The sequence below is a fragment of the Acanthochromis polyacanthus genome, chromosome 16 (genome assembly GCF_021347895.1).
Source record: "Acanthochromis polyacanthus isolate Apoly-LR-REF ecotype Palm Island chromosome 16, KAUST_Apoly_ChrSc, whole genome shotgun sequence".
NCBI lineage: Eukaryota > Metazoa > Chordata > Actinopteri > Pomacentridae > Acanthochromis > Acanthochromis polyacanthus.
In genome coordinates this window covers 15,234,762-15,306,000 of record NC_067128.1, presented here as the reverse complement: position 1 = coordinate 15,306,000, position 71,239 = coordinate 15,234,762, and the positions used below count along the sequence as shown (strand labels likewise).

The following is a 71,239-nucleotide window of genomic DNA, read 5'->3' as shown; positions in this document are numbered from 1 at the left end:
CCAAGACTTGTCAATTCTCCCACCGTCTGCCGTCGACGTAGCACAGACTGATGAGCGGCAGGTTGAGTTGCCACATAGACTTATGACCTGACAGTGAAATATGACCACCTTCTGGGTCTCATTCAAGCTGCTAGAGAGAGTGAGAGTGGTAGAAAGTGGCTTCAGCGCGCTCCCACTCCTTGAATCCGTAGCTGCTGATCGGATGGGATGTGACATGCAATGGACAGCACCTTGATATGCACCATGTATTTTGTTCATTACAGTCAGGGCTAAGGTACAGATCCTAAAGGCCTAATGACAAAAACAGCTCTCTTTTTTTAACATGTACTGGTATTTTGAGTAGTCGAGGGTCTGGTTTAGTGTCTGATTTTTGTACCAAAGTGTGTTTTCAAGGTGATCCGGCACATAATGTAACTGTTCACCCACAAAGAAAGCAGATGCAGATTGACCGTGTGAGTGTGTACAGACGTTTGACTGTTTGAGCTGCAAGTCACTGACTTTAAAAAGGCGTTGTTTGTGCTTACAGTATGAAAAATAGTATATTTATTAAATGACTGCTGTATGATATGTTGTTGCCGTATCGACCCTGTCTGCTTGTCCTTTTTACAACGTGAATTACTAAACCTGCTGCTACCACTAACCACTCAGGACCTACGCAGGCTGTAGAAGTTCATCATGTTTTTGTTGTTTTTTTGTTTGTTTTTTTTTACTAATTTAAGACTACACGTCAGGTTGTTTGCTGTTAAACAGAAAGGAGTAGCAGTCACAAAAGGGAAAAGTACTTTGCAGACAGGGTTCAGGAATAATTCTGCACTTAAGGAAATATCCGAGTACAAATTGCAATATAATCATGTATGCCGATGATATGTTACTTTTCCTGTGGATCTGATATTCGCTGGTGAACAAAGCTGTCCAAAAAATTTAATACTGTATATTATTATATATTATGTACACTTTATTTATCACTGCGTTCCCTCTTAAAGTTAACTGATCTAGTGTTGTTTCTTTTTTTTTTTTTTTTTTACATCTTCTGTGACGATGAAGCTACATGAACATTAGTGTTATTTTTCAGGTGTGTCGTTTTCTACCTAAAAAAATCTTGTACATTGTATTGACTGCGCATTAACTCTGTGCTGCTGTATGTAAACACCGGATGCCTCCTTTGGTCTCAACAGAGCAAAGCAAAAAAGATTGTTATTTTTTAAAAAAAAATGTATTTATTAACAACACTTTGGTTTGGATGTTGTGTTCATTAGATGTCATTAGCCAGATATCAGAAGTGTTGCGTCAGCTCACTGCTCGCCCTCTAACACGCCAGACTCTGAGGTTATGCAATGAAATGACATATTAGTGAGTGTTAACCAGTATCCAGGCTTGACCATGCTGCCAAATATGAGTCCCTCCTCCCACTCCCTTTTCCATTCTCTGACCATTTAAGCATAGATTTAAATGATCCTTTAAAGGAAATGTGGTTTATTGAGCAAACAGAAGCAGAGACAGTACATTTATCAAGAGCTTATTGGGTATTTTCTTTGGAAATACTAAGAACATAATCAATCTAAAGTGCTCTATCAGTGAGCAATCTTTTTTTTTTAATCTTTTTCTAAGACAAAGTGGAAACTCTGGCTATCAGTGTTTGAATAATTGTCACACTTGACCAAGCTTTACATATGTAAGAAACACCTAAACAGAGAAAGAAGGGTAGTATTTTAGGATTTTTCAACAGCACATTATGTTTGTTCTTGGTGTGGACTGAAGTTTTTAGTTACAGAGAAGAGGGTTTATTGTGTTTTTTTATGTGAGGAAAAAAACTTTGAGAGTCACACTGTTAAAGGGACGCAGGCGTCTGTGTGTGGTCATAGTGTATGTGTTGTCCCAATGCTAGTCTAGACTAGATATCTATTGAGCACTGAGTTGGACTCCTATGTATTCTAATGTGCCTATCTCACCTACTGGAGGCTGTAATGTTTTCTTTAGCTGCTTCCCTACCGCAGCACCATAGCCTGAATGAATAAACTGTAGGATGTCAGGTACAACTGCACTGCTACTACCACTGTGTACTTCCATCCTTGTGATCTGTCGAGTTTTGTTTTTGATACTTTGTTAATTAAAAATGCGTAAATGATCCTCTCTGGTTTTTGGATATTATATCTGCAATACATGATTGATAAAAGGTGGTTACAGTGAATTTAACCCTCCTGTTGTCCTTATTTACAGGAACCAGAAAAATATTGCTTCCTTGTCTGAAAAAAATCCAAAAATTCTGCAAAAAAAAAATCCTCAAATTTCTGAAAATTTGCAAAACCTTCAGGAAGAAAATTCCAATAATTCCTTAAACGTTTCCCTTAAAAGTTTTATTTTTAAAAAAATTGGCAAGAAAAAAAAAAGAGTAAAAATCTTCAAAAAATCCTAAAAATATCTAAAGTGATCCCATATATATCAGTAAAACTTCTAATATTTTCTTGAAGAACATTCACAAAAAATCAACCAAAATCCAGTGAATTTTGCTGGATTTTTTTTTTTTTTTTTTTGCAAATGTTGTTAAGAAACATTTTTAACATTTCATTTTTTCCACCAAAAAATGTTCAAAGATTTCCCAAAAATGTTGAAAATGTGGACATCAGAAGTTTAACTGTGAAAATATGTTTTTTTCCCCCACATTTTCAAACTTTAACCCCTTAGTCTAAGGGTACTAAGAGTAGGTGCCTCACAAACAGGGCTCAAGGACTAAGAGGTTAAAGCGGGTCGATTTTGACCTGCAGAACGACACGAGGGTTAAAGCAGAGCATGTCAAGCTGATTTCATGCAGTAATTAGAAATGAATCCAGAAGTTAACTCTTTATACTTGTTTGTGTTGCTGCCCATGACTGTTTGCATAAGCCAGTAAAATTAAGCAGAGTTCAAGCTGACTTAATTTAAAATAGCTTGTTTCCATAGATGTTATACAGTGAATGCAGGCTATTTTGTATACTGGTAAAACCTAATGCAATTTTCATTAACATTCTTCATTTTAAAAACAATGTCAGAGAAGAAATTTGATTGAATATGCTGGTCATTTCCGAGGCTGTAATTTTGCCATGGATTGCATGTAAATGTTTTGATTTTTTTTTTAGCTAGTTCCCATTCACATAAATTACATATTCCTACTCTAATTACAATAAAAAATTAATGTTGAGAGAACAAGCTTAAATAACTTATCAGCACTCTCATTAGATGTACATATGCGAAGGTTTTGTTTCAACCCTGATAATACTCATCACAAATACATAAACAAAGATATCTATATAGCAATATGGATGCAAATGGAGAAAACCAACACCTCAGTTTTGACACTCATTGTTTTTTTTTTGTTTTTTTTTTTAAAAGATTGCCAGACACACTCTGCCCTTTTGTGTTATGAAATTGGAAACTTTCATAACACAAACAGGAGTTCACCTCTGGACTTTCTGCATGCCAGCTCAGAGCAGCTGTGGAGCGAAGGACAAGACCGGACATGTCGACTGTTCAGAGACAGAGAGAGGTAGAGGTGGTAGATGTCTGTTATCTGTGAAAATAAGCTGTGAAATACTGCTCAGTGTAATTACATCAACCACCGGCAACAACTACTTACACCACGGCACCCAGTAAACAAATATATTCAACCACTTATTGATTTGTGGAATTTCAAAAACAAAATAAGTTGAACCAAATTATGGTATGGGATTTTAAAAAGACCTGAGCTTGTGAGAAGAGGATTCATCAAGGTAATTATGAAGCAAATTTGTTGAAAATGTGTTGAAATGTATGCTAAAAATGTCTAATTCCACAATTCAGACGACAAAAATTACTACAGTTCAGCTCAATTAAGCTACAGATTTCTGCTTCAGCACGTCATACAAGATCCCAACAATCGCTAAAGTCAGTTGAATGAACAGCTAATAACGCAATTAAACAAGCAGCATATTGCCCTCGAGCATCAAACTGCACCCTCCTGGTGCAACACTTATTTAATAAACACCGATCGCTGGAGCCAGATCTGCATGTTTCTACTTGAGTGTTGACATTTGATGTGGTTGACACAACTAGCGACTGAAAAGGGATGGAAACAAACACTGAAATGCGTCAACACCGTGCCATACTATCATCGAGAGTTTCTGTAGTAATTCCGAGACATCTACACCGGATCTGGTAAAACACGTGAGCCTTGAGAGCACGTTGTGTTTTTGTTGTTCTCTATCATACAAAGTCACCTTGTTTAATACTGAAATGCTTAAATATTGCATCCTATAGCTGACTTTATTTAATTAATGCATGCGTAACAGAAAATAAAAAGATTCTGAGTTATGAAGTTGAACAGATTCAGGTTTTTTTCTTAAAAAGAAAGCAGAATCAATCTAAGCTGGATAGCAGAGTGAAAAGTGGCTGCTGCTCGGTTCTGTTGACAGCCAAGTTTCAACCTGCTTCCATGTTGTTTGATACAAAACTGGTATGTTAATTACACCTTGTAACAAATCCAAGAATCACATTCCTCCCCTCACGGTTCCCCTCCTGTTTCTTCCTCAGCATGCTCTCTTGTTTCATCTTTGTTCCTTCTTTTTTGACCACTTTTGTTGTGAAAAATCGAGTTTTTATGGCTCCTTGAGATTGCCTTTTAGATTTTTACAACACAGCCGCTTTCACTTGATATTTTCACTTGACAGAAAAAGAAATGGTGTCACTTTTACATTTATGCTAACTAAGATATATCTACTCACATTAACAATAGGACAGGTCAAACAAATAGAAAATAACAACTAAAACTATCAGTGATAGTAATAATTTAACCTATGACATAAATGAGTGCACAGGTATAGCTAATAATGTTAAGAATAGCATGTGTGTTACTAAGAACATTACTAACTGGATAGGTGTAACAAAAAGCATTAGCAATGGATTCACCGCCCCAGTAAGTGGACCAGCATGCACAACACCAGGTCTGATTTTTAGTGAAGTTTTATGTCAGAAATAGGTTTCTTCAGGCCAGAAATGGCATAAAAAAGTAAGAAAAGATGTTGAGGCATTGTGTTAGAGATGTTAATAAGTTTTAACAATCGTGATCAAAATTATTCACACTCCTTTGGAGAAATTTTGAAAATATGCAGTTTTTATAACAGTGAAAATAGAGCAATTCATTTCTACCACATTGTAGGTGCAAAGTACAATCCAAAGTACAAGGAATTTGAGTCTGAAAGTGTGGTAGGAAGCCAAACGTGCCGTAGCAGTAATGTTAAAGGCCAGTAAGAAGCCAGCAATCAACTTGAGGACCATCCTGATGAAACTCCAGCAGACACTCAACAAAGCTGGTCTCCATGGATACCGAACCAACAAGGACTCTACTTCTCCAAGACAGACACACAAAAGCTTCACAAGACACAGAAGTTTTGGTCATCAGTTCTGTGGTCAGATGAGATGAAAAAAGAGTTGTCTGAACACAAGAATGTACCTTTTGTTTGCCCAAAGAATGGAGAAGCATTCTACCTAACAACACCATCCCCACAGTCATGCATGTTGGTGAGAATGCAATGCTTCAAGGGTGTTTTTAGCCGATGGATTGGCCATGTCAAAGAAAGAGGTTAACATTCTGGAGGAAAACATCAGGCAGTCTGCTGAAAAACGTGGGGATTACCAGCACCGAATCTTCAACAAAACAGCTTGAAACCTCGAGTGATAGTTGTCAAGAAATAGTTTACAGAATCAATACCAACATTCTGAGTCCAGACCTGAATCCCATCAAGAATCTGTGGAGGAACTTAAGATCAGAATGATGGCAATGAATTCTTCAAACCGCAAAGACCTGGAGATCATTACAAAGAGAAGTAAAACAAAATCCCAGTGGAGCCATGCAGAAAGAATGATAGCAAATATAAGAACTGTATGAGTAAAGATTTTGACATTAACAATATCAACAACATAGAAGTAGTTAAAATGAATCATTGACATCTCCCTAACACAGTGTCTCACTGTCTTTTCTTATATGTTTATGTCATTTCCAGAAGCCTATTGGTCAGGTGAAGATTCACTATAAATCAAAGTTTGGCATAAGTATAAATAAATTTGAGATTAGCTGTACATTTACTGCCACATCTGTGTAGGTACTTTGCGTCTTTATTTTTTCCTGCTAAGAGATGACTTAAAATCTCTCAATCTACTCCTCAACTGAAAAAAGGAGAATGAGAAAAAGATGGCATGACATGTTTTCAGCTGTCTTCTCTGGAGACATTTTATTAATTGGTTCATTAGGAATCAGTGGAGTGAACAGCATCTAAGGTGCTTGTGAAATAAGCATGGCTTTCTAAACTCTGAACTTTTTACTTTTTCCATTATCTTAATTCGGGAAAAACCAAAATCAATGTATTACTTCACAGGCAATCTATATAGTAGTTTTCCAACCCATACTGTAATCTACAAAGTTTTAACCCTAGTACGCTGTGTTCATAAGCGTTTTTTTTTTCTTTTTGGAAAAGTACATCTTTTAGTTCATGCCTCAAGTGGAAGAAGAAGTGGGAAGTCTAAGTTTCAACACACCCTTAGTTGCTGTGGAAAGCAGTCGACTGCACACCACAGCTCGTTCTCGGTTCAGCATGGGGTCAAAACTGAGGTAGCGGAAAGGTAAATTGTTCCAGGAAGAGATTCTGGGTTTCACCTCTAACTTTGATCGCACTGATTATAAACCAGGATGTTTCTATCTGGTTTTAGGGACGTGCAGTGAAACCTGAAATCATAAGAGTACTGTGGCCTGTGGTCCAGACCAGTGGTTGCCTTTCTCGAGCATATTGTGTAATATCAGGCCAAAGTACACACTCACACACACACACTGAGGGGAGGAGGGCGAACTGGAGAGGGAAGATGGTTTGTCATTCTCTCGATTGAGGGGGAAACTGATGTAATTCAGTCACAAGCGGAGGCTAAGTGACTGATGCAACAGTGGTGTCCTAATCTTTGACCAACGGATCTCTGTGTACTTAGGTCAGAGGTCACAGCTGAACACGCAAGCATCAGGAAGTATCAAGTTCAAGTTTGAACAGTCACCTATATGTGCAGGTAGAACAAATTCACAGTATATTCGTTGCTGTGATCAGAAGAACTGCTGACTCAGACACTGACATGGAAATAAGAGGAACGTGAGCGCTGTGACCGGAGGGCAAAGACTGGCATCTGAGGCTCTCGATTTCTCAATCTGCTTTCAGAAAAGTTCCGCCGGAAGCTTCGGCAACATTTGTTCGATGACTTGGTAATAATGGAATTAGTGACATTATTGATGTGGGAGTTTTATGTCAAAACATCCAATGAATGTGTGTAAAGTTTATCTTGGCTTCCAAACCACATCCTGATGTGCAAATAGGTTTCAACAGTCTTAATTTATTTTCAGCTCGCCTTTTCTTTCGAATCCTGCTGGGGGAAAACATTTTTCCAAGAACGAAGACATTACAGGTGTCTGAGACGCGGTTCCAACATGCCTCTGTGCTGACATCACTGTTATCTGTCTTCTGTCTATTTCTGCTCAGCTGTGCATGTTAGAAGGCAGAAGAGGAGGAGCAGCAGACTCTTCATCTTTAGCACTGACTTTTGTTTGCTTATAGTAGTTTAAAGTTGTTGTTGTTTTAATTGTTAGTTGAGCTGTGAGTCATTTTTAAGCTTTAGTTTAGGGAAGAAGCAAAAATCTAATCATCACTTGTGTGGCCTGGTATAAGGCCGCCTTCTTTTGATTGTTTGGTCTGCAGATCCCAGCTCTCTTATCTTTTGGTGTTTAATCTGATTTGTGATCAATTAAATTTACTTTCACCTCCATCTTATTTGTTCTCTGGGCCATGATTAAAATTAGGGACATTCATTATGAAGCTGTGATAGTTTGAATACTGCATGTTGGCTGCAAACAGCGCTCCATTTTAACATCACAAGCTGGTTCCATAGCAACATTAAGACTATTAAGGAGCAATATTATGTGGCTAACTTACTTTCCTGCATTTTCTTTCACTTATGAATGTCCAACACACTCTGCAACCCTGATATATAAAACTTCCTTTCAAATAAATGTCATTTGTATGATCATGTATGCTACTTTTTTTCAGAGAGCTGGCAGTGCGCATTGCAAAAAAATTAGGCTATGTGGGTTAAAGATGAAGTTAAGAACAGAAAAAGTGGATCCAGTATCAGGATGTGAATCAAAGTCAACAGCAGACTGAACAAGCAACACTGTCAACCAGAAATAAAGGTGGCAGCATGACGTCTGCATCATCCCCTCTCCCAGTAATATTTGGCATACATGTGTGAGTATTTGTCACTTCCCTCCAACACTGCAGTGGGAGCCGCGGAAACGCCAAACATATGGAAAGGTTGCTGATGAAGAATAAAACAGGAAATGCCACACATGATGTAAAACCAATTAAAGGAAAGTAGGAAGGAAGATCATAGGTCAAGTCTAAATGTAGACTGTGGGTATAAACCTTCCACTGGCCTCGCATTTTTCCATTTTCAAATCCCTTTTGCTACAGGAACACAACCTGAGTTAGCAACCTACCACACTGAAAATTTTAAGTTTTGCAAAGGATTAGGATCATGCGATGAGTTCTCCATTGCAATGACAGTCCCAGCCCCCCTGCATGAAAATTTTTCATCATAACAGCTCCCTTTTACTTTTTCTAAACACAGAAGCTGCATCTTTAGTTTTGCCCTATTTGTGATTAGTTTAAAGTTTTCAGAGTGTTTTCTCCCATGAGGCAGAATGGACTGGCTAAGCAAGACTATCATGAGCATGTTGGGGTGTTTTAATCCTCACACTACCATATTGTATAGTCAGCTAGAAAATGGTTTAGGATGTCACAGTACATAGTTTGCCTAAAATACCAGGATGTCCTACAACATTTGGTCTCATTTTCGGACTGGTCAAGCCAGTCTGGCTTTCTACTATTGCTAGATGTTTTAACATTTAATAGCCAGACTGGAAAAGCATTAGAGATATCCAGAATCCAATTTTATTCTTGTTAAAATAAATATTTCAGATATCCACTATTATCATCTCAGAAACTCAAATTTGGCGGTCTGAAAATATTCCAAAACATGTGAAATTCTGCACATACATTGTAGGGGAATTGCATTGGTGTGTCAATAGTGTCACCTGGAAAATTTCAAACATTAACTACAGGAAGTACACGTCATCTACAGTTATGAAATTTGGTACACACATGTAGCACAGCAATACGCACTAAAAAGTCTATTGTAACCTTGCCCAAAACAAAACAGGAAGTCAGCCATTTTGAATCATGTGACATATTTTGGATGATTTTGGACCAATTTTTGAACATTTTCAAAAGCTATCAACTCAAACAGGGTAACCCCAACAGAGCTGAAATTTGGCAAGGATGTACTCACAGCATGGGTGATCAAAAGTTATCAAAATGCTCTGTTTGAGGATGTGGAAATGGCGGCCCCCAGAATTTCAACATTTCTCCATAAAACAGGAAATCCTGTGTAATTGACCCGTACCTGCTTCAATCTGCCTCAAACTTGACATGTATGATCAGAGTCCTGCCATGATGACATTCACAGGCTAAAATACGGTCACAGTGATAGCGCCACCTGGTGGATGGACAGGAAGTGGTGTCTAACTAGCCTGTACATGCTCCAATCTGCCTGAAAATTTACATGTTTGATCAGAGTCCGGCCTTCACCAGATGCATAGGCCGAAATACACTCTCAGTCACAGCACCACCCGATGGACATGTTTTACTGACCAGCAAGGATGCGAGGACCCGTTCAACGCTGCTTGCAGAATATCTACTGTAAACTATCCTGTGTAGATGTCCTAAATTAAATTACACTAAACTAGTCAGAGTTACTTTGTAGGTATCCGTAGTTATGCCAGAAGTTGGGGGGGGGGGGGGGGGGGGGGGGCAGCTCACTTTTCAAACATATCAGTAACCACAGATGACAAAACATTTTACTGCCAAGTCAGAGTTGCCTCGAGGTTCATTTCAACAGTAAGTGTTCAATTAACAAAGCCCCCTTTCTCTGTAAATCCTCTGCTGATATGCTCTTTTTCTTTCAGAGTATTTTCCACTGATCTTATCTACCACAGGTTGCTTGTGCTAAAGCTGTTCAAATGCTTTGCTGGACCAATATCCAGTGGGAAGTCTCATATGAGCAATGTAGTGATCACAGTTAGGACAAGTTACAGTGGCATCTGGGATAACAATTCTGACTAGTACGAACACGACTAGTGAAAGTGATGTTGATATTTGTCAATTTATTTCTGAATAGTTCAACTCCGCTATTAAATGCTAAAATGGCTCGATCTATTTCTGACCATTCTGTCTCATTGGAGTAACAAGCTGGAGCAGCCTAAAGCCCACAAACATCTTATCTCACATTGTAGACTTTGACAAGAAATGACCAAGACAGTCAAAGCTTCACAAGAAGTAGCGTGTGTCAACTGTAAACCCACTGCATGTAACAGTGCATACTTTGTAAGGGCAGCTGTGATACGTGTTAAAATAAAAAAGTAGGTGATTTGGAATGCAGAGTTGTTTCCTTCTTCTTTTCTCCACATGTGAGAAGTTCACACTACTCATCCCAGAACGTGGCGTTGTCATGAAAGCGCCGATTCTTATCAGAAAGGTTTGTCAATGCAGTGGTAAGGACAAAGTCTTGACTTCCTACTCATGAGTACTACAGCTTGTGTTTGTCAGAATGTGTGAAGAGGCCATTGTTTTTACTTCAGTACAGAGTTTCCTTATTTTCACATCAAGAATCTGTACAGTTAGAAATGTATCTCAAATTAAACATCAGATGGTTGAAGATTTTGTCTATGTTTTTGTTCGTTGTTTAGGAGGCTGGTCTAAACTATCCGACACGTCAACATTAAGGGATTTAATCTTTGTTTTTGCAGCTTTAATACAAAAACTAACTTTCAGGAAATCTTTTGGATACCCTTTTCTTTGGAAATCTTTCCTCAGTAAATGCAAGGAAACTCCCCATCAGAGCACAACAAATGAGCAGCAATAATAATTTAAAGTGTTTATCTAATCACTTAATTGGAAGTACAAGTGAACAGCCTCCCACATGCTGTAAAAACACAGAAAGCCACATACTTTGAAATAAACCAGTTGTAAATAATAAATTTCTGTCCAGTGATGCAATACAACTGGCTATTTGCCAGCACTTCCAGAGAACTTCCTGAGAATTCATTCCACATTTCATCAGAAATGTGTGTTTGCACGTGTTGCATGTGAAAGGTGAGTGTATGCTAGTGTGTGGGTGTGTGCTGTTTGTTTATTGGGGATAATTTCTTTGCAGGAGCAGCTTTTTGTTTCTGATTGCCTACTTTTTATAGATTTTTGAGAGCTCTTTAAAGACAACTATGTACGCATAAGGTCAACCCAAGAATTACTTGCAACAAGATGTCAACAGACAGACTTTAGGCAAACAAAATCGAATTATGAGTGCAACTTGTTACTGAACTGATGTTTGCAAAAGCTAGTAGTATGCTGTGCTTTTTGGAAATAAATGCTTTTGGACACAATATTTACAAAATGTGACTACTTTTAAGCCATGAAAAATAATCAACAGCATTTCTTCCCAGAAATGTGTGGTATAGATAAGAAGTGAGAAATATCTTCTAGATTTGAAATTATTCAAAGTTGTACCAATTCTAAGTGGCTGTATTATTTCTAAATTGGTACATAAAGTATTTCCACTATCAAAAAAATACCTTAGAAACCCCACAATAAAAATACAGGCCCCAAAGAACAAACTCAATGCAACAAAAGTTAACACACCTAGGATTATAGACACACAAGTTGGGAAACCTGAAATTAACGAAACAAAACTGAGCTATGATTTCCAATTAGTTTCACTGCATGAACATGTTAGCACCAGAAACTAGTCTGTGTTCTGTCTGCAGCATGGCTCCATGTGGAAAAGAATTGTCAGAAGAACCTGATTTTAAGACTTCACAAAGATGGAAAAGAATGCAGAAAGATCAGCGACAAAAAGTAGCAGCAGTAGTGAGGAGGTAAAGGACAAGCAATAGTACCACTAATCATAGCTGTAGTGGTGGCCCCCCTAAAATGACGTCACAGATAGTGCGCTGTTTGTACAATCTAGCTCTGAAAATCAGACGGACAGGTGCTTCAGACTTAAAACAAGATTTATCTAAAGAAAACTGAGTTTCTTTGAAAGCTGCAGGCATACACTGTTCATTTGTTCTGTTCAAATGGAGTCCAGCATGTTCGGCGTGAGCTTGCCCAGGACTACAGTGAATGCATTGTCCTGACAGTGAATCACAGAGGGGGGAATGTGAAATATTAGCCTGAATGAGTCAAAATGGGTTGGATGAGTTTTATGAATGACATCATGATTGTCAGTGGATATGCTAAAACACTGGCTAACAAGATGACTCTCAGTCTGTAGAAGCTCCAAAGCACATTACAAAATTACACAAGCATTTCTAAGGAAGAACAAACAGAACAATGGGCTGGACAAATATGCTTCCTGACTGGAATTGAACAAAACCCAGTCAATAGTAGCTAAAATAAAAAAAATGTCTCCAAAAAATGACAGAACATCGTACCGAAGTTTTGTGGTACCCTCCATGCTGAGGAAGATTTCGCCTTTCATCCTAAATAAAAGACACTGTACAAAGCATTGGAAACATATAAGATTTGGATCTCAGTAATGAATGCTGCATTGACTCTTGTTGAGTTGAGGTCCTACTGTGGGACCTGTATTTTGAGTATAGTATATGTATAGGTGTTTTATTTAGGCTAATTTTACATGAGAACAAAGGCCTTAATATTCTAAGAAGTGCTGCTGTCACTGTACGATGATACAGTTTTGAATCATTTGACATTTACACAATATTACACACTTTTATTTCAGATTGCATTATAATGTGTAAGAATTTGATAGAAAAAAAGGCCCTTTGTGTTGGGAAATAAAAATGTACAGACATTAAGAGCTGAACAGTTCCTTACAAAAAATGAAGTACAAAGACTTGGGGGGTGAGTTGATGGTGAGGCTGGCTTTGTGAGTTTTATGACCTCAGCATTTCTCAAGTCTTGGCAACAGCCCTGTTCACTCTGCCTAACCGCAATTATCAACATGAGAATCTGCCAAGAACTGAATCAGAATTTCAACAGAAATCTGTATGTGTTTATCCACGTATATCTTTACATTTCATCATCACTAGTTTTAGACTGCAGAGGTATGGGGCTCTTTGTTTTTCCGTGTCGATGCCGTCATTGTCTCTTTTTTGCGTGTGTGTACAGTGAAAGTGTGCCCAAGTCTGTGCAGGCCTCCTGCTCTTTTCTTCAGAACAGCTGAGTGACATGTTGCTTCCTTCCCCAGATTACTTCCTGGGTTGCCGGGCAATGGTTGTTGTCATTATGGCGGTGATTTAGACAACAGCTCATTTTGAAACTGGTCTGGGCTCAGTTTCACTCTGACTGTGCTGTCTTGACCTGTGGAAGTCTGATGCTGCTGGACGTGCAAAAGCAAACGCTCAGCGTTTGTTTAATGCAGCTTGGAGGACCAGATGGGTGGAGCTGCACGGACCGAGACAGCTGATGATGTACAAGATGAGTGTAGAAACATCTGAGGCCACTTTTCTGTGCTTTCTAGTTAAAGACAGGCTGAAGTTGAGCAACACTATCCAGGAGAATCAAACATATGAGCTACATCTGTGTTCTCGAACTTCAAAAACTTGTGTCTCTTCATTGCACAAATGTTTTATCTGTAATTCAACAAAATCACTTTTTTCAGAATGTGAAAGACAAGAATGTCTGCTTCAGCCGAAAGTGGATGGACAGCTGGACAATATAATAAAAATTAATACTTGTAAAAGCTTGCTTTAAAAAAAAAAAATCAATCAATCAAAGTGAATCTGTTAATATAAATGAATGGAAATTACCTTTGACACAGCCAAGTGTAACTACTGATAACACTTTTAGAGCACTGATAGGTTGTAAAATCACTTTCAGTCTTACATAGATTCCCAGCTATCTCACCTTTTTACTGGACAGCTTGCATTACAAGTAAACACTGGGAATATGTGGAGAATAACAGAGGCACAGTGTCCCTGGTACAGCTCCAAAACAACAAAACAGATATTCTTTTTTCAGATGTGTGCCATAATACAAGAAGGGGTAAAAATGGAGGCAGGTATATTAATCTATATCAAGTAAAGATTATTATCCATGGTTTCACATTGTCTTTTAGATATTTGGACCTGCCTGCACGAACATCCATGCGATCCAACACTGACATGGGGCCATTAGGCCGAGCTCACAGTGGCAGACCAGTTACTGGGAAGACCATTTCTTTGTGGGCCTGGTTTTGTGCAGGGATGCAATGTCATGATAATATCTCCAAGCAAGAAACAAACTATGGTCAAAAATATAATCCTGTGTTGCAGAATTGAATTGAACACGGTAGTCTGGTAAAAAAAAACAAAAAAAAACATGATATGCAGTCACAGGCTAAAAGTTCACAAAGGAATGTGCATCGGACCGGATTGTACATGAAGACTTAACTCTCCTAACAACATGGCAACTCCACATTGATGTCATGGAAATATTTATCGTATTTAATCTTAGCAGTGAGATGCACAGGGGCTGGTGGTTAGCATGTTCGCCTTGCAGCTAGAGGATCCCCGGTTCACGTCCCTACCTTCCCAAGATCTTTCTCCGGCTTCCTCCCACAGTCCAAAAACATGCTGAGGTTAATTGGTGATTCTAAATTATCCATAGGTGTGAATGTGAGTGTGACTGTTTGTCTTTATATGTAGCCCTGTGATAAACCGGTGACTTGTCTTGGGTGTCGCCTGCCTTCATCCCAAGTCAGCTGAGATAGACTCCAGCCCCTCCCAACCTTAATGAGGATTAAGCGGTGTACAGATAATGGATGGATGGAATCTTAGCAGTTTTATTCTTTGCATCAACCCAGCAAAAAGTAGCATTTAGATGGTCTTTTAACTAATACTCTAGCATCACAATGTTTTAAGCAGCTTCCACAAAAGTTTAATTCCAATTTATTCCTATAATTAGCTACACGAGAACAAAGTTTTATTTTTTTTACCACAAACAAAGCTTAGTTTTCTATTCACATTTTACAGTGATTTCTCACGCAGCAGCCTGTTGTGTCCTCTGTTCAGTGTTCTCTGACAACACCTCTCCTCCACACATCTTTTTTTCCCCAGAACTTTCTTTCTAAGAATTGTACAAAAAGGGTTTGAAACCATTCATCAGTCCAGTTTCTCCGAAGTCTGCAGCTGTGAAATGCTTAAACGCCACAGGTTTGCGTCATGATCTTCTACCTCGAAATGAACCCTTCATTCAGCCCAGCGTAGAAGAGGAAGGAAAAGTAAGAGAGACACACGGAGCTAAAAGTCTGATGTGATTGTGGTCAAATTGGGGAACTATAACTTATAATTAGCATCTGCCAACGTAACCAAACCATAGATATTCTGATGCAGTGTGACAACAAAATGACCTCAAGACCTCATTCAGCAAAATGAAGCAATGTCCCAGAAGACCTCTAGTTGCATAACATGGTTAATGGTGGCGGTGATGCTGCTCATCACAGGGAACTTGTGACACACTTGAGGGTTTTTGCAGTTTTCATACATCACAATGATACCACAATGATTACCACAATAGATTGCTAAGGTTTGTCCTAAAACATCTTGACTTCTTTTGGATTTGATACAAATGATGTCTTGAAAGGAAGATCTAAATCCTCTTGATACAACGTGCTATTTTAGTTCTTTATAATGTGTTTTATACATTGAAGATATTAATTAAGGTCAAGGACCATTACAACTCCATTAAAGATGATGTCCGTTATTGCAATAATTAATGATATTTATGAAAATAAGTTATTATATGCATTCTAAACTTTTTTACTAAGTTATTAACTTTGTCGAATCTGCACAATTTAAGAGTTAATTCTGAATAATTTCCACACAAACGCCATATGCGGAAAATAAATGAATGAATGGATTAAATGATTGCAAAAACCAGTTGTTTATGCGTTTTGTTTAATTTTTAGTCACATGTACAGTGCAGCAAACTTACTGTATTTACATTATGGACATGAGCTGCTGCATAAACCAGCAGAGGACGCTGTTGACTGTGATGATCAGTTCTGCCACCAGAGGTCAGATCTGCTGCAGCTGCACTTCATTTCTAATCACAGTCAACAGCGGCCTCCAGAGGTTTACTGGGACAGTTGTCAGCTTAGACATTCAGGAGTTCACTGTGCTCAGAAAGTCAAACTGAACAGGCTGCCATGTCATCAGGCTGCAGGCTGGAGGAGGTGCAGGAGCAGTGCATGATGGGACAGAGGGGCTCGTGGGCTCTGAGAGCTTCAGTCAGCAGGTGCTGCTCCTCTGACAGAGAATCCACCTGGAGATAAATTCAGTCCTTTAATGCACCGTCAACGCAGTGAGATTCTATGCTATTTTTATTCAATTTGACTGCACTGCAGGTGATTTAGGATTCTTTTTCACTGTGCTTATTAATGCTTTAAGGCATTGCAGTGTCTTGATGCAGTGTAAATAAACTTGCATTACATCTATGAATGCTCACAAGAATGTTCACTTGTAAGAATAATTTAACATTTTCTGTGTATAAAAATCTAATGGAGCTGTCGATAACCATGTTGTGGTTTCCAGGTGACAAACAGCATCTAAAGGGAGGGACTGGATGTTACCTGAGCAGCATCACATGAAGGAAAGTGTCTTTATTTTAAGTACCTCTCTCCTTAGCTTTCTGTTCCTCTGCTCCAGCAGCTCACAGGTCTGAAAGATAGGAGTAGAGAAACAGCAAAATAAAGAAGGAAAACTGAGAGTTAAGTGCAGAATTTACAAGAAGAACAAGCAAATGTACTGATTTGAAAGCTAAGGTTGGAGAGGAGATTTTATCGGTCTTTTTGATTCTTTAGATCTCACATGAACATAAATACATTTGAATTGTTACATTTTAGAGGACACTTGCTCTCTGAAAAGCATTTTTGATCCAAATCTGTTGTTTCAATAGTGGCTTGACTTGACTAACCAGGATTTAAGCTTAATCCAGGCTAATGCCACAAAAGTGAGACTAGATAGACATCCAGGTAAGAAGCATTCACAGATGATCATTCCTGTAGCACAAGTTACAGTATATTAAGCCTCTGTTTTTATGGTAGCAGCAGTGACTGAAAGAGGACAACAACAGCACTGAACTTCAAGTGTATGATGCTGATATTACTTTAGATTATTATTCATTTCATTTTTCAGAATTTTGATTAGCTTTCCATTTGTTTGTTATAAATCCTTAACCTGATAGTAGAACCACACCTCCTTCTTCACTGTTACTGAATTTTCCTACTCTCTCAGAATAAGGAAAGCCTCAAAGAATTTATCGGACATTCTTGGAAACTTTGCTTCCTTTGGGGAAACTGTTCCCGGAGGAGCCTTTAACAGCTCGATTTAGAGAAGCGAATGCTGCAGGAAACTCTGATAGAAAGTTAGTTGTAAGACAAACTGACACTTTAAATTGAATTTTAATGGGATCGTGTACATTCCAATCAGATCAATTCATTTTATGATGTCATATGATAAAGAAATAACAGAACTGAATGTTCGCAATGCTGAACTTTAGTCCAACATGAATCTAGTGTTAAAAATCTCAATATTTCCACAACATATAGAGTCTATTGTGTGGGGGCCCGTGGTCTGGAATAGGAAGCCACAGCTCAGTGTTGCTGCTGGTGCAAATTGTCTTTTTTTTTTTAATCACAGGTCAGGATCCGTTTTCTCACCACCAACAATGAAGAAAAATGTACTGAGCAAGTACAAGGTTACAGTTCATTTGGGTATTACATTTTTGAGCTCCTTTGAACTGTATCAGAGATATAGTGCAAGTTTTAGAGACTGAGTTTGTGCATCTGAGCAAATCCTCCACACTGTCAATAATGAGAAAAGCTAAAAGATTCCTGGAGGTTCTTCTGTTTCTAATGGAACAGTTTACTGCTACATTCTGAAGTGCTTCAGTAGAAGGCAACCTGACCTTTGAAGTCTTATAGAAAATAGATTTCAGTTGTTTTCCACTGCAGCACTAAGGTTTACCTGGATGACGGAGAATCTACAGACATTTTAGCATTCACAGAAATATTTTTAAAAGAGTTTTATTACAATTATTTGTGACTTTGTGGGACTTCTTAATTTACATTTCCCCTGTTGTATAAAGTGCACATATTTTTCCTCATTTACTGCCATGTTTTGGTGTTTTCCTTGCTATATCAGATTTCTTTCACTAATAAATTGCCCTGCTTCCCTTAAACTAGCGACCTATTGGAAAGGTGAGGACCTGACAAACCCCTTCATATAGTCTGAAGCTGCTCCTCATGAAGCTACAACAGCAACACTAACCTCATGCAGCAGGTCAGCTCTCTGGGTTTGTCTCTTGCGGCTCTTCTGAGCTGCAACTCTGTTCTTCTCTCTCCTCTTCAGCCTTCTGCCTTCATCCTCTGAGCACTGACACCCACAAACACAGTAAACAGACGGCAGAAGATGAGAAAAAAATAATTATATTTAGTCATTAATACTTGCAGTTGCATAATAATAATAATATTAACTTTATTTGTATAGCACCTTTCAGAAGAACGTTCACAAAGTGCTTTGACAGGTAGAACATAGTGATAAATGAGAAATAAAAGAAAACTTTACAGGACAGTGAGTCTATAAAAGTGGGTTTTAAGAAGTGATTTAAAAGTATCTACTGATTCGGTGAGCCTTATCTCCTCAGGCAGGTCATTCCAAAGCCGAGGGGCCCTGATGGAGAAGGCCTGGTCAACCTTGGATTTAAGCCTCAACTTTGGAACAACTAGGTTGGACCCACCCGAGGATCTACGGCTGCGCAACGGGACGTACGGGGTTAGCATGTCTAAAATATAGCCAGGAGCAAGGCCCTTGCAAGTTTCAAAAATAATTAGCAAAATCTTAAAACCAGTTCTAAAACAGACAGGGAGCCAGTGGAGGGAGAACAGGGGAGATGTGATGTCGTCTGTTTAAACTAGTAAGAAGCCTAGCTGTCTTATTCTGCACCAGTTGGAGGCAGGAGAGGGCATTTGTGGACAGAAAACTGAGCTCACACTGACAATAGTTCATATCTTTCATTATCACGCAACACAAACTTGATGCAAAGCACTGAGGTGACCTTTAGTGGCAGCAACTTTTAACAGAAGATGGTTTGAACCTCCTTGACCTTTGACCTCCCTGTGTGTTAGGGGGAAGTTCATCAGAGCAAAACTCTCTTTTCTGCAGGAATAGTTAAATACAACAACAAAATTAAAGTAGTGTGATCATTCTTACCTCACATCCTTCGCAGAGCTGGTTGCTTACGATGCTCTTCTGTTGAGACGTGCAGGATGAATCACAGTCTGACATCACAGACTTCAATATTGGTAAAATTTAAATGAGAAAAGCAGGAGGATATCTTGCACGCAGACTCCGTCAGAAAATAAAGAGTTATTTGTGGACTGAGCATCAATGTCAGTGAGGTTTAGAGAAACCAGACGGAAATCAGGCTGGACTTTCATTTCAACTTTCTTTTCACTTTTCAGTTTTGCTGCCTATTTTGTAGAAGTGGAGAAGGCAGTTCAAATAAGTCACATGACTCGGGGCCCACGGGTAACCTGAACATAACTTGACAGGGAAAGAATGAACACAGGACACCATAGGTTAGTTTGTCTGTGTCCCACATGCACCATCCTGCTGCTGTAAATACTGCAGCCGCAAACATTCCCCAAAAATGCCCTATTTTTAAATATTCGAGTCTGAAACATCTAAAAAACTGTCAACAACAAATTATTAGAAAGTATTTAGACAGCAACAAATTGCAGGAAACAGTGTAGATTGTAAAGAAAAGTTTAAATGAGCTGTATATGTATTTACATTAAACTTGGAGTAACCACAAACAGTTGAATATAGCATCTACAAAAAAAGGAAAGAATTTCATTTCAAACAGAGAAAGTACAGACAGATCTTATACAAAAGAAGTATATTTCTAATACAACATGAATTCAAGTCTGTGGTCTCTTTTTTAAAATACAATCTGAATTACTTAACTCCTCAAAACTACTTAATGTTGCCTAAAATTTCAGGGTGGTTTCGGTGCCAAAATGTACAAAATCTTTAATTTAAAATTAAGATTCTGCTTTTGGATTTCTTCTAAACCACACAAGATTAGAGTAGTTGAAATGGTAAATGGTAAATGGTTGTATTTATACAGTTGACAGTCAACAGTCAAGGTCATTCACACAAACTAAACAAACCCATCCTGTAGGGTTGGATTTTCTGCATTATTATTCTTCAGAAAAAAAACATCCAGCTTGCATGGCTGCATTACTCCAATACTACAACATACCATTGTGTCGTGTAAAGCACTTTGACAGTGTTTGAGCAGAGTTGTATGGGAGCCGGTGTGCTTGAGCTGCAGCGAGCCGAGGTGTAGGTGGAAAGAGACACGTCATAGATTTGAAGATTCAAAAAGAAGCTACTGTAGTTACATCTAAGAAACCTTGAAATATGCAACCTTGATACAGAGTTGAGTTTTTAGGGGTTTAATCATCGTGATTTCCTGATGTATTGGAGAATCAGAACTCCTCTGTCCAGTTATAAAATAAGTCAGGTCCTCATCAAGCTCAGTAAATATGAAAAGAATAAAATGTACTGCAAATGTGTGCTTAAACTCATTTATGCTCACATTAACACCTGTTACTAATGGAAAATTGAAAAGCAAGCGACAAAATCTGTGTCAACACTTGTTATGATTCAGGAATGTTTCTGCCGCTTTTTGTCCACGTCACTTTTTTTATTCTCTAATGAGCATTAACAGGTTTGAGGGGATTTTTTTCAGCAGCACAATCGGAGGCTTTCTGCACAAGCTTCAGAAGAACAGCGCCTTCTTGTGGCTTTGGGCCATAAAGTGATCCTGCAGTTGCTTTTGGTTATGAGAATATGTGGGCAGTTGCCTGTTTATTCATGCCAAAATGTGAAAAATGGAAATTTTCTCTTTCTTTTTCACTGTTTTAAATGAATAAATATGAAGACCAGATGTATTTTATCATCATTTTCCATGCTAGAGCCAAAAAACTACTGTGTAGGAAAAACTCAGTCCATTACAAATCACACCTACATCACGTTGCTTTACTGTCCCGTGGAAACAGTAAGACGACGCTTCACTTCTGCTTCTCCCATTCAACAATCCAATCTGGTTTCTTGGCCAGGGGTACATAGCCCTCTGTGGTTGCCGCTTCCTCAATGGCTCTCTTGATTGACTGCCTGTGTCTTGTAGCTCCATTTGCCGGAGGCATGAGAGCATCTGATTGGGGGTTAAAACCCAACACCTCTCTGTGGACCTCTTGAGAGGCTTGACTGGGTTTCATGTTGAGGATCTCACAGAGGCCTTCAGCTTGCTTTTGCAGAGTGTTGATCGACTGCAGAAAAACACATGTTTCGATAAATTCATTTATATATTCATGTATAAAAGGTCCATTTGGAGATCAAACTTGATGAGTATTTGTGCTGTTACCTTTATGACCTGGATAGCCTGTTTTACCATCCCAGGAGCAGCTGCTGACAAATCGCTCATGATGCTCTCTGGTGAAACACACACAATAACAATATTGTTGCATTAAAAGAACTGTTTCCTGCTTGTGAATTGCTGGCAGTGGCCAACGCCAGTGTGGCAAATATTAGTATAGAGTGATATGCACCAATAGGAGAGGGTATACAGAATATCAAACAACAGAAAAGGGTCACAGTCGGTAGTACAAACATTTCTAACTGGTACTGAAGACATAAGTGTGCTTTAGGCATGCTTCTAAAATTTGATCTCTCTGTGAAACGTTTGTTCTCAAGCATCTTTTGTGGATCTCAGCAGTGAAAACTAAAACAGTGTGTGAGCCTTTACTGTAGAAGTGATCGGACATATCTACCTTGATCAGGATCTTTGACCACCTCCTGAGGTTTGACTGCAGGCTCATATAATCCCTGAAACACAAACAAAGCAGTTGTCAGAGAAGTTGAGAAGGGCACATCAGCTCTGGATGCTTTTTACCTTCAGTCAAATAAGGACTTTTTGTGTATGATTAACTTCAATTTGGAACATTTTCTAAAGACACAAAATACACTTTTGTATTACCGTGAAACCTTATTTCAAAAAGTAAAATGATTCTATAAGAAACTGACGGCTTTAATCAACATTTCATGTCTATTAATTCATAAGGCATGTAAAGTTTATCCTGACAGTCATTTGTTCAGGTGGATACCGATGTGTGATATGTTGAAAATGCTTTTCTAATCCCAGTACTTTTTGTTTTATGAGTAGTGAAACAAAAATTCCTCTACACCATTCATAAATACATAAGTAAAACCCACCATAATTTTTCGTTCAGCCTTGAGGGCATGGACCACATGGGGAAGGATCTTCCTGGGGTATGTACGCCGCCTCCTGGTGGTCTCAACGATGGTATCATCCAAGAGACCTTCCAGATCCACAGCCTCATCCTCTATTGTTAGTAATGGAGAAAGAAGAAAAACAGACACTGGTCAGACAAGCAGGTTTTTATTTTAGGTATACTAATTTAGGACAACACTTTTATTGATTAAGGCAGTAAATAAAACATTTAAATAAAGTAGTAAATTAAGTTTTAAAGAGTATTCAAAGGGACAACCTTCAACATCAGGTGCCTCCTCCCAAAGCTGTCCATTCACCAACACATTGACCTGAACAGCCGCCTCAAAGCTCTGCAGAGAAATAAACAGGACTGATCAGAACACTGGAACAAAAAAAAATACAATCTGCATTGCCATATGTAAAACTAAGTGTCAGTGATGAAGCTGCAACAGATCAGATTCAATAAAAAAAGTTTCTATTCAGGTAACACAAAGCAAATCAAAAAAACAGATTCCAGTTATTTTGTCTGTTTCAAAAAAGGCATGAGTGCGAAACAAGATTCAAGATTTTAAGTTTACTTTAAGTAAAATATCATGGAAACATAATAACTGAATAGTTAGGCACAATATCTTAAATTTACCTCTTGAATACTGGTTTCACACACTGTATGGTTTCACAACAGTAACCATACTGTTAACATTATATAGGAACAGAAAAAGTCAAAATGTCCTAAAATGTTATGAGTGCATCATATTTGAACTGTTGTGAAATGTAAAGCTAAGATGTTACAAACACAACTAAGTGACAATCACCGGCTCATTCCAATACATGTTAGAATTTCTATAGTTTTGCCAGTAAACCTTCAATACGACATTTTTTGAATGCGATTTGGTGTAAAATTCTCTAAGCCTTTCGCAAAGAAATAACACTTCAGGTAACAAAAGTCTTAAACAACAATGACCGGCCTGACACAAACGGTTTGGTAATCTACAAATGTTTTAAATGTACAGTTAATAACATGTAGATGTAAACATTAAGTCCGACTCACCGCCAGCAGCTCCCGCAGTAAAAGTCGTTTTGTCTCCTCTGTAACCTCCGTCTGTCCGTCCAGCGCTGTCTTCAAAACCTCTTTATATTTATTTACCTGCTCATTTACTTTTCTCTTCGAGGTAACATGGACTCTGTATTCCTGATTTGTTTCCTCGCTGGGTAAGGTTTCACTCTCTGCCAACTCCATCTTTGCCGCCAACTCTGTTTATATTTTTAACCGGATATGAATATGTAATTTCCTGGTCCTACTACTAATGTCGTCCCGCTAGGAACAACATTTTCATAGAACTGTTCCGGCCAGCTGTTAGCTATGCTGATAAAAACAAGTCCGTGAAATATTGGTGTTTTTCCATAATTGTTTTCTCTTTTACCACGTATTCTCTGATTTTCAATGGAGAATTGCTTTGTTGACTGTCACTGTCACATATCAGCAAATGAGTTTGAGGAGGTAAGACGTTAAATGCATATCAGGCTTGAAACATGCTTAACACTACTATGCTAAGTACATAAGTATGTTAAAATACGTAACGAAGTTTTACAAAGAATTTTGCCCCATGTCAATTAGTTTTTTAGAGTACATATAATGCGAGCTAGCATCACAAATATTCATGCTAGGCTATATATAGTACAAGCGTTTGATTTGCACCTATTGTGGCTTCATTTACAGTCTAATTACAGCTGTGATGTACACATTTTCTCCTTGTTTTGTGATTGATTTCAATACTACACGTTGTCTTTCAAATAAATCAGTAACTTATTTCTTTGAAGGATCTGGAGGAAGTGATCAAGAGGACCAGAGAGGTGAATATAATCAGTTCCCCTGATGGAAAAAGTTCTTCACAAGTCGCTTAGTAAATATAAAGACTACACCTACTATGTATGAGTCATTTTAAAAGGAACAGACACTGTTATGGGGAATTGTAATTAAAACCTGGAAATAGGGCTGAGTAATATGTCTGAAATAGATGTAGATGTACAATATGTTTTATGTTTGTGTTCATACAACATAGTTTGTAACAAGATATTAATATCATGAAAGTATCACAATTAATATGAAACCTGACTGTACCTATTAATATTTGAAAGGAACAGAATCATTTGAGTGTGTGTGTGTGTGTGTGTGTGTGTGTGTGTGTGTGTGTGTGTGTGTGTGTGTGTGTGTGTGTGTGTGTGTGTGTGTGTGTGTGTGTGTGTCTGTAGGCCAGTGTAAAGACTTTGGTTGCTGTTACAGAAGAAGTTGGAGAATTTACCCGAGTTCTCCAGCTGCAGGACAGGTCTGCATTTTCCCCGCGTATTTACATGCCACAATTTATACACACTTTACTGTCTGTTTCATATAGACATATTACATATATTATGTAGTGTACTTTGTGTTGAGAATGCAGAATTGATGCAGCACATCTATAAAAGACTAGAAAAAAGACTTTGAAAGCAATTTTTGAAAGAAAGACATTCTAATTTAAAACGTTAGAAACCACCACAGCCATTAAATCATCATTAGCGCAAAACAATGAATACATAGGATCATTCGCTATGACACAACTGCATGGGTTCTGTTTTCTCTCCAAACATTTGTGGAGCAAAAGTATATAGTTTCACAGAGAGGAAACACAGAGGTGCCCAAACATCTGCTGTCACAGTAAGAACAAAACCTGAGTAAATTGTCTCGCTTGCTGAAGTCACTCATGCGGTGTAAGAAACACAAATGCATACAATGTTACGCACATCTGCTCCCAGCTGGAAAGCATTGTGTTACTTTTTCATGTTACTGCATTGTATTCCTTTCTCACAGCTATCCAGATCTGGTGGCTCCATGTTTTGGTGTCCATCCTCTGCAGGCCAGCGGGGGCCTCAGCTACGCTGCGTGAAGCCTCAGGTAGTAAAACAATCTGCACAGCATTAATATTTTTATTGCATCAATCTATATTTCTGAGAGTATGTGTGTCTCAGCGGTGTCCCATCACACGGTCAGGGCTTCAGTGTGAGAAACAGAGTTAGAGAAGGAGTGTTTTAGAGCCCTCTAAAGGAAGAGCAGATGTATTTACTTTTTCTGTTAAGCCATTAGTGATAATACTAAAATTCATATACAGTAATTCATATAATTTTCTTCTCATAACAGAAACTCTTGTAATACTAAAATAGACAGGTGCTCCTAATACAGATAAAATTTCTGTAAAAAAAACACAGTTTTGACATACGTAGGTAATGTGCTGATTTGTTTTAGAGTTTATTTTTTCATAATTTCAAATAAATAATCCTAATATTTAACAGCAGATATAGTGACTTTTACTGCCATAATAGTAGGTCATCAGGTCAACTGAGCTAAGATCAAACCAGATGCTATAACCTTTAACTGATAGCAACAGGCAGCTGTTACACACAAGGCATGAAAGTACAGACATCGGATAAAGTTGTATGTTTGTATGTTTAAAACATCTGCGGATTGTGTCCAATTTCTGAGAAATACCCAAATTTTCATCTAAAAGATACAAATCAGGAAAAAGGAATTAATTTATCTCAAACTCCCTGCTGCAACAAAGCACTTTTACCTGTACTTTTCTGTGAAAAAGGTTCCTTTGACACAGACACACAGGAAGTACAACCCACCCTGTGACAGATGATGGCATGGATCGTGAAAAAAATATGATTAGAAGAAAATATTTTAATATTTAAATACTGGAAGAAATAAAAGCGAGTGTATGAGTCCTGCATTTGTTCATTGCTCTGTGTCTCTGTGACCCACCTCTCTTTTGTTACAGTTATGTTGAATGTATTTTGCGCAAAATATGAGGCTCTTCTTTAATGACGATATTTTTCCACAGGATCTGGATGCTGCCCTGACACAGTTTTATGATCACAAAGAACGCCTTGTTGCTATTGGAGAGGTAAATTCTAAGCCCAAACTAAACCTATTTCTAGCTGCACTTCATGTACGTTTAAATCCACACCAGGGTTAATATAGCACATATGTGTGGACTGCCAATGACAAAAAAAAAAAAAACATTCCTATGGCGTCATGCTCTCAGCTAAACCTCGTCGTATTCCAAATTGGTAGACATATGATAGATTTCAAACTTGACAAAAAAAGGGGCTCAGTAAGGAAATTTGGAACTTGAATAAATTTTCACATAAAACCTTTAAGTGTAGAGTGTAGCATAGACTAGTTATCCACAGCCTGTGACCTACAACAGCAAACGCTCAGTCCCCTTGTGTTCTCAGGCAGGTTCACAGGCTTCACTCTTAAGATGGTAATAGTAGTTCAACAATGTACTCGGCACAAACATTCAGTGCCCTGTATGAGGTGAAGGATCTTGAATTGGATTTTACATTTAATTGGAAGCTAGTGTGCCAACATCAGAGTAATAGACACAAGACACAAAAGCAAAGGACAAAATTTCCAACTGCTACAAGGACAACATAGGGTGTATATATGTAATGTTCCTCAGGTGAAAGTAGCAGGATTGGATATCTGTCTTGACATGTTTATCAAATTATAACTTGTTGTCAAAAGTCATGCTTAGGTTTTTGGAGAGAAATGTTCAAATTGCATTTCACGAGCAGATATTGTGGGAGATTTTATTATAGACCTGATGTGGGGCACAAACCAGACCTCGAGTCTTGCTGTGATTTATGAAAACAAAGGAAAATATGAGACGTCCAGTGACTAATCTCTACCAGACAGTTGTGCAGAATGTTTCAATTTGGGAAGTAATGAATAAGTAGAGCTGTGTATCATCAGCAAAGCAATGATCAAACCTGACTGTCCAATCCTGGGATGAAACACAAACCTAAATGCCTCAGCAGAGCATGTTTAATGAAGATGATAATGAGACGGGACCAAGCATAGACCTCTGCGGAACACCACGAGTCACAGGAGCACAGATGGATGCAGTATCATCAAATGAAACAGAAAACAGTTCTGTGCTACTCCAGTTTTTCTAGCCCATCAAGTAGAATAGCGCGACTGATAGTGTCAAAGGCCACAGACAAATTTAAAAGACTTAAAATGTTGATTTCACAGTGGTTTAACTGGATGAGAATGTCACTTGTTTGACTTAAGTCAGTTCATAGGTTTAATTTTCACAACCACGTGTTGCCCCCAGCGAACAAATCCTACCTTTAACGTGACTTCTGGTAAAGTAAAGAAGATTAAACTTGTTAAAGCCCCAACTTCCCTCCTAATCTTACTTGTAAGGAAAAGTTGATGAACACAGTCAGTTACGATCTTTCTCATGCACATATTCAATCGCACACACTCTTCATTCTCCAGCAGTCATTAATGCTGTGGCGCTTTTCTAGATCCTCCTGTTGAGGAATGTATGCGTTTGTCAGAGCAGATTTCAGGCATCACAGGGCTAAGTCAACAGTCCCAGACGGCTCTTTCCATAGCTGTTATTTTTACGGTTGGATGCACAGTGAGATCCAGCTCTTACTATGCTCAACACTCTCTGCATCAGCTGCAGTATGAGTCCATGACTACATTCCCACATCCATTTTCACCTGCAAAACTTCTGCCTGTTTTTCTTTGTTGTGCACCTGAGTGTTAGACTTGAAACTTAAACCTGACTTGAGCTTGAAGCTCGACCACCGAGGCAAATTTGTGATTTTAAGCTACAAAAATAAAACTGACTTGACTTAATCTGGAATACTGTGATAACTGACTCACTTGAGCCTTGATTCCCTAAAGACCAAACATGATAATAAAAAGAAAAAAAAACACAAAATGAAGACAACAATAGAGAAATGTACTTTTAGATAAATGCATTAAATGTTTGTATCATTTTAACAGTGAACATGGAAAGGCTTTTAAATACTTGATTTACACTTAAAATGTGTGGGACTTAACTTGAATGCGCCTTCAAAGATGTGAGACTAAAACGTCTTCTAAAAAGACTTAAAAAGTGTCTGGTTAGCATTATGCTTCTGTAGATTCTTACTTATCCAGGTCATATCAGTCCTAAGAGCTTCAGTGAAAAGCAACTAGAATTTTCCTTTTTTAACCATAAAGATGTTTCACCTCTAATCTAAGAGGCTTCCTCAGTCATGACTGAGGTACATATTGCCACCCTCAAAATCACATGGCTAAAGGGCAACGTAGATGACTTCCTTCACCTCCGTCCTTTACAACTTCTTTCTTGTTAACTGGAACAGCCATCTCTTAACAGAGGAGGAGATCTACAAAACCACACATCAGGTACTCAGAATGCAGTCTTGAGATCCTTCCCCAGATAGTCCTCCAACCTTTTCCCACTGGGCAACTAATGGGCCATTACCCATGTGGTTTTAAAAGCATCAATATATATGGAACTCCCTAACAGTCAGTTCTTAACTAAATAGCATCTCAGATGAAAGGTGGAACATCTTCGAGAAAGAAAGAAAGAAAGAAGCAGCTAGAGTGGAGGTTTCAGCATTTCAGAAAACAGAAAAATAAATGAGGATTCCAAATCCCAATGACATATGTTGCAAAAACAAAAGAGTATTTAATCAGTGACATGTAACTGTGCCTGTGATTCATTAGTGTTGACCGCCAAATACCAGTTTAAACACAAGCTATTAAGTAAACACAAGAGATGGATTTTTTTTATGTAGAGAGAAAGACAAAATTCCACCCCAATCTCATGGTTGTCTAAATAAAAGAAATGTATTCCAGAAGCTTTCTGATCATATTCTAAGATCACTTCTACTATACTAGACACAAACACTTTATTATTATGTGTCTGTGCCGAGGGCATATTCATCTGCAAACAGTTTTCTGATCATTATTAATTACAATAACTCAAGAACAGAAAGAGGGAGGCCTGGAAAGGGCATAAAAATATGAGTTGGTCATTTTAGTTCCATCAAAGGGAAAACAACAAAAATATTGCAACAAAATCCAAACTACAGCTCCCATTGGCACTGTTGATATGATAATTGATTTTTTTTTTTGTTTTTTTTGTTCTCTTTTATTTCCAGATTGGTTTGGATTTCACTCCGTGGTGTGCCCCCACTCAGCAGGACAGAGATGACCAAATGAGTGTCTTCATTAAACAGCTCAGCATCGCCAAGGAGCTGGACCTACCTGTGTGAGCACAATAGGAGAGGGTACCGTTCAACCCTGGTGGAAATACAGCGTAACACATGAGTCTAGACATCAAGTTATTTTAAACAGAAAAAAGATCTAAAACACTCTTGTCACAGAAAGTTAAAAATCCATTCAGTGGATGCAGAATAACATCTGAGCAAGCGGTGAGTCAACTCATAAGTGGTAAATGCACCATATGACCACTAGGTGGCTTTACAGAATGTAAAGAAGTGGGATAAAAGGTTGCACTATTTAAGTGTTTACAGCTGTAGCACCAGTCTGTGTAATCACAATAACTAGAAAGAGGAACTGATTTCAATTTCTACGTTTGGTCCAGCTCGGCTCACTAACAGCATAAATCAGCACAGATTACAAAAAGAGGAATAGAGGATTTTAGATGCTACACAAATATATGAAATCAGTATTAAAAATGTATCCAGTCTATCTTAAGAACTAACACCTGTGCTGCCTTGTCTGCACTAACTAAATAATCTACGGGTGAGAGTAGCAACCCCAGAACTGTTGTCGAAACATGCGTCATTAAATTCCAATTTGGCAAGATGTGCTTGGTAAAAAAACAACCCCTACAGCCTGGCCCAGCCTAGAATGACAAACGGACGTCTCATATATTTAGCGTAGCCGTTTACAGATCTGCAGCGGACAGTGTGTTTTGTTGCAGTCACAATCTGTAGGTAGCAGGAACACTAGACAAACACACCAAAGCGTCATGCTCAATCTAAATACAGCCTTATAGAGTGGTAGTTTATAAGCGGGCACCATGACGACAGACACAGCTTGATTGGAGTACAGTGTTGGAGTACCCATTCAGTCAGGAAGCAGGACAAGGTTATCACACAAAACAGGGAAATGAAGTGCAATGGCTGTGGGCTGTAAGCTGTGACCTGCCTTTGGTGTATATACTAAGGTTCTCTCAGCAGTAATAATTTGAGACCATTACTGGCCTGAATATAATTATTTGATTGGTTCTTAGCCTTCAGCCATGAAGCTGTCTGGATCGCTGCTTTGTGTCATATAAAAGTGGTTAACCAAGGTCCAAATTAGCTTTTGTGATTGCATTTATTGTATGTTCAGAGACGCATGACAAATAGAATGTTACAGTTAATTAATAATTTGATGTAATACATCTTATGAGTCTTAATGTCAGTGGGTTTTTTTCATTAGTTTATACAAGCACAGTGGTTGTACATTTGTCAAAGGTCTATGAAGCTCAGTGTTTTTATTATTATTGCAGTAAGAAGTCTTTCAATCAGAACTGATGTTAGGAGGGACTGGAAAAACATCCTTAAGAGTAGGGCATCTTTGAATGAAATTCCAGTTGAATTTGATCGTTTTTAGATGTATTCTGTTCTATTAAAATGCACTGATTCTGTTCATTTTATTTATTTTTTTATGTAGCACTGCTAAAACTCTCCTATTATTTCAAGCGTGGATCCTCTCTCGTTGTTTAGAACTGCTAATACATATCATGGTGTGATTTTTATGGTAAATACTAAAGATTTATTCATAATGACTAACAAGATGACTTCCATTCATATCCTACAAGTTATACTTAATAGATTCCCTGCTGTGTTTCATTAGTTTTGATGAAAAGGACAGAAATATGTAGTTTGCTTTAGTCAAAGATTCTGTCAGGTGAACATTAGACACATGAAACTGCTAAATCCCACATTGAATCTGTAAAGTATCCTCTACACAATCTGCATTGTCTAATAGAGGACAGGATGAAGCTGCCAGTTCTCTCCTCTGTAGTGTCTGATAGTCCTGCAGTTGAACCAGAGAGTGGTTTGACTTTATTTGAGTCTATTTTTTTAAAGAAGCACGCGATCAGATAAAACAGTCACCACTGAGCAAGCTGATTTACATGGACACACGTGATCAGCCCGGCAGGCACGAATGCGTTATGAGTCATATCCCACAGCTGCAAGCTGCAATCCATTTATTTTCACAATTAAATTTCCTCTGAATCTGTTAAAAATAAAAAAATTAAAATAGTAGTCTAGAAAACCTCTAAGTTACTGTGGTGATCCTGCTGATGACTCAGCACTACATTGACTTCCAGTTTCTCACATTGTCGTCTTCAAAGTCTAGTTGCTTTTCCATAAACAGTTTAAATCCAAGATACTCTCCCAACCCAGTACAAACCATGCAGACATCTTAGATCAGCTGGTTCTGGATTACTGACTGTTTCCAGAGTCAAAACTAGACGTGGTGAAGCTGCCTTTACCTCCAATGTTGCTCAGATGTGGAATGAATCAGCAGAACTAAAACCTGAGACGATGCTGACTACTTTCAAATCCAAACTATTTCTATGTTTGCTCCTGATTTTAATGAATTTTGTTAAATCATATTTATTATCAGTTTATTGTTTGCCTTCATCATTTGAGAAGTGCTTTTTAAATAGATTAAATAGTACTTTGTCTTGCTTTCCTGTTTTGTGCACAGCAACGTCCACTCCCGATCAGCAGCTAAAGTCACCATAGAGACCATGAGAGAACAAGGTGGGAGCTTCACTCTGCTATGTCGTGCACATACAGATATTTGGATGTTATAAATCTGTGATTTTCTGTCAGGTATCAGTCGAGCTCTGCTGCATAACTTTGCAGGGAAGCCATCTATTGCTCTGGAAGGTGTGAAGGCTGGTTACCTTTTCTCTTTCCCTCCTGCTGTCTGCAGGAGTCAACAGGTAGGTGAGATTTACCACCATGGAGAGAAATCAGATAGACAAATAATATAGTGTATTTTACAAGCATAAAGAAAGAAATAGAAAGGAGGGATGTCTTTAACAAAACTCCTTCCATCATCAGCACTAAGATCATTTATATGCTTAGACGTTCCCCTCAGTTGTAATAATGTACACTCAAGGCACTATTCTGAGTTTACACACCTAAATAAAAGCATGCATCATCAAAATAGTCTTCAGTCCTGCATGAATGATCAACTTTTACATGTGTATGACAGAAGATTTTGCTAAATCTACGAAACTTAAACTCAACTTTGGTTCATGTGAAGTCGTAAAAAACGTACAAAAGTACTGAATATTTCACATGACCAGTGAGGTTAAGAAAAAGCACCAGATGTTTACTATGAACTTTACTGCAAATATAGTAACACCAATGTGGAATTAAAGGGTAAATTATTATCATACACTATTGTTCAAAAGTTTGGGGTCACTTAGAAATGCCCTTATTTTTGAAAGAAAAGCATTTTTTCCTCAATGAATATAACATTAAATGAATCGGAAATCGAGTCTAGCGATTGTTAATGTGATAAATGACTATTCTAGCTGGAAACAGGTGATTTTTAATGGAATATCTCCATAGGGGTACAGAGGAACATTTCCAGCAACCATCACGCCTGTGTTCTAATGCTACAGTGTGTTAGCTAATGGTGTTGAAAGGCTAATTGATGATTAGAAAACTCTTGTGCAGTTATGCTAGCACATGAATAAAAGTGTGAGTTTTCATGGAAAATATGAAATTGTGTGGGTGACACGAAACTTTAAAACGGTACAGTAAATGTTAATGGTCTTACTACCTGAATGTAGCAGTACCAGAACCTAGAGAAGTACCATTATTTAGTATTAGTAGTAGCGCTATTAGAAATGATTTTTGTTGTGCTGCCTGAAGGTAAAATACTAAATTCATGGTAGTAGCATTGTTGGCTTACTTTCTGATTTAACTAATCCAGCAATAATCATGTCAGAAGCAATAAAAGAAACTGCAGTAAAAAAAAAAAAATTCCCATGATTAAAAATGTATTGTTTTCTGGTAAAGGAAGTGTCTGTGTTGTTACCACTAAATTACAGCTGTGTGGTTCATTTTATTTGCATGCTATTGGAAATATTTAACATGTTACATTAATATTTTACACTCAGCAAAAATAACTCAACACTGTTGTTTTTGCTCCCATTTTTTATGAGATGAACTCAAAGATCTAAAACTTTTTCCACACACACAATATCACCATTTCTCTCAAATATGGTTCATAAATCTGTGATAGTGAGCACTTCTCCTTTGCTGAGATAATCCATCCCACCTCACAGGTGTGCCATATCAAGAGTGGCCTTATTGTGGGCAGTCTAAGGCACACCTGTGCACTAATCATGGTGTCTAATCAGCATCTTGATATGGCACACCTGTGAGGTGGGATGGATTATCTCAGCAAAGGAGAAGTGCTCACTATCACAGATTTAGACAGATTTGTGAACAATATTTGAGAGAAATGGTGATATTGTGTATGTGGAAAAAATTTTAAACCTTTGAGTTCATCTCATAAAAAATGGGAGCAAAAGTAAAAGTGTTGCGTTTATATTTTTGTTCAGTGTATTTTAGCATAAGGCTTTAATGCAGAAATGTTGTAACAGCAGCTGTAAAGGCGACAAATCTAAGGCCGCATTGCTAAGATAAGCGGCATGTCTCATCAGGTGGAACATAGTGAGTATATCCACTGAGTTACCAACACAATGAAGAGTAACAAAGTTAATTTTACTTTACTGTACAGAGAAACAAGCTAATCAAGCAGATCCCACTGGAGCACATCTGTCTTGAAACTGACTCTCCTGCACTGGGTCCTGACAAGCACGTAAGTTTTAAATGAAGACGTTTCATCATATTCAGTTCAAAACTCCAAGTGAACATCCTCTGCAGATGGTTTTTATCTCTCCGTGCTTCTTTCTGTCTCCCTGGTGAGGAATGAGCCCAGTAACATCACTCTGCCTTGCTGCTACATCGCCGACATCAAAGGTCTGTCGCCACAAACTGTTCGGCTCGTCACTGCACAAAATGCATACAGACTTTTCCCCAAAGCCAACGGGTGCACATCTGACATGTAGGTGCATTGTCTGTGCCTTTTGTTTATGAAATGAAATGTTGGAGAAGCTAGTGGTTCTAGATATAAAGTCAAGAAATTAAATGTCATTAGGATCAGTCCAAATCACAAATCTGTGTCAGATTTTTCAGATATTGTGACAATTGTCCTCTGGATCTTTGCTTTGAACCGATGGATTGACGTGAAGTTAAACGTCATAAGCAGGACAGTGTGTTCAAGTTCATTTTAAAGACTGTTTTTTTTAGACCTCATACATAAAGACCAGTGAATCCTTACAGTCATATATTCTGGATGTTTTATTAAATTGTATTCTGTTGAAGAGTTGCTCAACACTGTTCCTGGAAATGAAATAGTGAAAACAGCTCATGGGTATCTGTGGTATCCGCCTGTCTGGTCTTGTCAGATTGGTGCTGTCTACACCAGGTGTGATTTATCTGAAAGAGAAGAACAGATGCATACAGATGACAGTCAGTTTCATTAATTATAAGTCCTGCTTTTCCAAAATGTACTATGGTGTAGGAAAACTGCTGAGTGCATTCTTGTTGTGGAGTATTCAGCTGCATGCCTACAATGTTTAAAATATTCCAAAATGTGCTAACATGTGGGAATTGATTGTCAGTCTAATAGCTGATTGTTCTGTGTGAAACATTAGTTATAATCCAGATGGGTAATGTGGCCGTTTAATATAGATGTACCCACAAACAAAATGACCATGCGTTGAGCACAGGCGTGTTGTGCATGTCTACGTTATGTACGGCTACTGAATCGCGTGACCTAAATAAGTAGCAGGCAGCGGGAATTAATGGGACTTGGAAACACCCAAAGATTTAATAAATTGTTCCTTGTATCATTTCCGACGGATAAGTCCCGATAAATCTGAAGCGTTTGATTTGTAGTAGGATCACAATCATGGGATTGTCAGCAGGCAGCTGATGTAGTGTTCACTTGTAGTCATAGTTACAGTGAAGCCGTGCCGCTATCTAGCAATGATGTAGAAATCTTTAACAAATCTGTGGATCCAGACTATATGCTGAATCCCTGCCGAAATCAAATCACTTGGTCCTCGTGTCATTTCTGACCTCCCTTGAAAATTTCATCCACATCCGTTTGTCGGTTTTTGAGTGATTTTGCGAACAGACAGACAAAGCAACAATGATTGTCACATAACTCCACTGAGGCTTCGCCAAATTAAATATAACATTTAAAAAGCACCTTCATTAACTCCCTTTGTATTCTGTAAAGAGATCCTGAACATGTTGTAGTTTTTAGATATTTAGCACCATCTTCCTCCTCCCCCTCTGGACTTTTTACAGGTTAATTAATCACCTATTAAAACATTAAAGTACAGGCAGTGCACATTCCAAAAGAGATATTAAAGGAATATTTTACGAAATTCTCCACACAAGTCCTCTTACGGCTCTCTTCAAAATGCCTTCTCTCAGGCAGCCTGACAGGGGCAGGTCTCTCGGTGCAGGCCGCCCTGCGCTGCGGTCCGGCGGTCAGAGCGGTGAGGAGCACCGGGCTGGTCCGCAGGTGCTTCCGGTAGTGTCTCCTCTCGGTTCTCTCCCAGGACTGCCGGGGGTCCATCTCCACCTGACACCACGACTCCCTCTGTAGGTTGAGCTCCAGCAGAGCCCGTTCCTCACACCCTGACATCGCGTTTTTATCTTTATATTCAGTTTTTGGTGTGTTTTTCCTGTTATAAATTATCCACAGTGAAGCTGGTTGAGTCACGATGCTGTAACGTTTCCACGGCAACCGGGAAGCACAGGAGCGTGACCGCATCAAAGACCATGTGTTGGGGAAGATGAGTCACTCTGTGAGGAGCGCGAAAAACACACAGACGGCAGCATTTTAAAAAGTACATTAATTTATTTTGGGGGCTTTTCCTCGACATGATTAAAGCTTTTTGTTACTCATCTAAGATGTCTACCAGAGACATAGAACCAAACCTATAGTATAAGAAAATTATACAAACTATTAGAATACTGTTTTAGCAGATTTCAGAATATAAAAGGTTAAATCAAAACATATTTGAACACTGTTTATTTTGATGATGTGCAGGATCAGTACCTTCAGGCCTTAAAGAAAACCAAACAATCCTGTACACTGTCAATCATTTTGCCTCAGTCCAACACACTAAAACAGAAAAAGTTCATCACATAAAACTGTGTTTTTGTTTATTTGTTTTGATTTGATTATTTGAGTTTGAATTAAACAATAAATGTATGTAACGTATAATACATCATTCCCGTAAGATCTCAGAACACCACCAAAGCAGCTCATAAATGGCAATTAAGTTAATTATTGACACAAAATGTCCTCTTCATAGCAACAAAGCATATCCAGATTCAGCTCAATCCATTCGATGTAAATATTCTTCTTTGTACCTGAAAACAGAGTCAGAGTGAGAGCTCACTTCATTCTTCAAACTAGGGCAGCAGGATGCCAGAAGGTGATTTGATCCTCATGGCAGAGGAAACTGACAACAGAGGGATTTAAAGAGGCCTAAGATAATATAAAATACTGGAAACTATTCCAGTTTTCTCTGAATCCCAAGAAAGTGTAGAGTAGCCTCAGAATAACATAACTTGAGAGATGACTCCAGTACCTGTAAGTGTCTAATGATCAGTTTATGTTCCATGGTGTGATATAGAAATGCTAGCCAAGGTAATGCTGTTTCCATATTATTAAATTACTTTATAAAGTCAGGTGAGGCAACCATGTCACAAAGTGCCACGTCTACAAAGTCATTGTTGGTCTTTTTCTTTTTGCACAAATGCAATCTAAAACCATGGAATCTGTGTGTAACAGGTGTGATCAGCTGTGGGATCAGACTTCATGTAGGTTGTGCCTGCTGCAGTTGAGTCCCAGTGGGTCACACGACGATTAGGATTAGAGCAGATAATGGTCTGCAGCTTATGGACAGGCTGACTGGAATATACGGAACAAGTAGCAACACTGCAGGCTTCAAGTAGACCTAACGGAGCCATAGTTTATATAGGTTTATAATGCACTTTTATATATGCTGTGTTTTTATTTTTTAGTATTTTCAGTTTTAATTATTCTGAAAAAATCTCTGTACTTCAAACTGTCTGAACTGTTATTTCACTACTGGTACTATACAGAGATGCCTATTTTATTCTGCTGTATTACGTATTTTATATGTAGTCTATGGTGTATTTTTTTACCTTTGCCTATAAAGCATTGTGGAAATGTGCTAAATCTAAAATAAATGAGCTTGTTTAATTGATTTGACTGAAACAGAAGCTTCAAATGAGATTCTTTGGCCCCAAACAAACAGATTTTGAAACACATTTTCAATCTGAACAAAACTGTAATGTTTAATTCTAATAATTAGGATTTAGTACGAGCAGTCTTCCTAAATTATTTGTATTGCTACAAGTCAGTAATATGAATGTTGCAGATGTACCAGAAGATTCAGTGATCATCAACGGGATTTTTTGAGATGAGGCTGAGTGTATTTTACTTTACTAACTGTTGCATCATTACATCCGAGCTTCCACATGGTCGCTGATTACGCTCACATACACGCCCAGGCAGCACTAGGAGATACTAGAGGCTGGAGCTGCTCTACTATTGGCTCGTCAGCATCGGAAGGCCGTGTGTCAGCGGCTGAACAAAAGATAGAGGGACCGGAGGGACCCTGAGCACCGGCAGACGGGCGACATGCCGGAGGACGAGACTGGTGATGGTCTCTGACGAGTAGGACGTTTTAACGTAGACTTCTTTCATATTTGTGTCTGTACTGTTCGCCTGGTTGACATTATTGTCCCATTCTAGCAGCTTGTCCTCTAACCGAATGAGGAAACCGCTGCTTCCTCGCTTCCTGTTTCTAATCTGTCAGAAAACGCAGAAACTCGCATCATGGTGGCGGGGGAGCTCGTGCAGGAGCATCTGCGCGCGGACACCGGCGCACCTGACGACATCGCGGTGAAGCCTCGCGAGCCGCAGGGACCATCCGAGCGGCGCGCGGATCACACACAAGGAGCTTCGCCGGCGGGCGCGGCCGAGGAGACGGACGCAAGCCGGGAGCAGGAGATCGAGAAGGAGGCGCAGCCGGATGAAAGAGCGGCGATGCTGCCTAACGGAGGAGGCGGGGAGGCGGAGGAGGGGAAGAAGCTGGAGACGAGACTGTACTGGCGCCGGTTCGCCGTGCTGACCGTTTTCAGCCTGTACTCGCTGGTGAACGCCTTCCAATGGATCCAGTACAGCATCATCGCCAATGTGTTCAAAGGGTACTACGGGGTGACCTACGGCGAGGTGGACTGGCTCTCCATCGTCTACATGGTCGCCTACGTGCCGCTCATCTTCCCCGCCACCTGGCTGCTGGACCGGAAAGGTCTGCGGCTGACGGCCCTGCTGGGCGCCGGCCTCAACTGCGCCGGCGCTTGGCTCAAGTGCGCCAGCGTGAGCCCCAAACTGTTCGGAGTCACCGTCACCGCGCAGGTCGTCTGCTCCGTGGCGCAGGTGTTCATCCTCGGCCTGCCGTCGCGCCTCGCCTCGGTGTGGTTCGGACCGCGGGAGGTTTCCACTGCGTGCGCGACGGCCGTGCTGGGGAACCAGGTCAGCTTGATAATTATACTGACTGATTATTGATGGGGTGTTATACAGTGTGTGTTTAGGATGGACTGCGGGTTGCAGAGATAGATTATTGGGCAGGATGGAGTAGACAGAGTTGAGGAAGTAGAGGAGGAAAGAGATGTAGGCATGAGTAGCGCCTAAAAAGAAGTGATGCAGTGACACAAAGAGAAAGAATACGGGCTAATACAGCCAGATACTACTTAAAACAGGGGTGTCAAGATCCGTTCCTGGAGGGCCACTATCCTGCATGTTTTAGATGTTTCCCTCTTCCAACACAGCTGATTCAAATGATCAGGCTCGTTGTCAGGCTTCTGCTGAGCTTGATGATAAGCAGATCATTTGAATCAGGTGTGTTGGAAGAGGGAAACATCTAAAACATGCAGGATAGTGGCCCTCCAGGAACTGAGTTTGAAACCCCTGACTTAAAATCACCTTTAAGGAGTACATAGACTTACAAGAGGCTGTGATTGTGTGGAATGGTTTGGTGGATAGTAATCAACCTTCAGGCATCAGTATAAAAAAGACAGAAAATGTCTGTCAAAAACACATTACATACAAATATTATAGATGCATAGATTCTCTTTTCCACTTTCACTAAGTAAATGTTTTAACCAGCATCAGACCCAATCATTTTCACTCATTTTCAGGATTGTAACCCTTTATTTGCTAGTTTGTTTACATGATGTTAATGAAATCAGGATTTGTGTTGATCATGTCAGTTTGGAATGTGTCAGTGACATTTTATGCAGTGTCAGATTACAAAAACACTCACTAGTAGGACCTTAGACAAAAATGTGTCTTGCAAAATAGGTGTCAGAAAAAAATGTTATACATTGATATTATTTTTCACTTTCATTCATTTAGATTTTTTATTCATCATCAGTACTGATCAAAATTACCAAATATTCATCCATTTTTAGGATTCAAATTCTTTATCTGTTCATTTACATGATGCCTAGACAGGAAGTATTTTTCATACACTGAATAGTAAGAGTATTTTTTGATTATCATGTGTTGTGTGTGATAATTATCACCTACGCTGATTTTGATTCATTCTTATTTTTGTGTGCTAGAAACTAGAAACTCGGTGCCATAGAGACAAATATGTCCACGTAAAACCACTGCTATAAATATTATATATCAATAGTATTTTCCACAATTACTAAACAGTTTTTAAACCAACATCAGTCTTAATCATAACTACCAAATATTCATTAATTTATAGGACTTTAACCTATTTAATGCCAGTTTGTTTACACACTGCCACTGTTGTTTTCAACAAAAGAAAAACAAAAATGGCGAGGATTTTTTTTATCATCAGTTTGTGATATAGTAGTCATTGGCATCAGTAATAATTCTTAGACATTATTTTTTATCTAACCTCCTGTAAGACGAAAATGTCTGCCTCAAGAAACTATCGTAAAATGTTATAGATGAAAATTAATTCCTATTTTTGCTTACTAACTTTTTGACCAACATCAGCATCAACCAAGTATTTGTAATTTTTGACATTTTAACCTCTTAAATGCCGTTTTTCATGTTTTTTTTTTTTATTAAAAAATATTGCGTGTAACTGTTTGTGTACATGGTCTAGTAAAGATGCATCATAGGAGCTGAGGTTGAAATATCAAAATACAACAAAACTTCCAAGTGTTTCATAATAAATGCAACTAAATGCTAAATCCAATAACAGGCAGAATAACACACAGCAGTAGTATTATTAAACAATACTTCTCTCTGTTTCTTTCCTCTGTAGCTGGGAACAGCTATCGGCTTCCTGCTGCCTCCAGTTTTGGTTCCCAACACACCTGATGATGTTGAACTGACGGGTCACAACATCAGCATCATGTTCTACGGCACAGCTGCTGTCTCCACGGTGCTCTTCGTCCTCACCGTTATAGGTACGCACCGCAATCACACACAGTCACACACACACACACTGCCTTGCATCATGGGAAGTGGAGTGTATTTACTATGTGTCCCCATCTGTTCTGTTTTCTGGAGATTTATGGTTCAGTTACCGCAAACTAGTGTGTAGAATACTCCAGAGACCCTCCACATTGGGGACGAGCGACTCAGGCCTAGAGTTCAGGATTACGACTGGAATAGGATTAGGTTTAAGGAAGACCTGGATTAGGGTGAAGGTTTTAGGTATATTTGTCTATTTCAACCAACCAATCAAATGCAAAGAAACTATCTTAGTTCAACACAAGTAGTTTCTCTCAATCTCTATCAGGCTTTTGCTGGAACTCACTAGTCATAAACCAAAATGTAAATAAATATTTATTAATTTTGGAGTTAAAAAAAAAGGTATGTTGGCTGCACAAAGCTGCCTCACTGTCACCTGTATACATGGCGGACTTCAACACCTTTATGATTTGATACAGTTAAATAAACCAGTTATAGCGAAAGAGTGGATTGTATGTTTGTAGAAGTGTTATGTGATATGTTGGAGTTCCTCAAGGAGTGTCTCTGTTCTCTCACATAGGTACAATCTGATATCTCACAGACAGACAAATATTACATATCTCTTTTGTCACTTAAAATAGTGAACTAACCTAGACTTAACAGTTTTTCTGCTTTTTCTGCAGTAATAAAGGACCGACCTCCTCTCCCTCCCAGTCAAGCCCAGGCTGTCCTACCCGACTCTCCTCCTGAAGATTACTCCTACAAACAATCCATTATCAACCTGATAAAGAATAAAGCCTTCATCCTGCTGCTAGTTAGCTATGGTAAGTGTGAAACAACTCTCATTATGGGCACATTTAGACATCGCTTTTCATATTTTTTTTAACTTTTAGTCTGACATCCAGAGATTGACTTCCAGTGACTAAAACAGTACAACAAATCCAACAAATTATCAATCTTTATACGGTTGTTACTAAAACTGTATTACTATTTAGTAGTACTACCATTACCACTACATTTACTACTAATACAGCTAATATGCTGTTAAGCTTCTACTTCAGTTTTGTTATTATTAAGACCTTTTGCACATGTGGCAGGACACACACTCCCCTCCCCTCCACACTTCTGTTTTCTCCTGTGTTTGACAGGCAGAAGTGGATGAGTGTGTTTCTAATGTCGTGCCAGTTTGACCTGCATGCATGATTACTCTGATTGTGTAACTTGGCAACATCCACTCAGAAATACACACACACACTTACAGGAAATCATGACCGTGTCCTAGACAAACAGTGCTGGACACACGTAGCAGTTCACCTACAAATGTGCTCCTTAGTAACATTAATTAAAGAGTAGAAGAACCTCTGGAATAAATACATACGTTTTACTGTCATGCTGTTATTCTAACATTCAGTTTGTGTATCTACTGTATGCGTGGCTGTTTTTTAATTTAGAATTAGGCTTGAAAACCCCAGACATGTCTAACATGAGAAAATTCGATTAAAAATTTAATAGATTCACTTCGTACATAAGGCAGCACTCCCAAAACTAACTCTCAAACGCTCGGATCCCTCTTTGTTTCTCTCCGTCTACAGGTATAATGACTGGTTCCTTCTACTCCGTCTCAACACTTCTCAACCAGATGATCATGGCCTACTATGAGGTAAAACACAAACAGCCTTTTGTGGCCTCACTCTTGTCTTCTTTATCTACAGATGGCTGTCAAATTAGAGATACAACCTGAACCATTGAACCCCTACAGTGAGGGGATCTGGTGGCTCTGTTATGCTTTGTGGGTGACAGTGACTCACTCTTAGGAAACGATGATTCACTAAATGGTTTGAGATGGTCACCAGGTCCAGGTCTCAACCCCATTTAATATCTATGGGAAGTTTTGGACTGAAATGTTAGACAGCATTCTTCATGACATCATCAAAGCCCCAAATGAGTAAAATGCAGTCATAAATGCTATAATCATTAGCATATTACTCTGCTTTATGTTAATGTGTTGTAACATACTAATTTGGTTTGCCTAAGTTTAGCTTTTTCACAACATTTTTAATTTCTTCCACATGCATTTATAAAAAGCACAATAAATGTCATAAATTATTGTTACATGCATTATATGTTGTACTAAAGAGCAAAGTGAGGCACAAAGAAAAACCCTCAGTTCACTGATGATCTTTGTTGATTGAATGAACGATCTACACAATGGAGGAACAGAAGTCTGCCATTGCACATTTTCTCATTGTGTCATCTTATTGTCAGACATCTTTGTATACTTTTGTATTATTCAAGTTCCTTTTTGTGTTTAAAATGCAGATACAAACAGGTGGATGGAAATTGGACAATAGATAGACAGAGAGAGCAGGGGATGTATAAAGAGAGGGACCGAGAGAGACAAGAACAGAGCAACTTCTGATGATGAGGGATGGGTTTATTGTCTGTGGCTCTGAGTTCATTAGCTGCTTTCACGCATGCCTGCTGCCCACCACAACACTGTCAACACACACACACACACACACACACACACACACACACAGAGAGAGATATCCATGAGAAGCAACAACAACAGAGAAAAGGACCGATTCAATCACTCTAAACACTTCTGCCTCTCTTACTCTGTCTCTCTCTGATACTTTACGTACAGTGAGTGACAGAAAGGCTGATGTTCATTCAGATTCTGTTCATCATTGCAATGCACACTACCCTCACATACAGAGATACAAAAAGATCCTTACCCTTGCATGAACTTATAAAACTCTTTGTCTTTCAGCTGAACTGTCAGATGACTCAACAGCTCTCTCCCACCAGAAACACTGTGAATTCCTCACTCCCCCCCTCCCCAACTCACAGCCCTCATTCAGTTTGTACTTATAGAACATGTGACTGGCTTATAGTCCACCTGTACAGACAAGCTTTGCGTTTCTGATGAGATAAACTGAGTTTAACGGCAGAGAAATGCCCATTTCGTCAGCTGTTTCTTTTCACTGTGTTTCTGACAGCAACCTGTCTCCTCTCCTCCCCTCAGGACCAGGAGTTGAATGCTGGGAGAATCGGTTTGACTCTTGTTGTCGCTGGGATGGTCGGCTCCATCCTCTGTGGCCTGTGGCTGGACCACACAAAGACATACAAGTAGGCAAAACACACACACAAGTGTACATTACATAAGCATCACAAATTTTCACCCCATAGTAATATCTTCTAGTAACGATTAAAAAAAAATAAGTTTGTGGCCTTGAAAAATCCGAAACAGTTATCACACTGCTGCATGTATATGTGCACCTAAGTATTGCACATATACTTATGTGATTGCTGAAGATTTTAGACCCTGATAGCATGGATTTTCTGGATTTGCGAATTGGAAAAAGTCTATCTCGAGGTGTTGGACAGAGTTGAGATCAGGGCTGCTAGACAGTGGACAGGATGTTATCATGCTGAAACAGGGCCTTCACCAAATCACTGTCACAAATTTGGAAATACACTGTTATCTAAAATATTATTGAGCCATAGTATTCATATTTCTCTGTTTTGTATGTATGACCTCACACTAGGAGAGCAACTATAGTCAAATGAAACCTGAGGCAATCACATTAAACAAAGTTTCAAGAGATGAACCATTTGGACCCAAAGCACTATTCGGGCTGCTGTTCTCCTGTCACATTTTTCCTCACTATGGGCTCAGTTTTAACTGCAGCATAAAATGCAGCATCTCTATTGAAGCAGCACAACCATGAATGGAAGCAGAGAGAACTCAGTGTCTGATTATTTATTTTACGAAAATTGAAAAAGCATGGAATCTGCACGTGCAACACTGTTACAACACAGCTACTTCACATACTGTAGACATTTTGTTACTTTCACTTTCACTGTTTCTGTACTTCCTGTCCAATTTGCTCTGTGTAACCAACACTTGCAGTTCCCTACGTTTTTGTGGTGTGCCTGTTGGTCGCAGGTGTGTCTCTTCTGACTTCACTGTTGCACCCAGTAGCAAAAAAAATCTTATTTTTTGCAGTGTGTGGTTTGTGCAAACACTTTATTCTTGGCTTTTTTTTAAAATGCGACCAAAGCACATCTGTAGACACTTTATTACTTGCACTTTTTTTGTTTCTGTACTTGTTTTCAATTTGCTCTGTGTAACCAACACCTGCAGTTCAGCCAAAAGTCCATACATTTTTGTGTTGTGCCTCTTGATCGCAGCTGTTTCTCTACTGACTTCACTGTTGCACCCAGGGGTAGAAAAAAAATCTTAATTTTTTGCAGAATCTGGTTTGTTTTTAAATGCGACCAAAGCTCGTCACACATGATCAGTTCAGGATGTGTCCGATTCGAATGATTCTGTTTCACTTTTTTGACTCTGATAAATAGTTTGATCTTGAAGGTTTTTTTTACGATGACATGCAATTCAATTAAATTGTGATCCCAGCCAAACAGCAGTCTGGTTGAGCTGGTCTAATTCAATTTCTGCAAGCAAAACTGTAATGAATCATGTCTCTGCAGCTTTATTCAGCAAAATCAAAAAACTGAGGTTTTTCCATGCACTGAAAATAAAATCAGCCATATTTTTTCATCTGGTCTATATGGCACACAAGTGGAAAGAAAATTATTAATTATTATGGTGAGGATTATTACAGAAATAACAGATATTATCTGTGATTGGTGACTGCAGGATTTTCAGTAAACATAATCGAGTGATTGTGGTTCTTCTTGTGTTTGTGCTCCTCTTTTACAGGATGACCACTCTAATCGTTTACATCCTGTCGTTTCTGGGTATGGTGGTCTTTACCTTCACTTTGAACCTTGATGACATCTACCTGGTCTTCTTCACTGCTGGAGCCCTTGGGTAAGACTAGCCCTATTTATTACACAATTAGTAACATTATAGGTATTTAAATATAAAATATATATCTATCCATTTGTATATTTGAACATGTTTTGTTTTTGTTTTTTTTTTTTACATTATTTCAGTACAGATTTGTATTTGTCTAAGTAAAGAGTATTTAATGATGAAACTACTTTCTTATTGCACTTGCAACACCTAGTAGTTGTACTGCATGTATTTTTGTCCAGCTATAAGTAGAAGTACTGTAAGACAGGACCTATGTTTCGAGGCTGTACAGTCTCATCTTGTATCAGGATTTGACCTTGAAGGCTGTGGATGGGGAGTCGAGGTGTGGAGGGACGGGGGCCACCAACACATCACATCGCCTCGGTTACATCAGAGGCTCCATAAAAACTAATGGCTGTAGAGTTTACATTACATGCCCCCTCCCTAATATGGAATCACAGGAGTGCCATGTCAAAATATAAATAAATAAATAAATGTGGAAATATAAAGAGAAATAAATAAATAAATGTGGAAATATAAAGAGAAATAAATAAATTATTAAAAGGAAAAAACAGAAAAGGTAAAAGCAAAGACAAAATTTTCCTATTTATTTATTTGTCTTTATATTTCCACATTTATTTATTTGTCTTTATATTTCCACATATATTTATTTATTTGTCTTTATATTTCCACATTTGTTTGTTTGTTTATTTATATTTTGATGTGGCACTCCTGTGACTACATACCTTCATGCTGTATCGCCATTAAAACCACTGACCTTCACATGAAGACATGCGAGTATGTTCTCACAGTAAAAGCCTGTGTGTTTGTAGACAGCACTTTCTATTTGCCGAAAATTAACCGATGGCTGTAAAAGTACATGATGGATTTCATGCCTGGTGATAAATACTGAACTATAGTTATGAAATTCCACTACACTAATGATTTTTGTTGACATTTGTAAACTCATTGTTAAAAAACTAATTCTTCTTGCCAGTGCCTATATGGTCTGTTGCAGTTAATTTAGTTGTATACTGATGTTTTCTGACAGAATAGCATTCATAAATTAAATGTTTTCTGCAGGGATTAGCGGGGATCATACTGAATGATATTGAGAGCAAGAATTCACCCAACCTAATCCGTTGTTGGTCATATTAACAGTTATTTGCAAGTTTAATTGCTGTTAATTAATCAAAAATGGTGTTACAACTAAGATTTTTTTTTTTCCATAAATGCAGTATTGCAGTCTAAACGACCTCAAAACAGAACATTTGTGGTTGTTTTTCTACTAACTCTCATGGTAGGTTTCCTCCATGTATTCTTACAGCCAGTCAGTGCTGCATTTAAAACAGATACTGAAGTCGCAGACTGATCTGTCTCTTTACACTGTTTTAGGTTTAAACACACCTGCTGAAGATATGAAGCCGATGCTATGTGGGTGTTTACATGTAAATAAACATACAGTGGGTCCACAAAAACAGTGTGTTAATTGCTAAGGGTCCGAAGTGTCAGAAAATTAAGCACCAACAGTGTGTGACAGCATAAATCTGATCTGAATCTGTGAAAGCTTTATTAAAGGCTGTAAGTGCACATTCAAGCAGAATGTTAATGAACTTTGTTTTCTGTGACTTCTGTGTTTCAGGTTCTTTATGACAGGTTACTTGCCTCTGGGCTTTGAGTTTGGGGTGGAGATCACCTACCCAGAGTCTGAAGGAACATCGTCCGGACTCCTCAATGCTTTCGCTCAGGTGCTTTCAAGATTCTATATTATGTGCAATAATTTCTCGGTTGAAACAAATAGTGAATAAGGAAGACAAACCTTGTGAAGATATTTTGAACCTTGTGGTCTCTCGCTTGTATTTTGCGAGCCACATCTGGAGAGAAACCTGCTGTTTTCTGCAGAGAATACAGCCTTAACAAAGCATTATTTCTCCCAAGTGAATACATTTGGAAGCATTTGAGGTTCGAAGAGACAGCAGATAGAGATTTTTGATAACAAAGGACCAAAAAAGCAAGAGTAAAGGAAACATAAATTCTTTGTCTCATAGCTTTCCAGCATCTTATTGTATACCACTAATGACTCCAATGTTTTAATTTGTCAAACTCTCCAACTTTTAAGGATCTGTATGTATTTGCATTTGTTTGCTGGCCTCTTATGTGTGTTTGTTTGTGTGTACTTTCAGATATTTGGGATCATTTTCACACTGATTCAGGGAAAACTGACCACAGACTACAATCCACTGGCTGGAAATCTCTTTCTCTGTGCCTGGATCTTCCTGGGAATCCTTCTCACTGGTAGGCAGTGTGTGTGCGCTATGTGGTCATTTGTGCACGTCAAACTGATTAACTGTAATGTTTTATTGTTTTATGTTTCAGCCTTAATTAAGTCAGAACTGAAAAGACACAATGTCAACATGGGAGCAGACAGCAACCACCTGCAAGCAGTAAGTACCCAGAATTCACATTGTAGTTTACAGCATCTTACATATGTTAGCCACTTTGCACAGAGGTGTTTTTTTTTTTTTAGAGCATTCATGTTCTTTAAAGTCCTTCAACCAGTAAAGTTCCTCATTCTCTGAATAGTTTGAGTTTTTACATGAAGACAGAAATATGTTAGTTCACACGCTTCGAGAAAAGCGAAGTAGAAGTCATGACTATTCAAAGAAAGTTTGTACGTTTGATCCAAGAGCTTCAAATGTCAGAATTATTTGGCAGCCAAGCAGTGAAGTGAATCAGGTGGGATTCACAGTGCATGCTTCAGGGGTAAAGTCATGCACTACCAAACAGAGTTGTTTCTGTGTTTCTTCATGTTTCTTGCAGTGGGAAGTTGAAATACATTCGACTTCTCAACCAACAGCACATTAACATCTTGTCTAAGTTCCAGTCACTATGGTGAACATACAAGCAGAGACGGTGTCAGACACGATCACCATGAGGGGTTAAAGCTGGAGTAGGTTTTTTATTTTTTAGCATCATTGGGGGAAAATTGCGTACGTACATTACAGCAGCTTGTAATTTAAGTGTCCAAGAGGAAAGTAGACTTCTGCAACCCTTCCTGGCTATAGTTTAGAGCTTCAGAAAATCTAACCTGTAACAGTAGATTTTAGCCAATTACAGCACTTTTTAGAGATCAAATGAGACAGTTTAAATAAGTAGAAAGTTCATAGTGAGAGTAGAATATGGTGGGTTAGACAGATGGCTTTCACTTGGGAGGTCTGGGTTATAATCCCACCTGAAGTCACTAATGAATGTTGACTTTTACCTTCCGTCTGTATGCATTTGAAGCACATGTTTGTGTGGAGGGAGCACAGTGGGCTGGGACCTGGAAATCTAGAAAATTTGACCCCCTCCAAATTGCTTTCATTTTTGTTTTTCTTATAGTAGAATAAAAATCCAGTTCAACAAAAAAATATCAAGTCAAACGGTCTATTCTTTAAAAAGTTAGGCCAGTAAAAAAAATTGATATTTGAGCTTTTCATTCTATTTCTTTTTGAGAAATTAATAATTTTTACCTGAGATTTTAACAATATTCAGGTTTACCTGCTCCAAGTTTTCTTAATTGCTTAAATTTAGAAGATTTCTGCAAAGTTTGAAAAAATATAGTAAATTTTCACTTTTTTTCTGAGACTATTTTCATGTACCACCCAGAATATTTTCACTTGCCATAAGCCAGATATGGGAAAGTATATATTTTCTGAAAGAATAGGATGTCAGGTGTTGAAAAATACAAGTGTCAGAAAATCTGGCTTATGGCGACTCTCTCAGATCAAATTTTACTGAAGAAGGTCGAAGTTCTCCTGTGTGGACCTTGGGCGATTGATGTTAACACGTATGTATCGAAATTGTAAGTAGTACTTCTAATATACACATACTTTGCAGTATAAAAAGACTTCTAGATGTCTCTAAGTGTAACAACTGCCTTCAAATTTTGAAAATGGTCATTTAAGTCATCAATTTAGGGCAGATTTCATTAAAAATCTCCCTGCAGCCTTAACTTTTTAATATAATTTAAAGATATCTATTTAGATGTATTCCCAAGTATATTGCGGTTGAAATGAGCCCTCAATCACTACCAGGGGATGATTTTTAGCCAAGATATTACATTTTTTCCAAAAAATAAGCCGAGCAGCCCACTGTGGGGAGGGCTGTATTGTTTCTGCCTTTTTCCTGACTTTCTAGTTCCTTCTCAACCTTGAATATTTCTCTTCCCTTATGCTGCTCTACCATTTTATGCGTCCCTCTTCGTCTGTGTCCTGTGGAGTGCCCTTTGGAGACGACAGCATTTCGTCTTCCTCTTTGTTCACTGTTTTTCCTCCTACTAGCGTCCCCTGAAGTGACCTCAAGACAGATTCTTGAATCTTCCTCTGCTTTCCCTAAACAAAGTCCCACATCACTTTGGACATAAAGTCTCTTTCTGTTTCTGTCCTTGAATTTGTTCATATAAATTCTCCTTGACAGCAAAATCCTTTCACTTTTGTCTATAATCTCGCCACCTGCTGATAATCTTTAATGATTCGACTTGTCTATTTTCCTCAGCTTTGCAAAGAAACCTTCAGACAAGCCAGGTCATTAATTCTGTCTCAAGAGTCTTCAGTCAGGCTTTTTACCCGCTTCCCACCATCCTGCTGAGTCACAGCTGAAGTTCCCTTCACCCAGACTCGCACTCCTCATCTTTATAAGCGCTCAGGTTTCGAATGTAGAGATCACACAATCACGTTTGAGTTTTTTTCGTTCATTGTCAGAACTTTTTTTTTTTCTCACAAATGTGGCCTCTACAAAAAATCGAATAACATGATTTGTCCCAATGTTCCACTAACATGTCCTCATTTTATGGCACCATCTGGTGGTAGAATCAAGAATGACACTATGGTCAGCACTGATTTTATTAGACTGAAGCGGCACAAGAATGTGCGGAAACTCAGTGGGATGAATCAGTTTTGTTCAGAATAATTTAAAAGACACCAGAATTCTATAAAATGTGCACTTTATAACTACAATTAAAGATGTTTTTGCCTGCTCCTCTGCAATGAAACAAATGCAAAAGTGACACATGATCTTGTTTTATGATTATAAAAGGAGCTTGATGAACAAAAAGATACATATAGCTATGAAGTTAAGATTTAACTTCAAATCAAAGCAAACTAACTGCTGCTGTACCTAAAAATGCTGTGCTGTTATTTATATTACATTTTCTGCTCCGTAGAGGCACAATATTTACTCTTTGCTTTCTTTTGGATGCCTCATACAGCAAGAGTCAGTTTTCATGAGCTCAGTCATAGCTACATGATTTAGGTCTATTTTTTTTTACACCTACTTATTTTAAATGTTCTGTTTCAAATGCGGTTTAGCGTTAGTCTTTATACTTGTTACACTACACCTGCTATTAGCTTACAGAAAACAGGTGAGGTGACATGATTTTATGTCACTTAGAAGCAGCCCAGATACACTTAGTTCCAAGTCCAGGTTTTTTTGCTCTGGATCTCCATTTCATGAGAGCTATGATACACCTTGTTAGCTTCATCAGAGCAGTAGCCACTTCAATTTGATGTGTGTGAAATCCACTTATTACACTTTCAAAACATCATGAATGCTTGAGTTACTGTTTCGCTGATTGCCGTTTCATTAAATGTTCTTTCTGTCTCCTAGCTTCCTGCTGAGTGTCTCGGGGACTGCCCTTTAGAGAAGAAAAGCAACGGAGTCAAGCTGGAGCCCTCAATCAGCTTCTCCCGTGAAACCGCACTGTGACCTGCCAAATCACTGGACAGCTAAGAAGGTCCCCCTGCTGCCCCGGGAAACACGCCGGCGCCACAGTCTAAGTGAAGTTCCACAAAGGTGCACCTGATTTTAATTGCAAAGTATAATCTCCTCAGTAACTGGAAAGCTGGAGTTCTCCAGGCGTGCACCACCTCTAATCGAGCACAGCCACAATCTGTTGTGGATTCAGACCAGGGGACCAACATGCTACAGATGGAGTTGAACAATGCTCCATTCTAGCCTTCAAAGAGCCACTGAATGTCTTCAGGCTTCTGACATTTGCATTGAGGAAGCCTCACTGTGGGTTTCCTCTTGGAGAGGTCACTGTGGATGCATAAAATTAGTGTGCAAGCAGTGACATGCAGAAGAAGCTCCACTGCACTGTAAGTGAAGCATGGCATTTAGTTTGGTTGTTTTATGTAAATGCAGGTTTGAAGGTAAACAGGCTGGTAAAATGAGCTTCCAGGTCCTGGATGGCTATCACTGGTTTCCTAGTGGGATTAGAGGAGCAGGTGAAGAGGGCCATTCTGCTTGGTTTTGCACTGCAGCTACTGCACCGGGCCAACACTTCCTGAGTTTACTTGAATTATTTTTTTGATGCTCTAGACCACATTTGTTTGTGTTTCTTTACATGTTGATAATCCAACAGGAGCTTGGACTCCGATTCAATCCTGAAATCTGTTCTGCTTCAGTTAAGGATAAGCAGCATAAATCATGTTTATTTTTCTAAGAGGCAGCATGTATTTCAGAATGTCCAAGATGCAGTTCATTTTGGATACTTGTAGGACTAGTAATAGCAGTGAATGCATCTTCCTTAGTTGATTTTTTCTAAAATAATCATGGAAATTCTCACAGGTTTTTATTTGCTGGTTCTTTAGGACAGAGATATTTACATATGAATGTGCTTTTCTTTTTTTCCTAGATGGCATGTCAGTCTGTGAATGTCCGGTCAATGAGGAAAAATAGGAAACATTTCTGTCTTTCAGATTTCAGGGGTGCATCCCTCTGCTTTTCCTTCATGTCCTTCCATTTACTCTCTACCACACTGGGGCAAAGAGAGAGGACTGGAGGTGGAGGAAAGTTATGAAGGGGTCCAAACTGACATCATAAATCTAAACCCTTTACTCATGATTCACATCATTCAAGTAGTAAATGATAACCAATCTGTTGAGTCTTTATCTACAGGCTTCTTTATAAAGTGATGTATTTTAGTCATTGCAATGGTCAGATTTTAAAATATATTTTCACCGTTTTTAACCTTGGGCCTTGTTTCCCCTTCTTTTTAGTTTTCAGTAATTAATAGACCAACAAATATGTTTTCTATAGGTCCAATACTGAGTGAAAACACTTTAACCAGTAACTGTGGAATGGCTGCAGTGAAATTTCAAATAGGTTAAAACCTTGAGATAACACTACATGCACTCTGTCTGCAGCAGGTCTCTCTGCTCAGCTTTTTTCGTCTGTCTCTGTAGGAATCCTCTCCAGGATGTTATCAGACACTTAAAGTAGCATCTGAGTCTGTCAGTGGCAAAATCCAGCACTTTGACATGGACAAATTCCCCATCAGGCAACATTGCAGCTGTTTTTCCAGTGCTTGTTAAAGCTTTCTCACTCCACAGTGGATCGGTTCCAAACATTTTTGTTTCTTTAAATCATTTATGCCCAAAACATCAAAACAATTGGGCCCAGGTTTAAAAGTACTGAGATTATCTTTTAATGTGAAACAGTGGCTATCACAAAAAACAAATGATGCATTTGAAGAAAAGTTAAACTCTAAAAAGATTTTTAAAACAAACAATTATGATGTCAGAGAAATAACTTCCTGCATAATTCAAACGTAGCATGTGGTGGATACAACATGTGGCTGACTTGTTCAATGACAACACAGATGTGCTGCTGTGTTTTCCAACTCAATCCACTACAGAGCAAACAATGTGAAACTGCTCTGAGTTCAGTGCACAATGAGAAACACGCACAACTTTGTTTTATACTCAAATGCATGATTTTAGATGTGTTTTAAATGTTGACTGTTGTCCGTTATTACACTGAGAATCTGTGTGTATAAGCTGCTGTTGGTGAGATGTGGAGGAGTGACAGAAAGCCGCAAGCAGAGTGGAAACGGAGAAGCACAAAACACTTCAGTTTCCATTTCATGTTGTCTCTCATGTATATATTGATTTTTGCTGAAATAATTTGGCTTTTTTAATCTTTTTTTTTTTTTTGTAACTCAGAAGTATGCTTTTTAAACTTTTATATTAATGCTGTTAACTTCTGCTTTGCTGACACTCAGCCTACATCCACTTCTTTGTCCAAACTCTTAAACCCCGTCAACAAGGCATTCATTCTGCTGAGTATTTGGAACTAATGGGACCCTTTACTAAATGCATACCAGCTCGCACAGGTTTTCAGGCAAACAAAACTATTCAGAAATGATTCCACAACTTACAAGTTACTTTAAAGATTCTGATTGAGCCAACTTAATGTTTAATTTAATTAAATTATGTGTTGTTTTGACTTAAAGTAAGGCTTTATTGTTCCCCACAGTGGCAATTTGTGAGCCTCACAGCATATTATGACCCAACTTCACCATCGGCAACAATAAAGTAATAGACATGAATTAATCACGGTTCTTTTACTGTAAATTTTGATGCATATTTTGCACTTTTGTGCTTTCTCATAAGTACAATACCTAAAAGATTTGAGCGCGTCTTCCATTACTCTGATAAAGAGTGCATTAGTTGGGAAAGAAAATATATATTTAGGGATTCTTTATTTTATTTTACAAATAGCAGTAATTCCACCACATCTGTACCCCAACAAGCTTCATGTCAGTTAACTTTTTTAGTCTTTCCTGGAATTGGCCTCAAACCACTACTGCTCTGTTATGACAGTTTTAGTTTTTTCCTGTTGTCTTCACTTATGGGCACCAAAAAATATTTTTTCCTTGTCTGAAAAAAAAATCCCAAAATTCAGCCAAAACAATCCCCCAAATTTCTGAAAATTTGCAAAATCTTTAGGAAGAAAATTCCAATAATTCCTTAAGTTTCCCTTAAAATTTTGATTTAAAAAATCCCCCAAATGTGGCAAGAAAATTCTTGTAAATATTTTTTTAAAAATTAGTAAAAATCTTCCAAAAAATCCCCAAAATATTTAAAATGATTACATATCAGTAAAACTTCTAATATTTGATTTAAGAACGTTCACTAAAGAAACTTTTTTTTTTTTTTTACATGAACACATTCACTTTTTTATTATAACAGCCATGATAGCAAGTTGTATAAACTCCAACACAAACAGGTGTGGCCCCTGCCAAATGTAGCACAGAAGACATTTTACATTTTTCTAGGTCAACATGACCATTGCACAATAAAATCCAAAAAAAGACACAAAATCCAAAAAAAAACCTACCTTCAAACAAATTTGCTGGAATCAAGTTCCAAATACAAAGATAAATCTTTAAATTAAATTTAAGTGCTAACATTATTGCCATTAACTAACAACTGCTATAGAGAACATAGAACATCAGCCAACACAGAGCTGCAGAAAATGGCTCAGGAGACTCAGCCTGTAGGATCAACAGCCTGGGTTAGTGGCATATCCTCAGGGGGTTTCCTCGATGACCTCAGTTTTCACCTCAATCAAGGTCTCGAGGTCTTGAGTCTCTGGCACACATGCCGATATCTCCATAGAGATGGGCAGAGACACACTTTCTGGTGTTTCCCAGCTTGAGGGCAGAGACAAGGATTGTTGTGTACCCTCTGGAGCCTGCTCAACAGGGGGTGTAGTGAAACTTCTCCTGGTCATCTGGGGCCTCTCTTCAATTTTACATCCTCCATTGTCCTGTGCTGTGGCAGCTACTTCATTCCTGACCTCCTGATTTCTGCACTCTGATCGGTATGTATGGTCACTGTGGTCAGTCTCACTTTGCACGTACTGTGATTTCATTTTCCTCAAGTAATATTCTGCTATGGATGAGCTTAGCTTGTTAACCTGCACCTGACACTTTGAATATACATCGAGCCTCTTTGAAATGGCAGATTCATGGGATTTGCCACTGAACTTTAGTCTCTTCTTCCAAGCCTGACGTTGAGCTGATGTGACTTCATCCCCTGATGAGACTTCAACCACTGATGATGAACACACAGAAACATTCGAGTGTGCTGCCCCACGTCTTCAACGCATGCTCCTCAGCTCCTCAGAAGACAGTGACGAGTCTGAGTCAGGTCCATCCACATAAATGGGTTGCTCGTCTTCTGAGCTGGTCTCTATTGAGTCACTGTGGCTGGTTTCATCCTCATCACTGTGGCTGGTTTCATCCTCATCACCTTTCATCTGTCAGACATCTTCAGGGCTTTGAGTCTTAGCCTCCTAGTTTTGTATGCCATCACTTTGTCAGGCAGAGCCACATAAAACCTGTCAGCTGTACTTGGATCATGGCACATGGCTTTTGCCACCTGCTTGCGCTCCTTTTCGGACAGGTGTCGGGCCGTTTGAGTTAAAACACTGCTTCGGATTTTATTGAAGTTGATTGCACTCTGCATTCCTGCATCCTCCCAAGCCAGGCTCAGGGTGTTTGAGGGCTTCAAAATATGCCTGCCAGCTTCTGTGTGGAACACAAACTTGCTTCCCTGAGCAAGGTCACAGCATTGTCCATTTGTCATTGCTTCAAGCCATGAAAACTCTTCATTGTTCAGGGCAAGGGAGGCGTGGTCGTATATTTGGGATGGTGTGGGAGACGCCAAGGTGCTGCCTCAGGTTAGTAAAGCTGGAAAAACATAGTCCACATAGTTTCTTGCTCATCTTTCCAACAGTGGCGGCTGATAAAATATTTTGGGGGGGGGCGTACTAGCCGACGGCCATTACAACACAACAAAACAATTACTTGAAAATAAATTTTGCTCTCCTCTCCTTCAGGCCAGCAAATTTATCAATGACTTTCTGATTTAAATCTGTCATTTCACAAACAAGTCTATTTTCCATGGAGAGCATGGCCAAGGCATTCAGCCTTTCCTGGGTCATGGTGTTTCTGAGAAAAGTTTTCACTCTTTTCAAGGTTGAGAAACACCTCTCTGCGTCAGCTGTGGTCATGGGTGTGGTGATCAGGATCCTTTAAAGATTGACAGTTTCCGAAAAGACAACTTCAAGATTGTTCTCCATGAACAGCTGGAATAGGTCCAGTGCACCACAGCAGGCTCTGGACTAAGGCTGGACCCGAATATCCGAATATTCGTTAGCTACGGCACTATCCGGATATTAATTTGGTATCCGAATATTCGCCCCATGTATATAACATATACACATATGTCTATGTGATCACCCCTTCCTCCCCCCAGACAAAAATATTCGGAGCTCGTCTCTTCCCTGCGCCTTCGGCCCATTTCGGCTCATTTCGGCTCCTCCATTCGTGTTTGTAAACACCACCTGAATGGCCGGGTGGCTGCTGACTCTGAAGTCACGCTTCACTTCGTTGCATAAACACAAGACAAGATGCTGAAGACTGGTGTTTGGGAATTCTTCAGTTTAACTAAAGACTAAACGAGGGCAAAATGTGGACCCGGGAGACCAAACGAACGGATCCGACTATTCGGGCCTTCTCCGCTGCCGCGCCGCCGCACGAACCACACGAACGGATCCCAATATCCCAATTTCTGTAAAGGATAAGGAGAAGTCATAATAACCAAAAAGGGGAAAGAGATCATGTTGAAAAATATGATGATCATATTACTGACAGGAATACTTATTACCTGATGTTTTCGATGTCCTGTTCAAACTGCTGGATGCTCACTTTTATGTGGACTACATCTATGTTCTTCTTCTGGAGCTTGGCATAGAGGAGGTCCACGTGTGGCATGATGTGGTGAAAAAGTTCCAGAAAGAACTTAGTCCTGATGTTCCAGCAGCATGGCCATGGCTCCTCCCTCTCTGATGGTACTGGCATCAAAGTCACCTGAGTCTCGTATGTTCTCAAAACACTGAGTGAAATCCTCCCTGTGCTCAAACAGTGTTGATGGCTCGGCTGTGAAAGTTCCATCTGACATTGCTGGATGTTGGCAGTCTTTGGGCCACCATTTTATCAAGAACAGCTGTACGCTTGGGTGATCTGGGAAAAAAAGCTAGCAAATCCACCCAGGTCAGAAAAAAAATTCTCACCTTGGAAATGTGAGAGGTGGCCTGCTGCATGATCAGGTTGAGTTGGTGTGCATAGCAGTGGATATAGTGGGCATTTGGGTACACATCTCTGATTTTCCTCTGAACACCTGCAGTGGCACCCCTCATCACACTGGCTCCATCATACGCCTGGCAGATTAGCTTGCTTTTCTGATCCTCGGGAATGATGGCAGCAAGACGCTCTGTTAATGCAGTAGCAGTGGACTCAGACGTAGCTGACTGCAGAGGAATGAATTCAAAAAAATCTTTCCTGCACACTGTGTTTGTCATCAATGTAGCGTAGTACAAGCACAAGTTGTGACTGTGTTGAAATATCTGTTGTCTCATCTGCCTGGATTGTCACAAAAACACTCTTTTGGGCTTCTTTAATTATTTGCTCCCTTGCAACAGACAACATACAGTCCAGGAGCTCATTTTGGACAGTTTTTGAAGTACCCTTAAAAACTGGCAGTTTCATGGTGCTCTTTCAAAGCTCCATCCAGAGAGGCAACAAAATCCACCAACCCACGAAATATCCCAGGGTTAACAGAGCTCTCACTCTCATCATGGCCACGTAAAGCCAACTCAAAGGCCCCACAAAATTTCACACAGTCTATTATCCTGGCCAGTATTTGATGATTTGTCACCTCTTCACTGTGTCTTCTATTGCCAACTCTGTAGACCTCATCTAGTTGTTCAGCAATGCTAACACGGCCAAAAAACTGTAGCTTCATGCTGTTTTCAAGGTGGCTACGGCTACCTTCATGTCGTTTGCATTTTTCAAAGAGATGTTTCAGGTCTCTGAGCCCCGTTGTTGTCCACAGAACTTCAGTGCTAACACTTTGAAAAAGCAAGCAGGAAAAGCAATACAGAGTATTGCTAACTTCACGTCCAGCTAGCCAGCTGTGTTTAGCATAACACAGGCGGGAGAAGCCCCGGGTGTAACTCCGTCCACGATCACTTGCCTGCTGCTGGATTTGTAAATCAGGTTGCTCCGGTCCTAGCTCCTTTATCGTTTTTTTTTCTTTCCTCCAGCAAACGCCTCGTAAAAGGATTATTTCGTAAAGAAATAACCAAATTTTCTTTTGCTGCCGCCATCATCTTCTGTCTTGTTGTTGTGGTCTTCCTGTCGCTCTCCGTATGTGTCTGTGTACGCTGCCAGGGGTGACTTTCATTGACGGGTATCATGAATCAATCAGATCAGATGAAAAATGACCACCCAAACGCGCTGATTCGCCAGGGACGCAGAGAGCTGCACCTGGACGACAATCTTTAAGTAACCAATTAGAGACCAGTATTAAGTCACATGAAAGCCAAAAGTTTTAGAATGTACATGCACTCTCATTTGGCAGGCGCCCCTCGCTATTGAAACGTGTAAAACAACCCTGAAAAAAAAATCAATATGGAATGGAAAGGCTTAAAAAAATAAAAATGAGACCCATTGTATGAGTGAACACTGTGCAGATGTGTTAATTACTTTAAATACGTATTTATGTTTACTGTGTCAATACCTTTTTCACAAAATCTTGATGGGGCGGCGCCCTAGCGCCCCCTATTAACAAGCGGCCACTGCTTTCCAAACGGGTAATTCAGGAAACTGTTACCATCAAGTCCTCATGGCTGCATGCTTAAAGAAACATTTTTAACATTTCTTTTTTCCACCAAAAAATGTTCGAAAATTTCACAAAAATGTTAAAAAAAGTGGACATCAGAAGTTTCATTGTGAAAACATTTTTTTTCTCCCACATTTTCAAACTTTAAAACGGGTCAATTTGACCCTCAGGATGATACGAGGGTTAAAGAGCACAACATTTCAAAGACACTGTTGTATAATTAATGACTTCATAGCATTTGGCAGTGACAGATGGACATTACAACATCAGGCGTTTGCTCATTTTTCTCTAAAATACTTACATTTTTATACTTTACCTTTAACATGGTAGCATATGTCTCCAAACCACTATTAAAACTTCTGTTTAACTACTTCATGGCTAAAATAATTGATTTGCTTCTGCTCTTTTTGCAAGCCTAAAATATTTTATGTAGAATATTTTTTTAGGAATGTTTGACGCATTCTTCTGTTTTTGGTTCTTAGCTAATGACGATTAATCTTTTCTTTGTCTTTCCCAAATTTTTGTAACAAGAGCTTTTGTAGGGCACGTAAGTCTTGGCATCTGGTCATATAACTTATTTTTCATGTCAATGCAGACTATTTACCTGTGAATAAATTAATTATTGTAAAGGGCACTGAGTGAACGTTTGAGAGGGTGAATGATTTGTAGTGCTCTGGTTGGTTTGGTTTGTTTGGGCGGCCACATTTTGCTTGTCTCCACCTTGATATGAACATTTCTCTATATGACCAAAACTCGTCATGTGAAATTAGTAAAGCATATTTACGTGTTGTGATACCGTATTAAACCTACTAAATTTGTTGCATTGTTTCATCCTCTGTTAATTCTATACTGTATCAACTGGTTTAAGTTGCAATAGCTTGCATTTTAACATTTTAACTGTTGTCTGACATCTTTGTCAGAGGGCAAAGTTGGTTCTATAAAAAACAAAAACACCTCAGGAGCTGCAGCTCTGCACTTTTGTCATGTTAGTCTTTTTTTGTCAATGTCTAAACAGAGCAAAACCCAATTCTTAGTGTCATTCACTATCTTGTCTGGTACTCAGCCTCTATCCTGATGGTTTCCACTGAGGCTGTCCGCCAAAAAGTGAAAAAAAACAACAAAAAAAGACAAAACACCAATCATATGTATGAAATGTAATATTTAAAATTGCTCTGGAATGTTCCAAAACAGGTGGAGTTGCAGTTAATATAGACATTACTCAAAGAGAAGGAAAAGGTGCACCTGAAGGACTTTTAGCAGCAGATTAGCACACATTTGGTGATGGATGTAGTGAGTTTTTCCGACAGCAGAAATGATGCATCATCAACTCAAAATAAACAAGAAAAGCACTGAGAGAGTGCAGTACTCTTCCAAGGCTGTTCATCCCCCGTATGGCATTGTCAGAAATGCTGCATTTGTTTAATAGTCATTGATGATCAGAAATCACAGCAACTCAGAATCTTGCCATTTAATATAGATCTACCCACAAGCTAAATAGGTAAATAAAAAAAATACCGTGCGGTGAGCACAGGCGTGTTATAAATTATGTTATGTACACACGTGGACAAAATTGTTGGTACCCCTCAGTTAAAGAAGGAAAAACCCACAATTCTCACTGAAATCACTTGAAACTCACAAAAGTAACAATAAATAAAAATTTATTGAAAATTAAATAATCAAAAACAGCCATTACTTTTGAATTGTTGATTAACATAATTATTTTAAAAAAACAAACTAATGAAACAGGCCTGGACAAAAATGATGGTACCTCTATAAAGATTGAAAACTATTTGACCAGAGTGACATGATTAACTCAGGTGTGTCATTTAATTGACATCACAGGTGTTTCCAAACTCATAATCAGTCAGTCTGCCTATTTAAAGGGAGACAAGTAGTCACCCTGCTGTTTGGTGAAAAGGTGTGTACCACACTGAACATGGACAACAGAAAGCGAAGGAGAGAATTGTCCCAGGACATCCGAAAAAAAATGATAGACAAACATCTTAAAGGTAAAGGCTATAAGACCATCTCTAAACAGCTTGAAGTTCCTGTGACAACAGTGGCTCATATTATTCAGAAGTTCAAGACCCACGGGACAGTAGCCAACCTCCCTGGACGTGGCCGCAAGAGGAAAATTGATGACAAATTGAAGAGACGGATCGTTCTAATTGTATCCAAAGAGCCCAGAGCAACCTCCAAAGAAATTAAAGGTGAACTCCAAGGCCAAGGTACATCAGTGTCAGATCGCACCATTCGTCGTTGTTTGAGCCAAAGTGGACTTCATGGGAGACGACCAAGGAGGACACCACTGCTGAAAAAAACTCATAAAAAAGCCAGACTGGAATTTGCAAAAATGCATGTTGACAAGCCACAAAGCTTCTGGGAGAATGTCCTTTGGACAGATGAGACCAAACTGGAGCTTTTTGGTAAGGCACATCAACTCTATGTTCATAGACTCAAAAACCAAGCATATGAAGAAAAGAACACTGTCCCTATGGTGAAACATGGAGGAGGCTCAGTAATGTTTTGGGGCTGCTTTGCTGCATCTGGCACAGGGTGTCTTGAAAGTGTGCAAGGTACGATGAAATCTGAAGACTATCAAGGCATTCTGGAGAGAAATGTGCTGCCGAGTGTCAGAAAGCTTGGTCTCAGTCGCAGGTCATGGGTCTTCCAACAGGACAACGATCCAAAACACACAGCCAAAAACAGCCAAGAATGGCTGAGAGAAAAGCGTTGGACTATTCTAAAGTGGCCTTCTATGAGCCCAGATCTGAATCCCATTCAACATATGTGGAAGGAGCTGAAACATGCCATTTGGAGAAGACACCCATCAAACCTGAGACAACTGGAGCTGTTTGCTCATGAGGAGTGGGCCAAAATACCTGTTGACAGCTGCAGAACGCTCATTGACAAATACAGAAATCGTTTAATTGCAGTGATTGCCTCAAAAGGTTGTGCAACAAAATATTAAGTTATGGGTACCATCATTTTTGTCCAGCCCTATTTCATTAGTTTGTTTTTTTAAATAATTATGTTAATCAACAATTCAAAAGTGATTGCTGATTTTGATTATTTAATTTTCAATAAATTTTTATTTATTGTTACTTTTGTGAGTTTCAAGTGATTTCAGTGAGAATTGTGGGTTTTTCCTTGTTTAACTGAGGGGTACCAACAATTTTGTCCACGTGTGTATGAATAGCGAATCATGTGACCTTGTGTGAATTAATGCAGGCAGCTCACACATGTTCACTTGTCATGGTTACAGTGACGCCGTGGCGCTATCTTGCAATGATACAGAAATTTTTGGATCAAAACTATAAGCCACGTCACTGCCAAATTCTAATGAGGTGGTCCTTGTGTCATTTCTGACCTTCCCTGAAAATTTCATCTAAATCGTTTGTCAGTTTTTGAGTGATGTTGCGCACAGACAGATTAACAGACAAACGTATGCCGATCGTCACATAACTCTGCCATGTTCCTCGACGGCGTAACAATAGTGTCCACTAGTGTTCACAAGTACTTGTAACATTTTTTGGACAGTAAGAGAGCTCGGTGAGAAAGAGGGACAAACACATTAGGTGTTAGCAGGATGTATTAGTTGCTGGTTTTTCATGGGTTGAGACTCTACCCAACTACCTCCTCCAGATCTTAAGGGGGGACATTGAAGCATTCCGAGGCACAATTGCTCCAGTGTGTCCTGGATCTCCTCCTGGTGGGATGTGCTTGAAACACCTCAGCTGACTCTTGATGCGGAAGAGAAGCAGCTGTACAAAAACAAGTGTTGAACCCTGCCCTACTGGTGTGCTCACATCCCAGCGGCTGGCTCAGTCTCACTCTTTTAGAGCAGACTCTGAATTTTGCAGTTTATCTTAAATCTGGTTTTTTATATATATATATATATATATATATATATATAATTTGGAAACATTTAGTGTTTCTGAAATGGAGCTGACTCAAAGTAAAAATCATCCATCCATTCTCTATACACCGCTTTATCCTCACTAGGATCGCTGGAGTCTATCCCAGCTGACTTGGGCGAAGGCAGGGGACACCCTGGACAAGTCACCAGTCTGTCGCGGGGCTACATATACAGACAAACAATCACACTCACATTCACACCTACGGGCAATTTAGAGTAATCAATTAACCTCAGCATATTTTTGGACTGTGGGAGGAAGCCGGAGTGCCCGGAGAAAACCCACGCATGCACAGGGAAAACATGTAAACTCCATGCAGAAAGATCCCAGGCCCAGGCCGGGATTTGAACCACGAATCTTCTTGCTGCAAGGCGAAAGTGCTAACCAGTACTCCACTGTGCAGCCCAAGTAAAGATCACTCATCACTTTTTTACAAAACACACCACTTCATTTAATCACACTTGCAGCTGTACACTTCGCTGATACAAAATCAACTTCTCAATTTTGTCCTTCACTTTTATGGATGTCGTCACTTCTCAATCATTCATCAGTCACATAAACTTCCGACACTTTTAGAAGCACAACAATTTCATGAGATCACAAAGCACAATCTGCATCCGAACACAACACACGAGGATTTCAAACATCCAGCCAGTGTCTCTGCTGACTCTGTCCTCACGGTGGGTCACAAATCGACACTTCAGCTCCACCACGTCGGAGACAAAGCTCCGTCCCTGCTGCTGCTGAGGACGAGTGAGTCCTACCAGCAGATAATATTGACTGGAACAAAAGTAAATCCCTCGTTCTTGGAGACATCAATCCAACAAGAAACACAGACAAAATTCATCACTCCCAGACTCAGTTTCTGTCCATTGAAGGCTCTTTGTTGTTGCTGGCCGAGTGGTTAAAACTGCGCACTGAAAAGATGAAGATCAATGCATTGAATCCAGTCAGGATGAGTGTTATACCGAGACAACTGCATTCTGTGACCTGCTACGAGGTTCAGATTTACTGAAATGACTTCTGGTGGTGCGATGCAGCGACAGAAAATGTTATTTCTGACAGAATTTGAACATGTTTCACTGTTTTGTACCAAAACACCATGTCAAATTATTCCAAGCAGACTGTGTTTTTCACTCATTTACAAACTTGCAGAGTTTTTAACGTGATAAAGAATTGCAACAGCAGAAGCTGCTATAGTTGTTCAAGGTTTCCAACTTTGAATTTGTGCCAGTTTCAAATTGATTCAAGTTCATACACTGAAATGTTGCAAAATGTGTACTATCAAATAAAGGAAGCAAAATGCTATGACTGATGATGTTTCATTGTGCAGCCATGGATGAGTGTGTGATGTCTGGACAATACACATGTGGACAAAATTGTTGGTACCCCTCAGTTAAAGAAGGAAAAACCCATAATTCTCACTGAAATCACTTGAAACTCACAAAAGTAACAATAAATAAAAATGTATTGAAAATTAAATAATCAAAATCAGCCATCACTTTTGAATTGTTGATTAACATAATTATTTAAAAAAACAAACTAATGAAACAGGGCTGGACAAAAATGATGGTACCCATAACTTAATATTTTGTTGCACAACCTTTTGAGGCAATCACTGCAATTAAACGATTTCTGTATTTGTCAATGAGCGTTCTGCAGCTGTCAACAGGTATTTTGGCCCACTCCTCATGAGCAAACAGCTCCAGTTGTCTCAGGTTTGATGGGTGTCTTCTCCAAATGGCATGTTTCAGCTCCTTCCACATATGTTGAATGGGATTCAGATCTGGGCTCATAGAAGGCCACTTTAGAATAGTCCAACGCTTTTCTCTCAGCCATTCTTGGGTGTTTTTGGCTGTGTGTTTTGGATCGTTGTCCTGTTGGAAGACCCATGACCTGCGACTGAGACCAAGCTTTCTGACACTAGGCAGCACATTTCTCTCCAGAATGCCTTGATAGTCTTCAGATTTCATCGTACCTTGCACACTTTCAAGACACCCTGTGCCAGATGCAGCAAAGCAGCCCCAAAACATTACTGAGCCTCCTCCATGTTTCACCATAGGGACAGTGTTCTTTTCTTCGTATGCTTGGTTTTTGAGTCTATGAACATAGAGTTGATGTGCCTTACCAAAAAGCTCCAGTTTGGTCTCATCTGTCCAAAGGACATTCTCCCAGAAGCTTTGTGGCTTGTCAACATGCATTTTTGCAAATTCCAGTCTTGCTTTTTTATGAGTTTTTTTCAGCAGTGGTGTCCTCCTTGGTCGTCTCCCATGAAGTCCACTTTGGCTCAAACAACGACGAATGGTGCGATCTGACACTGATGTACCTTGGCCTTGGAGTTCACCTTTAATTTCTTTGGAGGTTGCTCTGGGCTCTTTGGATACAATTCCAACGATCCGTCTCTTCAATTTGTCATCAATTTTCCTCTTGCGGCCACGTCCAGGGAGGTTGGCTACTGTCTCGTGGGTCTTGAACTTCTGAATAATATGAGCCACTGTTGTCACAGGAACTTCAAGCTGTTTAGAGATGGTCTTATAGCCTTTACCTTTAAGATGTTTGTCTATCATTTTTTTCGGATGTCCTGGGACAATTCTCTCCTTCGCTTTCTGTTGTCCATGTTCAGTGTGGTACACACCTTTTCACCAAACAGCAGGGTGACTACTTGTCTCCCTTTAAATAGGCAGACTGACTGATTATGAGTTTGGAAACACCTGTGATGTCAATTAAATGACACCTGAGTTAATCATGTCACTCTGGTCAAATAGTTTTCAATCTTTTATAGAGGTACCATCATTTTTGTCCAGGCCTGTTTCATTAGTTTGTTTTTTTAAATAATTATGTTAATCAACAATTCAAAAGTGATGGCTGTTTTTGATTATTTAATTTTCAATAAATTTTTATTTATTGTTACTTTTGTGAGTTTCAAGTGATTTCAGTGAGAATTGTGGGTTTTTCCTTCTTTAACTGAGGGGTACCAACAATTTTGTCCACGTGTGTAAGTCCTTTGGTCATCAGTGACGTAAGTTTCCCATGAATACATTCATAAATGTGAAGAGTGTGAATGTAAGGTGATTTCCAACGAATTTACACACACATGAAGACCTAGTACTGCGTAGATATTTGTTTACAGTGTGGATACTGACTGATGCTGTTTCAGGCGTCACTCTTTACCCAGCAACTCAAGAGGAAATTTCATCATCTGTATGGTTCTGTAACAGAGACAACAACTCTGTCTGAAGAGACCGGACTGCAGATGTCTTCAGTGGTAATAACCCTAATTTTTGTGCTTCAGTTTGAAGATAATTACTCGGATTTACTCCTCATATTTATATTTATATCTGTATTTTCTGTAAAACGCTAAAAAAAAAACCAGAACAACAGCAACAAATATTATAATCAGAATAGTTGTAACAGCCTTCCACAAATTGTTAATACTCATGACTTCAGAAAGTATTTTAGTTTCGTCTTTCTTAGCACACCATGAAAACGCTGAAGTGTTCTTTTACACAGAGACACACAGATTTATAACAAGTTTGTTGTTCATTTGTACGTTTTGATTTTTTTTTTTTTTTACAGCCAGCATCAGTGGAAGCCGCTATGTCTACTACAGATGTTTCCTTGTCTGACACCACATGCTTCTCCATTAACTGGCTCTACAACAGAGATTCAGTGTCTTCCGCTATACTAGAGGTTGACGACGGAAATGTTACGGAGACCTCAGTCCGAGCTGGCAGACCGAATCTGAGGAAAAAATAAGCAATAATTTCTTATGAAAGATCTGTTTTTGTTCTCTTTAACAGCATTTAAAATGTTGTTTCAACACTTAATTTTTCATTATTTTACACATCTTCATGCGTAAAATCAATGGAAAATCTATAAAGATGTTTGGATGTCAGTAAAACAACTCAATATTGCAGAAAAGTGCCATTGATAGTTGTGTTTATTCTAATTTTTATGTGAAAAGAATCTTGTAGTGTGAGAATGGGATGTTAATTTTAGGTGTAGTGTGAGTTTTGTACACCCAAATCCACATGGAAATAATTTCTATTATATATTTGTATATTTATCAGATCTTAAATGCTAAAAAAATATGTTAAATGTTAAAATTAAAACATGTACTTTTGAAAAAACAAAGTAAACTGCATTTATTGAACAAACACTTATGATGAGAGTTAAAATTATAAGAATAAACTGTTCATTTTAGATGATATCATAAATGATGTATGATAATATGACTTTACTGATAGGTTTAGATAGAAATTTTGCATATTTCAAAGACCTAATTTTCTATGTTACATTGCATTGGACATGTGAGCATAGTAACATGTACTACTACTACTAATGACAATAATAATACTTTATGGAGTAAGGAGGGCTAAAAAACTAGATCTAAAACATTTGGCTGATGAATCCATGAAGTGGTTTTGCTTTGGTAGCTGAGAGAGTAGACCGTATCAGAAAAAGCAGATATTGCAGAAAAAAATAAATAAATGTTTTCATGATGTGTTCAGTGTCAGTTTTTTCATCACACTAATTAAAATCACAAATCCAGATATGAAAATGTTTGGGAGACTGAGATGCCTCCAGGAGTAACTTTACAGTGACCAACCATGTAAAATTGCTCCTACGCCACACACAGATTCACATTGTGTTTGTTGTTTTGTCATTTTCACATTTTTATCTCAAATTTGACCTGAGAGACAATTTTATTACAAAAAAGCAAAAGCATCCCTCCCTTCTCCCAGTAGTGTAAATGTCCTTGTGAAGATAGATGCCCACTATTCACCTGTCATCACAGGTAACACACAGAAAAATAAAATTAACACAAGATTCTGGTAACATGTGAACATAAAATGCAAATATTGTAGTTACAAGACTTATCATACAGAATTACATCATATTTTTTAAGATATTTTTTAAACTATGTGTTGACGGTTGATTTGCTTTACTCTCTGATTAAAGTGTGTACTTAATGAACTGACATGTTTTCACCTCCTGACCTCAGATCAGTCTCCAACTTCATCCATCTACTACATCATGTTGACGTTTCGCATTACAACACTGGTCCTGATGATTGGAATCACAGTTGTTGTGATCACATGTAGAGGTAATTCACATCAGAACAGGACCAGATCACATAAACCACACCATTAAAATGTAATTGTTTGTTTCATTTCTTTTTCCAGGAAGGAAAAAACTCCCTGAAGACACCAGTGTGAGTTGAAAAAAACTAAACTGATCTGATATATAAAATACTTTTCTTCTTCTCAATAGCAACATATAACATATTTAACATATTTATAATAAATGTCTTTGAGGAGAGACTGTCTAAACATACAATCATTACTCTGATATGGTGACAGACTATAATTCATACTAAAGTGTGACTATTTATCTTTGGATGTGTACTGACAATGCTGTAGACTCAGTTTGACTGAAACATACTGAACTCTTTACTTGTCATTTTAGAGGCTTCTTGAAGCTTCTTCTTCTTCACAACAGTATTTGTTGTGTTTTATTTCACAGGTTCATTTTGTTGCTGACACTGGTGGTGTCACAGTCAACTATGAAAATGAAGGAGATCATTCTGCTGCTGCAGCGCTGCACTGAACTTCAACTTGCTAGAAAACAGGAGCCATCGAGGTTATTTTATCTAATTTTATAAGTGACTGAAGCTTTGACATTATATAATAAAATTTTCCTTTCTCTTCATGTTGTATTATTTGTCTCTCTCTGTCATATGATGTCCAACTTTCATCCTCCCAGTCTCGTAGTGATCTTTAAATCCTTTGAATATTACCTAATATACACCGTTATCCAGTTCCAACAGCAGATGTTTCATCCTCTATATTTTACTGAACACCGTTTACTGAGTATTTGACAGAACATGAACGATTACTGCAATGGGCATCAATTTAAGGAAGTTCTCCTGTCAATAATGCTGTCTCATTTTGTCTTTCACAGTTGTTGGTTCAGGAAATTGTGTAACGATCTGAACTGGCTTCACATGTGTCACATCATGTTAGAAAGCCAAATAATAGCTAAAAACAAACATAATCTTCTTACTTGCAACTATAATTCACTAACATGAAATAAACCTGAAAGCTACATTTCCTGTCTCTTTGTATGAATCCAATGGAGAATTTCTTCATCCATCCTCCCTCCTGCAGCTTCCTCCTCTCTCCTGTCTGTCCTCAGCTCCTCTAACCAGACAATCAAGGACTTCATGAGCACACAAAGAGGGTAGATTAGTATCTGTGAGGAGGTGAAAATTTTGTCCATTGAGGTTGGTGTTCACAGAACAGACTGCAGGCAGTAGAAATAAGAACTATTCCTGACAACAGATTTCAAGGTTTCAGTGCTGCTGTATTTGCCATTTGCTGTAAAAGGCCTCTAACGTTGTTCCCGTTTTTGCTACTTTACCATTCTGGATGTTTGACTCCTCCTGTCTGTTCAATCCTCCACATCACATTGGTGAGCAGGTCGTGGACAATCTTTGAGGATGTGTGTGTGGTGGAAAGGGACATGTGTAGTGAAGTAACTGCTCCACTGATGGCCAATTTGTTTTTATTTCCCTGTTCTCTCCATTTAAATATATTGTCAGGATGAAGGAAACAAATCCTTCTGAAACAAGAAACCGCTTTAAAACCACTGAGGTGAAAATAGTTCTCTGCTTTGGAGCTTTGATAGTCAATATGGTGACATCTGCTGTCCAACACTGAACATTGCATTTTAATATCAGCGACTGAGGGCGAGATGCCATGAAACAGTGATGATCATTATTCTAATTAAACAATAAGGTTGTACAGAACATGCAGAGTGACTGGTTTGTATGAAAGTTTACAGCAGTCAGTTAATTTACTTACACATAAATAAAGATACATTTATATCTCTAATGTGTGGAAGAAAACCAACATTGGATTTGTTACGGGGGGGCTCTGGAGAACCCAGGCACAGACGAAGGGAGACTGGCAGATAGGTGAATAATTGAAGTTGTTTATTAAACGAGAATCCAAACTACTATATAAACAGAGAGTTGAACTGGGGAGGAAGAGCAAAAACCAAACTACACTAAATACTACAAAACAAAACAGCTTTAACACACTAGAGCTAAGGAGAGGTACACACACTATTGGGGAACTGAAAACCAAGGGGGCAAGACAGGCTGGGGAAAGTCCAAAAACTGACAGGAGAACAACAGAGTCCAAGATGGGGGAGAGCAGAAGAATCTATGAGCTGAGTAAGTCCAGAGGTGGCAGGTTTGGTGGGGACCAGCATCTATGATCCAACAGCAACTAAAACACTGAACAGGGTTTAAATAATGAGGAGGAGATATTGCTGGCAGGTGAGCTGATTATTGCATGTGACTCACACTGCAGTAATCAGCTGAGTGTTGGCAGGCGAGCAGAGAGAGTAAGACACAGGGACGAGAGAGTCAAGAGGGAAAGAGACGACAGACAGAGGGAGCCAAAGGGAGACAGATCAAAACAGAATTAAAGCTGCAAGCAGCGATGGACGGGTCCTCGCATCCACGCTGGTCGGCGAATCCATGCACGTTCACCAGGTGGCACTGTGACTGAGAGTGTGTGTCGGCCTCTGAATCACATCTGGACCAGAGTTTAATGACACGTAAAATTTCAGCCAGATTGGAGCATGTTCAGACTAGTTATACAGCATTTCCTGCCCATCCACTACCAGGTGGCGGTGTAACTCAGAGTGTATTTCAAACAGTGGATGTGATGAGGGCTGGATTCTGATCACTCATGAAAATTTTCAGGCTGATTTGATCATGTAGAGGCCAGTTATACAGCATTTATTGTCCCTCCAACAGGTGGCGCTGCAACTGAGAGTGTCTGTTGGCCTGTAGATGTGATCAGGATTGGATTGTGATCACACATGGAAAGTTTGAGGCAGATTGGAGCATGCAGAGGAGAGTTATACAGCAGTTGTTGTTTCATGGCGAAGCATCAAAACGCTGATGGTCGCCATGGCCACGCCATTTGGCTTCTGGTTAAACTTTTGATAACTTTTCCAAACCAAGTCCTGCTGTGTGG

The 71,239-nt window shown here is 38.9% G+C and overlaps 6 protein-coding genes across 6 annotated transcripts in view; 3 read left to right on the top strand and 3 right to left on the bottom strand.

Moving 5' to 3' along the window:
- The window catches only part of atf3 (activating transcription factor 3), a 4,795-nt gene extending 2,669 nt beyond the window's left edge, over positions 1 to 2,126 (top strand). Inside the window, exon 4 of the mRNA XM_022215197.2 lies at positions 1 to 2,126. This exon is cut by the window's left edge and continues 322 nt beyond it. The gene's annotated coding sequence lies outside the window, so the exon portion shown is untranslated.
- Positions 2,127 to 16,040: 13,914 nt separating this feature from the next.
- Positions 16,041 to 19,788, bottom strand: batf3 (basic leucine zipper transcription factor, ATF-like 3). The gene is made up of 4 exons (XM_022215207.2): positions 19,367 to 19,788; positions 18,425 to 18,529; positions 16,769 to 16,813; positions 16,041 to 16,418 (listed from the first exon to the last, which is right to left on the bottom strand). Exons 1-4 carry the CDS (start codon positions 19,439 to 19,441, stop codon positions 16,284 to 16,286), a joined length of 360 nt encoding a protein of 119 aa, XP_022070899.2. The 5' UTR covers positions 19,442 to 19,788; the 3' UTR covers positions 16,041 to 16,283.
- A 117-nt stretch (positions 19,789 to 19,905) lies between these two features.
- Positions 19,906 to 23,712, bottom strand: nsl1 (NSL1 component of MIS12 kinetochore complex). The gene is made up of 6 exons (XM_022215206.2): positions 23,503 to 23,712; positions 22,732 to 22,804; positions 22,436 to 22,566; positions 21,994 to 22,048; positions 21,588 to 21,655; positions 19,906 to 21,492 (listed from the first exon to the last, which is right to left on the bottom strand). Exons 1-6 carry the CDS (start codon positions 23,689 to 23,691, stop codon positions 21,235 to 21,237), a joined length of 774 nt encoding a protein of 257 aa, XP_022070898.1. The 5' UTR covers positions 23,692 to 23,712; the 3' UTR covers positions 19,906 to 21,234.
- Positions 23,713 to 23,773: 61 nt separating this feature from the next.
- tatdn3 (TatD DNase domain containing 3) lies at positions 23,774 to 37,669 on the top strand. Its single transcript, XM_051960651.1, has 11 exons — positions 23,774 to 23,952; positions 24,273 to 24,305; positions 24,705 to 24,778; positions 25,297 to 25,368; positions 25,903 to 25,921; positions 26,327 to 26,389; positions 29,460 to 29,569; positions 32,032 to 32,087; positions 32,160 to 32,272; positions 34,090 to 34,172; positions 34,276 to 37,669. Exons 1-11 carry the CDS (start codon positions 23,896 to 23,898, stop codon positions 34,418 to 34,420), a joined length of 825 nt encoding a protein of 274 aa, XP_051816611.1. The 5' UTR covers positions 23,774 to 23,895; the 3' UTR covers positions 34,421 to 37,669.
- LOC110965995 (spermatogenesis-associated protein 45-like) lies at positions 34,698 to 36,072 on the bottom strand. The gene is made up of 2 exons (XM_022215205.2): positions 35,832 to 36,072; positions 34,698 to 34,850 (listed from the first exon to the last, which is right to left on the bottom strand). The coding sequence occupies exons 1-2, from the start codon at positions 36,070 to 36,072 to the stop codon at positions 34,831 to 34,833; spliced, it is 261 nt and encodes an 86-aa protein (XP_022070897.2). The 3' UTR covers positions 34,698 to 34,830.
- Positions 37,670 to 37,785: 116 nt separating the features above from the next.
- flvcr1 (FLVCR heme transporter 1) lies at positions 37,786 to 60,087 on the top strand. The gene is made up of 10 exons (XM_051960643.1): positions 37,786 to 39,003; positions 40,778 to 40,922; positions 41,613 to 41,753; positions 42,522 to 42,589; positions 43,958 to 44,061; positions 45,659 to 45,769; positions 47,397 to 47,502; positions 47,938 to 48,049; positions 48,131 to 48,198; positions 51,401 to 60,087. The coding sequence occupies exons 1-10, from the start codon at positions 38,305 to 38,307 to the stop codon at positions 51,497 to 51,499; spliced, it is 1,653 nt and encodes a 550-aa protein (XP_051816603.1). The 5' UTR covers positions 37,786 to 38,304; the 3' UTR covers positions 51,500 to 60,087.
- Positions 60,088 to 71,239: the final 11,152 nt, after the last annotated feature.

Coding starts and splice junctions, on each gene's coding strand:
- batf3 (XM_022215207.2), bottom strand. CDS start 19,441: ATGTCAGACTGTGATTCATCCTGCACGTCTCAACAGAAGAGCATCGTA. Junction 16,814..18,424: donor GAGCTGACCTGCTGCATGAG/GTTAGTGTTGCT, acceptor CCTATCTTTCAG/ACCTGTGAGCTGCTGGAGCA. Junction 16,419..16,768: donor ACAGAAAGCTAAGGAGAGAG/GTACTTAAAATA, acceptor ATTTATCTCCAG/GTGGATTCTCTGTCAGAGGA.
- nsl1 (XM_022215206.2), bottom strand. CDS start 23,691: ATGGAGTTGGCAGAGAGTGAAACCTTACCCAGCGAGGAAACAAATCAG. Junction 22,567..22,731: donor GGAGGCACCTGATGTTGAAG/GTTGTCCCTTTG, acceptor TACTAACAATAG/AGGATGAGGCTGTGGATCTG. Junction 21,493..21,587: donor AGGCTATCCAGGTCATAAAG/GTAACAGCACAA, acceptor GTTTTTCTGCAG/TCGATCAACACTCTGCAAAA.
- tatdn3 (XM_051960651.1), top strand. CDS start 23,896: ATGGAGAATTGCTTTGTTGACTGTCACTGTCACATATCAGCAAATGAG. Junction 26,390..29,459: donor GCCTTGTTGCTATTGGAGAG/GTAAATTCTAAG, acceptor TTTTATTTCCAG/ATTGGTTTGGATTTCACTCC. Junction 32,273..34,089: donor CTGTCTGCAGGAGTCAACAG/GTAGGTGAGATT, acceptor TTTACTGTACAG/AGAAACAAGCTAATCAAGCA.
- LOC110965995 (XM_022215205.2), bottom strand. CDS start 36,072: ATGTCAGGGTGTGAGGAACGGGCTCTGCTGGAGCTCAACCTACAGAGG. Junction 34,851..35,831: donor AAGGCATTTTGAAGAGAGCC/GTAAGAGGACTT, acceptor CTTCTCTTTCAG/ATAAATCACACCTGGTGTAG.
- flvcr1 (XM_051960643.1), top strand. CDS start 38,305: ATGGTGGCGGGGGAGCTCGTGCAGGAGCATCTGCGCGCGGACACCGGC. Junction 42,590..43,957: donor TGATCATGGCCTACTATGAG/GTAAAACACAAA, acceptor TCCTCCCCTCAG/GACCAGGAGTTGAATGCTGG. Junction 47,503..47,937: donor TCCTCAATGCTTTCGCTCAG/GTGCTTTCAAGA, acceptor GTGTACTTTCAG/ATATTTGGGATCATTTTCAC.